This window comes from Tinamus guttatus, unplaced genomic scaffold (assembly GCF_059628265.1).
Source record: "Tinamus guttatus ecotype Peru unplaced genomic scaffold, ASM5962826v1 Tinamus_guttatus_pri_ptg000004l, whole genome shotgun sequence".
In the NCBI taxonomy this organism is placed as follows: domain Eukaryota; kingdom Metazoa; phylum Chordata; class Aves; order Tinamiformes; family Tinamidae; genus Tinamus; species Tinamus guttatus.
In genome coordinates, this window is record NW_028288538.1 from 4312318 (window position 1) to 4384406 (window position 72089).

Sequence of the window (72089 nt, forward strand, 5' to 3'; positions counted from 1 at the left end):
CTCACTGCTGATGAGAACAGCCTGCTGACAGCCTGGAGGCTGATGATCTTCCCTGTCTCTCACAGAGAGAGAAGGGATGGGTATCATGAACTATCTCAAAAACAGGCATGGTCTTTAGGGGAAGGAATATTCTACCCACGGCAATGCAATTCAAGCAATCACAAAGCTTCACCTGCAAAGCGTCGGAGCACTGAAACGTAAAAATATAACCTGAAACGGACTCAGAGGTTGTCTGTACTCCAGACTTGCCTCTGGCAGGATCAAGGATACCCGAACTATCCCTGACAGATGTTTGTCTGACCTCATCTTGAAAACCTCCAGCAAAGACACTCTACACCTCCCTCGGCAGTTGTCTCGGAGTTGAGCTGTGCTTACCAGTGAGAAGGTCCTTATCGTCTCAACGAGGGATTTCTTGCCACAAATTTAGCCTGCATAAGCCCGAGTCTGCCTGTGTGCTAATGGAATCCAGGAAGGAGCGTGTGTTTGGCCCATGGTGTTTTCCAAAGACTTTAAATGTTTACACTAGGCTTTGGGTGATGAGAAGTTTCTAAAAACAATTAAGAAAATACGCTTGTGATTTATAATCTTAAACCAATGTAGAAACATAATTACTTCATTAGTAACCTAGCAAAGAGAACTAAACAGTTTGGATTGTATGGATACACAGAGTTACAAGTGCGATGCTAGCATAAAATCAGAATAAGCATCTGAATTCAAAAGACCTAGTGATTGCTTGGAACAAGATGAGGTTGAATTGTCAAAATCTGAAATAATATGTTTAATGGCTCAAAACAATTCTTGTGCTTTTACATGAGCATACAAAGATCTTTTTTTTTTTTTACAGAGAGATTTCTATAGCACAAAAGGGCCTGATCCCACAGCCTAGCCTCTGTGGGAGGTTTGCTTAACCAAGAAATGCAATGTCAGCCTTTCTCTGGAGATAAAAACAATAGGAGGAATTAGTGTGGATGCTTTATGTAAAGGTAACAGCTTGAATCACTGAAAGCATCTAAATGATTTTTTACTTAAATAGATGTGACATTGCCAAGAAAGAAACTTTATCCTCATGAGAGATCTTTATTAGCCAAGGTACTTAACCCTATAGATGAGGAAAATTTAATAATCACAGGGTTGTTTTCTCCCTCTTTCTTCCATTTGTGCAACCAGCAGCTAGAGGGCACAAAAGAATGCTTTTACCTTATGATCTGTCATATAAAAGAGCTTTATAGACTGAATAAACAAAACAATCAGTCTTAATATCACACTATATTACAGATTTGTTTAGGATCTTCATCCATATTCTGAAGGAGTGGCAATTCAGAGAAACAGCATGACAACACAGGAGACCAGCCAAAGACCTTTATCCCGCTAAGAATATGTATTTAAACCTCAGAACATAGCAGGTATTTCACACTACACACACTCTCTGTGAATATGGTCATCATTACTTGCTTTAACTGTTTTGCAAAGCTCTTTGTTTAAAACTAATATAAACACGTATTTAACCTCCTTCATTCTTACATCTTAAATATTAATGCTGGCTGTGATTCTGCATTAATAACAGCTATTATTTTTGCATTAATAAGGAGCTTACAAGAATAAACATGGAAGTCATAGTGCAGTCTTCCCGTCAATTAAAAAGAGAGTCAGTTGTAGTTGCAGAGTGCTTTATCTTATCATTTCACTCGGGACATTCCCAGGTTCATGGATCTGATCTGAACAGCTCCAGTGATAATAAACATGTAAGCACACAGAAAACCATCATGGCAAGAGAGTCACAAAGGAGGTTATCAGTGAATTGCCAATTTTGGAATCCCTCACTTTGCAAAGAGCATTATCACAATAAATGAGGTCATTTCTGTGGACAATGAGAGCATAGAGCTTGACATTTTTCCACCAGAAATCCTAATAACCTCAGAAGGGGTCACATCTGTTGCTGTACTCTAAAAGGGGGTGGACCTTAATAGCAACGTGTGTATTTGTATGTGTATATATATACATATAGTTAAAAAGCAAAGCAAAACAAAGACCCCTTTCCCTTCACCCCTAATGAACTGCACCAGCCCCTTAGGCAGAAATGACTTGGATCTGGATCGAGTGCCATTTGCCAAATTGTAAATTGCCTACATTTATTTTGGGAGTGCACTAAACAGAGTGCTAATTGCCTTGTTTAGCACTTTCCCTTCTTTCATTTGCACTGGTGTAAAATCTTAGTAAATTAACTCAGGATTTTATTATGTAGGTAGCATTTGAACAACTGAATCAGTGAGAAAGCAGCATCAAAGGACTGATAAAAGAGGAGTTGACTCTACCCAGAATGCCATTTATATGTCCCTTGAATTAAAAAGGATGAAATTAACTTTTAATCCTTTTGCTTTTCATATAGCTGATCTTAACATAACATGCATTACTCAGTCATTTTATTTGCATTTACTTATTTTAAAATGTTAATAACTGTGGTTGCAAGCTTACTGTATGGGAATGTGCAGTAGCTTGTGTTCATATACATGAGTGTGTAGGATTCCTTAGTAATTTTTTTGAACTGCAGCCAAAAACAGACTTGAGGCTTCTGTTTATTGTCAAAGAGAACACCCTGAAGAGCAATTCTCATCTAACTGTTCAGTGGCCTATGTAAAATTAGCTGGTGGTCTCAGACTTGTCCACAGCACCAATGCTATCTTATTTTTACATAGTGCAGAAAGAAAAAGGGAAAAAAAAATCACCATAATCTCACCTCTATGCTAGTCATCTTTCCTGTGTGAAAATGAGAAATACATTGTTTATTATGGAAATGTATTCAACAATTATATACATTACATATCCGTTATGTGTGTATAAACAGAGAGCTTTAGACCGAAATCTTGTACAAAAATATATTTCCTCAAAGTCCACAGCCTGAGGATTTCAACCTAGCAGCACTATTGCTCATGAATACAAGTCTGCTACAAGAAAGCACAGACCAAAGACCACAGGTTGTGCATTAGTAGATCTGGATTTTGCTCTGAACACACCTCCTCCAGTTACTATCTTTGAGGGATGGTTTTCAGCAGTAGACAACTATCTGGGGTCTTCCACTGGCAGAAATTTTCAGAAATTCTGAGAAATTTTTCAGAAAGTTTCAGAAATTCTGAGAAACCAGGACTTCTGGCCTAAAATGCAGCCAAAATTCTCATTAATACAGAAATGGTGGGCACAAAACTGTTTGTCACTGTTAATAAATTATTGTGTTTGCCAAGCTGTGATTTACTCTCCTACTTTCAGTTTACTTTCCTGTCAAATACTGTATTTGCATACATAAGGAGCTAAGAATCATTAAAAAAACCTAAAGTTAAAATGAATTTGAGAAACTATTAATAAGCAATGAGATATGCTGCCTTAGCTTCTGACAGATTTTTTAAAGGCTAATTTGCTGGCATTTTCTACTGAGTACTTCTGATCTCAATGAGAATGGAAAACACAGGACAGCTATCGAAAGTTGATGAGTCTTGAATGATTAGCTTCCTAAGATACTTTTGAGTAAATAATGCATTATATAATCTTTTGCAAGTACCCAAATCTCTACACCTTAAGGTACCATACAAAAAAAAACAGGGAAAAAAAAAAAAACAGGGGAAGAAAAAAAAAAAAAAAAAGGAACACTCTACAAAGCAGGGTTTTTTTTTTATGAGATTATTTAGTTCAGCTTCCAGACCAGCATGGTTTGGGAAGGTTCCAGAGAAGTATCTGAACTTTTGGATGCTTCTCCCAGCTGAACCGCCAAGCCATTTGATGTTCCTCTATTATTATTTAACACCTGGCTGCACTGCTGTTAAGTGCTATGTGAATAAAATAAAATATGATTTAGTGCACACTAGCAATTAAAAAAAAAAGAGAGAGAGAGAAAAAGAAAAAAATCCAAACAATTCTCTGTACATAAATTCATAGTAAAGGCCCAGAACTTACTCTTTATATTACAAAGCTTTGGAAGCCTTACCACTCTTCCACGGCAGCAAGGTCAGACAGAATATTTGGGACCACGTCTTCTCGCTGCAAGAGCTAGTGAGTAGGAATGGAGTAGATTTTAAATTTATTTCTGGCTATCCAAGAATATCACAAATTATTAGGGAATGATACCCCCATTATTACTATTTATTTATATTACAACTACATTTACATTACATGCAAGAAACTGAACTCTATAATGCTCCCTGCTGTGAAGAGATGTTGTGAAAATTGTGACCCCACACCCAGAAGTTTTCAGTACAAACTCAGGCACTGAATTCAGAGCACTGAAGAACACTCAGAAATGGCTAAAGAAGGGAAAGTAGTAGTATCTCAGCTGAAAGAGGAGGTAGGCAGACTTCTTGGAGAATGCAGATCTAGGGTTTGGGGTGAACTACTCCGAAAAATGAGCACTCAGAAGCCTAAGGAAAATACTTTATAAAAATACTACAATTTTTAATTGATCTCCAATATTCTACACTTTTGTCCTTGTAAGGTCAAGAAAATGTTTTTATTGAATTAGTCTAAAATTAAAAAACAAATGGAAGAAAACATTTGATTTCAAATCTTTATAATTTGGTGTTTAATCTCAAAAGAGATGCTCAATATAGCAGAAAAACACAAAAAGTGGAAGTTATTGTCTATGAATATAGTGCAAAGATTTTTAGGTTCTAGTCTCTGATCTCAGGCAAAATCAACACACTGAAGAATCTCCATCTCAAATATTTGTGCAGAGGAACTGCCCTTAGTTAAAGAACCAAATACCGCTTAGTCCCAGTTTGTAATAGAAGGCCATTAATAAAAATATCTATAATTTCATGTAGAAAATACAAAGAATTCAACAAGTCTAACAATACAGTACCTTCTCCACAATGAATTTTACTTTGTGTTATCTAGATTTTTCCCAAAAAAAGTAAACACACCTACTACTGCTATATCAACCTTTTGATTACAAAGTATTGAGGAATGAAGCAGAGAGAAATGACTGTAGAGCAGTTGAAGTCCTAACAAGGATTTGCAGGGACCTGGTTTAATTTTTTTGCCTTGCCATAGCCTGCCATATGCCCTCTGGTACAACTTCACACAGATATTTTCACTTAGCTGAATCAACCTGTTACCTGGGAAAAAAGTAAATTTTAATCAATATTGCCACTTGACGTGCTGAGTCAGCAGAGCTGAGGAATCTGCTCAGATCATTTCTGGAGATGGAATTGCCTCCCTTGGGGCAGAGGGGAGCAGCCAGGAGGAGCTGGGCATGCAGCATCCCTCCCTGCTCCTTACCCACATCTTCCCAAGGTAACCTCACAGACTGTGCATATGTACAGGCTTATACCTAAAAAGCTACAAATAAAACAGATATAATACAGAAATTATAGTCTTTGAGATATCAAGTCCACAGGAAAACAGCTTTCCACAAGAGACCTGACAGAAACCTTGGCTCTACGGGGAGTCTAAAGGCAGTTTGCATATGACTTGAGAGGAGTCTGAATTTTCCTCATTGCTCTCATCAATACAGAATCTTCCACATGGAAAATCGCTATGAGAACAAGCCACTGTTCCTACCAAATGCAGTACATTAATTCAGAGCACTGGTGGGACTGCTTGGTGTTACTGCACAGCTGTGAAGGACAGCAGGTTTTCACCGATTCGCCCTAGCAGAGCCCATCAGTGACAGAGCAAAGAGGGGGATCCAGCACCCACCTCCCGTCTCCCAGCAGCAGCCAGTGGTCCCTCCTGAGCCCCACGGCAGCCAAAAACCCTGGCAGCACCAATGGGAAATGGTTAACGGATGTTGGATATTTCATTTCAGCGGGCAGGAGAATTAAATCCGTAGTTTGTGACTCTTAGGAAATTAAGTCTCCATTAGGAAAGGGTTAAAGACAGATTATGCAAATGGGGATATTGTTATTTGTCCCATATGTAGCACTGTGGAGTGAAGTCTGCTTTCTCTCGCTATTTCTTTTTTTTTTTTTTTTCTAGTTTTTCTTTTCCACAAATTGAGAGATTAACCTGGTCTCAATTGAAATGGCAGCCCATATCATACCTTCCCTTGATCTCACAGCATGGCTAATAACAGCTGGGGCCTACCAAGCAGGCTTCTTTATTTTTCCTTTATTGTTCCAGGCCACACAACCGTGAACCTTCAGCATGTTATGTACTTAAGCATGGTCAGGTTGATGTCATTATTTTCTTATTGTTGTGGAGCTCCCTGGGTGTTTGCCCATATTCATCGAGAGGGGCTTGTGTGCTCTTTGTAGGTTAACCTTTTAAAAAGGAGATGCTCGACCACTTGCAAATTTAGCCCAGGGCTGTGACATTGCGCTAGGCCGATTCGTACGCTTCAAAACACATATAAGCGCCACTTGTGCTATTTCATCTTTCTTTTTAATTTTAGCCCGGTCTTGTTAGATAAATCTTATCTGCACCACAAGTAAATGCTTGATAGAGCGCGTTTTTTAAAGCTGTTGGAAGGAAAGAAAAAAAAAGTGGTTCTTGTCTGGGTCACGGTGTGCTTTGTCCAAGGATAGGCACAGCTATTTGCTGGTTTATCTGTCCGCCTGTCCCTCTATCTGTCTCTCTGACTACCTTGGAGCAAGCAAGCCATGAACATGAGTGCTGAATTGCGAGAGCTACAGGAAAAAGTGCTTCTCTGCATGAACCGTAGCCACATTTAGCTTTTACAATCCCATAAAAATTGGTCTACTTGTTATCAGTTCAGCCTAGGAAGCAAGCAACAGCTCTCCATTGCCTCCAGCTTTGATGTAAGCACCCCACAATATTTCCGTTTAAACTAAAGTGGATAGAAGACACCTATAAAAATATTAATTAGCTCCAGTTGACACCAGATGCAGTTAACATACTGTGTGCCAGCTCTGAAATACTAGAGTTTTTATTAGGTAAGCTAATGTTTATTGCAATCATTAAAGGCTGAGTCATAAAAAGCTGAGCGTAAGAAGGATGTTTCAGGTATTATTCCTTACACATATCAAACTGAAGTTTGTTAAAATCTAGTTTCAAGACTAGCCATTTTGGAAGTCACATTGCAAATACAAGCTTTCAAAGAATTTGGCAAGATCTTTTCATGCCCTCAGCAGTTCAGATGTAAATGTGTAAGAGAGTGAATCTCCATTGGTTTCAATGAGTTTTGGCCTTGTAACTTTTAAATGAAGCAGATAAACAGCAGCACAGATTACAGGCTTAATGCCTGAATTACTTTAGTAGTATCAATAATTGTAATAACAGTTCTGACAGCAATGCATCCTTTGCTACAGTTTCTTTTGTAGATTTGTTGGTCGTTTGCTTTTCTAAACTAAGAGGTCAGGAGGCTGAGCTGTACAGCTGGGCAGCAAGCAGCTTTATGAATCTGGGTCACTGTCAGTGCCCCCAAAGGTGTATTTTAAGTTACTCCTGTAATGGGAAGGGGAAGCTGTGGATTAAGTTCATGGTTGCCACCAGCCTGGATGCGTGACCTGCAAACCTGTGCCACACAGGCAGGAGAGGAAACAACAGGATGTGGAAATTTTTATATGATGAACTAGACTGTCTTTGCATACCTAATAACACCTTTGGAATCTCCTTACCTATTTATCTGGATTCTCCCTTAATATTTATGTTGTTATAGAAAAGAGAACTATTGGATTTAACCCAGTCGTTTGTAACAGCTCTGATTTTACAAGCTACCTCAGTGTGTATGCCTAAGCAGAAGGATAGTTTTCTCTGAAGCATTGCACTTCATGCTGTGGGTTTGGTTTCATGGACTATGCATCACTTTTCAGAGCTGAGTTTGTAGAGCCAAATGGAGCCAACTACTTTTGGCTATTCTGCCTTTAGGAAAAGAGCTTGAATATGAACGGTTCCTATCATGTGTCTGAATTTCCTTGAACAATTTGGCTTACTCTAAGAGCAGAGTTGCAAGGGGACCAAACATAAAAACAGTTTGAATGCTCAGGGATGTTCTTGATGTCAACCTGCAGTTGCAGGCAGTGGGGATTGCAGAGACTGCACTGTGTGCACAGTGGCAGTAAGAACCTTCATCGTGGTGTCCCCCTTTGATCATCGAAAGTCCTCATGTTGGCCTCCAAGATGATAGTCCATAACACATTGAATTAATTTCTCTCTAGCATTTTGCATCTTAGCATTTTCTGCTTTGCAGTACAAATACTGGGAAAATAATTATTTTCTATTGAAACTAGAGATGGACTCTTCCTATAATGAGAAATTTGGAGTAACTGTTCTAATCCCCCAAGTGTGTGTTTGTATGTATGTATACACATGTCCAGCCAAAATGAATTAACCAAAATACAATACTTGTAGCAATACTCAGTCTTTGTTCAATCAAATCTATAATCAGAATCATAGATGAATAAAAATATAATATATATGGGGAAGATCTCTATTTTATGTTTGCAATGTAATGATAGAGATTCGACGTGAAACTTGATTGAAAGTCTGCTTTAAACTGTGAACTCATTGAAGCCTCATCAGTTTAATCCTTGATTATCTTAAGCAAAGTGATATCCCCTGAATTGCTACTAGTTCACTTAAAGTTCCCCAGTTTAGCTCAGTTATTATTATTTTTTTCTTTTTCTCCAACAAAGTCTTTTGTCCTCATAAGTAATCTTACTTACTTAAATTACTAAATTTAGTATTTTTTTGTAGGCCAAGGGAGACTTCCAGTTTTACTGACAAATTTCCAATATCTATTTTGAAACCTTCTGTTTCCTTGAAGACCCAAGAAGGACAACAGCATTACCAGAAGACATTACTTGTTATGAACCATGGGCTCCCATTGTCAAAATAGAACTTGAATAACATGTGATTTGACGATAGCAGTGTACTCGGTTTATGATTCCATAAGATCTTAACATATTTTAAATTATATTCAGAAATATGCTTATGCTTTTTCTTTAAGATCTTATTTTCTTATCTGAACTCCTTTAACAAAGGTATTATGCTAAGTATAAAAGCTCTCCAATTTTTTTCCAACCTTTTGCTTCTCTCTAAACCACAGTCATTTTGTTAGACATTGAAAATGTCTTGATTTAGTTGTCTTGCTATTTTGGGCCTGTCCTGCCCCCTGCAGTGGTAATAAGGATGGGGCTTCCTGCTGGGTGCTGAAGAATACCATTTCACGGCCGCCACATAGCTGGCGGCTTTTATTTATGGAGCCAAGAAAATGAATGGGTATTAGTGTCCAAACATTTCAACATGCTCCTGTGGCCATGCACAAAAGGGACTGATTTGCAGCAAATTTCCACTTATTTTCCAAAAGTATTTACCTTGCAGAAGCTTGGCTGATCGCTATAATGGCATAGCAGAGGGGAAAAATGACCATTTCAGAACCCAATTTTTATATATGTTTCTGAACCTTAAAAGTGCTATACTTCTTCTGAATAAAGATAATACTCCTGGTTGCTAGGCTTTTATGGATATGTGGCTAATGCCAGCCTTTCTTTTTTTATATGTGTGTCTTCACAGCAGATGAAATAGGCAGTGCCTATAAACAGGAAGCTTACCCTGTAGTGGGAACTACATGACCAGAGGTTCTTGTCAAAGAGGTTACCGGTTCCAGTGATGAAGTGGGGGTTCTTTTAAGCATGGGGAACGGTACGTAACAAATACAAGAGATGTCTTCAACACCTGTACTTTTACCTACCTGCTGGGGGCACTACAGGGTGTATTTTACACCTTTCCTATACTATTCTTAAGAAATTGGGGGAAGACTTTGAAACTGCTCCACCACATAACTGCATGTAACCTGCACCACAAAACTTTAGCAACAATACTGGTGAGATCTGCACAAGCCCTTTAAATCACTTAAATATGAAAAGTTCTCAAAATATATTTACTGAAAGGTCTGCCCACACCATGCAACGTTCAGGCATGCAAATTGAAGACTTGTGCCAAAGCATCTTCTTAAAATAGTTCTAGATGAGTTTTGGGGCAGCAAACTTTAACTGCGACCAGCATGTGGGCAGACATAAGGTTTTGTTAGATAAAATGAAAACTATTCTTAATTCTGCGGGTATTTGCAGGTTCCAAATTTCAGGTGCTATTCCATGTGTATACAGACACAGGTGGAGATAGTGTACCTGAAGATCCCTACCATAATATTTATGGGAAAGCCACAACAAAAGTAAAAACTGGATTAGTTGTACTGTAATATAATTTCTTGGGAGTTCCCAGCAGGTGAGATGCAAAGTCTAGATAATAGAATCACACCACTATACTAGCTGCTATACAAGTTTATGCAGGTCACCAGATATTGCAATCTGCAACCTCTGAGTGTAAGTTTCAGAAGAAATAATACAGGAAAGGAAGAGTTGGCAATGCCAATATCCTTGCAATATTTCTTCCATTTTATATTTTTTTATATATACAATATTATTCTAGACACAAGCCATATGACTTTACTACTATTTATGACTATCTCACCTACATTGAAATGCAAAACTATCATAGGTTAGTTTGAAGTTGACTAGTTTCGTGTTGGAAAAGTCATGTTGTTGCCTTTCTTCCTGGAATGTTATCTGGCAATTATAACACCACTCCTAATTTAATTCCTTGTCTTAAAGTATTCCTGTTTTTCCGTAAAATCAGTTAGCATGCATGAGAAAAAGAGGGAAAAACGAGCTGACTCTTCACCACATTGTCTCAGTACTCTAGAGAGCTAATGGATCCAGAAATCCTATATGTGCAGTGGAGCTGCTCCATAGTTCCTGCATTTGAACCTTATTCCTTTGCAAAAACAGGGGAGATGCTCTTTCCTTTTCTTGCTCTTTAGAGTTTTACAACGTTTGCCTTCTCTTCACGTTACCTGGTCAAATCCACCATACACCAAAACAGTGTGCTGTACAAAGGGTGTTGGTTTAAGAATACCTATGAAGCTCCATGAAAGCACATATCCTTTCAGTATGCCTCAATTGATTTTCTGGGGAATGCATTTTAAAAAGGCTTACAAAAGCGCTGTGAGGATCTACTATTAATTTCTTTCTCTTTTTTTTTTCTTTTTTTTTTTTTTTTAAGTTTCCACCCAGCTTCTATCTCCCCCAGTAAGCATGTATGATATTTAATGAAAATCTTAGAACAACTTTAGAAACTACAATCTACATCACAGCTAAATACTTCACATTGTCACTTAAATTTTCAGAAGAATCAAGACCAATCAAAAAATGATATATGATTTTTCTAAACTATAATTTCAATCATTTTAAAAATAACAACTCTAACAATACTGCCATTTCTATCCCTAGCTTATAACAGTGCAGTTAACACTGCAAATTGGTGAGTTACTACATTTTTAACCTGGTTAAGAAAAAACTGCCCTGAAAATTCTCAAAGTAGTAGTATATCCAAACTACTTCTTCCCATTAAGATTTAATTTAATTCTGTTGTAATAAAACAGGCAAATTTTAACAAAAAGTAATACCTCACACTCTCATTTGTTTCATTTTTTAGTATATCTTGGTCTAGCCAATGACTGAGAAACTCTATCAAGCCCTGTTCAAGGCCCCTTTTTCAATCATTAGAAGCGAATCAACTCTAAACCCTCACTATTAAAAAGGTTTAATCTTTCACCGTTAGCCATAAAAAAAAAGAAAAAAGAAAAAAAGAAAATTTGCTTTTTTTTTCCAGGGGTTAAGAATTACTTTTTTTCTGACAATGGCTTTGCATGCTATGGCATTAATTTTGCAATAAATTATAGTGCAGGTAGGTAGAATTACTCGCATTGCTTGACCAAAGTGTCTGACCTAGCCAGACCCCTGATTGATGAATAGTTTTTCATTTTGTTCTGCTAGTCCTATCACACAAAATCGAAAAAAAAAAGGGTGAAAAAAAGATCCCATTTCATGTAATAGCATTTTGTTATATATCATTAGCACTTAATTCTGTCACCAGTGCCACGTCTGTGTTAACTAGGCCTTTCAGCTTAATCCTTTCACACCTCAATGTGACATTCATCTTGGGTAATGGATGCACCAAACTCCTGGTCCCAGGGAGTGCAGTAACTCACAGATGGTTGGTGACCCAGGCCACACCCTCCAAGGGGAGGTCTCTTTCAAAACCGAAAATGGGATTAAAATATGATTACACCTACCTTTGCTCCTAGTACCTTATATATCAACAGCAGTGTAACATTCTCAATATATGCTTAAGGAAAGACTCCAGCGACTCCAGATACAAGCCCTGCGGTGACTCTGGATACACCTAAGTAGTTATTGCATACGGAAGTTCATGTTTGCTTTGACTTCTTCGCTGTTGTTATCCAAAAATACTTGGATTTAATCTAGTTCAGATGCATCTATCTGTTGTGTCACCGTACCTCTTTACGGTGGTAGATGGTGCAGAAGTTTATTTACTCTCTAGGCTTGTTCAGGACTTCTTTTCAGATTGACTGAAAAGGTTTCAGTAAGTTTATGGCTATACACAGATTGTCTCCTCTATCTGGGGCCAGAACCCATGTTCCATATCCCTCATCCAAACTGATTAAGCCAAAATTTAAAATCGGGGTGAGTCAGGAAAAACTCTAGAGTACTAAGAGGAGGTTCAAACCCACGCTTCCTTCAGACACACACTCAAGTGTTATGGCTCCTATGGTGCTGCTCCAACCAATGCTATGGACAAGGCAGTCATAGACATGGCTGTGAGTGGTTGGCTTGAGATTTTTGACATGGTCTGCTTCACAAACTGGGCAATGGAGAACATGAAATTCATTCCAACATACCTTATGTTAAGGACTTACTAGCAACTTAGATGAAACCTTGCCCATTCTGCAGGTATTTTTAACTCAGCTGAATTTCAGTCAACTGAAATGAAAGGCAAAATAGCCAATGAGCTGGTTTTGCTTTGCAGCTGCAGTTTTATTGTTGTCCATCTTAATGTTAGAAGGAGAGAATGAGACAGCAGCTAAGCAACTGCTATGAACACACAATTCTGATATCAGGAATTTCAGTGTGTGTCAAGCTGACCAAAAGATGGAAAACAGCCTTGTGAGAATTTTAAGTGTCATGCTAAAGGGCTCAAAACTTATCAAATTTTCATTTTTGTCAACACTTTCAGGATTTTTTAGTCAGTAAGGTAAATGTAAGAAATATGCTCTGCAGAAAAATATATTTCTTATGTACTGCAACTATATAACACTGTGCAACTATATAACACTGTTAAAAAATTGTATTAGACTGCACTGTGATACTGTTCGTTCAGGCTATCTTTGGTATATCCCCTCAGAGTTAGTTCATCAATTCTTCCCAGAGATCTCTCTGGAGTACCTCATCCCACATGTATCTTCCCTTCAAAAGTCACTTTATAGTTGCTCCCTCAAGAACCAAATTATTAAAAAAGAAAACCAAACTTCTTTCTAAAACCAGTTAGAGTTCTTCAGTTAGAAGAAGAAAAGATCAACTTAAAGGAGCTAACTGCAAGATTGGAGCCCTTATTTTTACATTTCATACTGTAACAGCATTTAACAATGTTGGCATACACTTTTGCTCCTCAACCAAGGACTACTGTTATGTTGTCCCAATCTCTGTCTCCATCCTCACTGTTTTGATGCCAGTACATTGGATCATGTGCTATTTGGATTGCAAGTTACTTGAAGCATGAACCACGTATTCTAACTACTCTATGACATATTTAACAGAAACACAGGAAAAGCAACAAGCAAAACCTGGTATCAGAGGCACATTTTTTTCATCCTTTTTGATGCAGAAGTATCCACAATTAATTTTGAAGATCTTATTCAGACGTCTCTTCATGTATATATATTTACAACCATCATCTTCCTACAATATTTAGCCTGAATTAAACTTACATTGCAAAAGCCTTACCTCAGTCACAGTGAATGTATGGCCAGAGACATTCCATTGGGTCCATTGGCATCAGTCCATACGAGCACAACTGTAAATGACATGAAAAAAATGTGGCCTCTGATATGAAAAAGGCTATTTATGCACTTTCACAAAGGACAAAAGTCTTATAACTTTGGGTCTATACAGAAATGAGACACAAATATGTTAGTGAAAAGCCCCAAGTTTTCTAAATGTAGATGAGCACAGATTAAGAAAGCAGTAATTAATTTCCTTTGACCTCAAGCTGAAATTCCTTTCTAGAGCTGTCATAAAGAGAAAGAGGCCAGAGAGAAGAAGTGAAACTGTGTAACAATGCAATTAAACCCTTGTAATGAGGTCAGCCATTGGACTTGTTGCAACTGATATCATTATAGCAATGAGGAGGCATTATACGATGGCCTGATTTTTTTTTTTTTTTTAATCGGGATTCATTTTTTCTTTAACTCTTTAACAGTCAAATATGTATTCTAATGCATTGCAAAAACAATTGTTGTTAGGCACCAACTGAGTAGGCACAAGCTTTCCTGATGCTCTTTCTTGATGCTATTTCAGGAGTACAGGTAATGAGTGCATGAAAAACTTGCACGCAGTGGAATACAGGACAACTTTGGTATAGATAATCCCTCACTCAGATACTGCCTCATACAGACTATTAGAGCTCCCTCACAGAAAACCACCCCAATCCTCTCTAACCACAAGAGAAGTGACTTTTGGCATTGTGAAAATAACAACTTTGGGTAAAAAAAGAGGGGACACAAGAAATCAAGGGCCTCACTTTCACTGCTGCTTCAAATTGGACTTTGTTTTCCGCCTGTAGGAAGTTCTGGCACTCTGGTGTGCTGGTCCATCTCGTCCTCTGTCTGGAGAGTAGCAAACCCAGGTGTGTTTTGGTAGATGCTGCTCTCTGAAAAAACAATCCACATGGAATTAGTGATAGGTAATAATTGACTCATGTGGGAACTGTGGTGCTCACATAAAACAAGAGCAGACCTGTAGGACTAACCTGAACCAGAAGGAATCCAAAATAGTTTCAGTCTCATTTGAAACTTGTTTACCCATTGAATGTGTTGGGAAAAGAATGTGTTCTACTGGAAGATTATTCATTGGTTTCATGTGGTCTGCAAACATCGTAAGTTTTGATTGTCTGGCTAGACATTAGAAAGAAACAAAAAGTTGGGAAACTCAGATTTGGGCCTAGATTCAAGGAGATTTAGGCAGGGCACGCTACATAAAACTTACAGTGGATAAACAAACAGCTTTTGAAGTGGAAACTTTAGATCGAGACATTTTCCCTTTCTAGAGGGGGTGTCCTAAGTATTGGGCCACCTGGGTGACAGGCACCTCTGTTATTACTTCTTTGACTCACTTAGATCCCCTGCAATTAACCTCACACTTTCGGTTTCCTGAGTGACTATTCAAGGATTGGCAAACGAGAAGAAAGGACTTGGGTATGAATGTTTAAGAGATGGTTTGGGCATATGAATCCAAAGTGGCAGGAGGTATTTCCATCTTCTCAAGACATTTCAATCACATCCATTTTTCTATTTCCATATGTATTAGTTTAGGTGTCTCCTTATCCAGGATGCTGGCTCCTGGCTTGAAATGCCTTGCAATAGGATAGGGAATACACATACTTAACTCGGAGATGTTTTAGGAGACCTAAAACTTCTATCTTGCAGCCACCAAATCCATTTGTATATTTTGGTCTCACTTATTTTAAATCACATACCAAGGAAAGCTTTGAATCAGTCCAAATTCTATCCCAGAGCTCTGCCCATTTCCCATGCAGTTTTACAGGATCAGCAAACTGCACACACTGCTAAAGGAAGCTGCCTGTACAAAAAACAGCCTGTTGTAGATCTGGAGCCTGCTGAGTAAACTGCTTTACATGTGAGAAAGGCTCCTAAAAAATAGCAGAAGATGGCAATCCACTTTAGTTACTGCTCTAGCTGGAAGAATACATTTGCAGGGTAAGGAGAGAAAAAGTTAATGGTGAAAAATGTTAGCTTACTGGGGCCTTAATTAGTCATACCCTATTTACTCCTTTAAAAAAGACTGTGTTAAAAAAAGGAATAAACATGGCATTTACATAATGCCCCTAAAAGCAGATGATTATTTGATGAAGAGTCTCTTCATTGACTTCAATGAGACAACATTTCAGACTTGAGCTGCCATTTTATTGAGGCTTCAGTTCTTCTGGTCCCAGAAAATGTCAATGCATATGTAAATCATAAAAGAGAAATTCACACTGATACCAAGCATTTCTAACTCTTTTCTAAAATCTTTTCATAATTTTCAATTTGGAATCCCCTTGAAGCAAAAATTTCAGGCAGCACTTAATTTTTCTGAAGGAATTCCCCTACTCTTATGTGCATGTTGTATCTTTAGCTAGCTATTAAATGATGGATTACTAGGCAATGTTTTTTTTTGCGAACAGAAGACAGTGATGAGTTAAAATTTCTCCTTATACTGGCACATTGAGTAATATTAGACACTTTACATGCCTCAGTTTCCCCTCAGTAAATATAATACTTACTGACCTCTGCAGAGATGCAAGCTTTCTGTTAACCTCTGTAGTAAGTGCAAAGCCATAGCATTATTAAAGATATTTTTAAAAGAGACAGTTGAGTGATGTCCTATAAGTTGTCATTTCTCCCCAAATGGACCACAATATAATATTTCCTCCAGAAATGCATTTATTATTTAACACTTTTCCATGAAAGGTTTCCTTTACATTGCAAATGCTCAGAGTTCTTTCGTAGGTCTTAGACTATTGACCCTTTACCTTCAAACATGCTATTAATGCTTAACATAGTTATTAGTATTCAGGGAAGTAATGATTGGTACTAAAATGGAAACGTGCACTAAAAACACCTTCTATTTTGTAAAATAATTATGTAGCCTAATAATTATTTCATACGATTCTTTTTGACTGATAGGGAAAGGACACCGAGAAGTTTGGAATCACAATTCCTTAAGGTCTACATTCAAATCACAGCCACCAGCACCAGCGTGTCAGACAGTTACATTTTATAAGAACTGCACCAGAATGATCCCTGATTCTGTTTGGATGAGGGTTACATCAGATAAGGTATTCTTAATTAGCTTTTTTTCTTCTTCTTCTTTTCTTTTTTTGAATGGCAAGGAATTATCATTCTTGAAAGGGCAATACAACGTCCCTGCAATTTCCAAGTGAGTCACTGGAACCCTGAAGGTCAAATATAGTTCAAGTCTGCAGTGAAGTGAGACTTCCTCCTTCCATTCTGCTGTCATCACACCTGACCCCAACCTGGTAAAAGCATCCCTGGTGGTGCCAAAGAGGCCTCTCCATTCTCCGTGCACCGGCTACGCTGGGCTTTCACATTTAAGGCTGCCAGATAAATGTCAAATCACAATGTTCTTATGATGTTTAATGGGAAACAGGCTGGGAGTGCTTGAACTTGTTTCACTTTGGAGAAGTTTTTGTCACTTTGGCTTAGATGGAAAAAAACAAGCCTTAGATCAATAACATACATAAATGAAATAAATTTGCCAAGTTGGACTTTCTTAGCTGATTCACTGCTTCCTGAAAAACTGGAAAGTCTATCTAGACATACTCATCTGTGTTCAGTACAGAAATAGCTCTAAGGTTATTGTCCAATATTTTACAAAGACAGCTCCTTCTATCTCTATTATTTTCTTGGGCGTATAATACTGTAAACTTTTATAGCTGTTTTCACTGCGGATTTCCAGGTTCTGAGACAGCTACAGTTGGGTGTCTGTCTGTATGCATAGCTATTTAAAATTATTCTCGCTGGGGCTGTTTCGTTGCCAATTTTTCCTTCAACTGTTTTATTAAATTTGAAAACAATAAATCTAAGCCAGGTTTAGTACTCATGATACTACAGCAATGGATTCCAAATGAAAGGAAAATTACAGCTGCAAATGAGTAAAGTATGCATACACACAAATTAATTGTTTATAAACATTTTTATATAAATATTAACAAAAAAATTGGAAAAAATAAGGCACTGAGAAGTGTCTCCCATCATAATGCCGATGAAGACCACAGCTGCTGACCTCTCACTTTCTACCTTTACCTCCAGAGATTCCTGAGCAGGAAGAGATTTCACTAAGAAACCTGCTCTGTCAGTCCATTAACCTGGGAGTTGTTCAGATATTAAAGTGGTAACTGCCACAGTAAAACTTCAAGGGCTATTTAAGGGCTGTGGAGGTTAAGACAGGAGACACTCTTGGCAAACCCACCTCGCTCCTCAGCCAGGCACGCTCCACGTGGAGCACAGCTGCTGCTCTCCTGCATCCCCACTTCTGCTCATAAATGACTACCGAAAGACATCGGCAGGGCCAATAAAAGCAGTAAAACACCGGCAGGATCAGCAGTAGGAGCAACAGCTGGCCAGATACAAGAAGGGAAATAAAAGGTACCATCTGAGGGGAATCAAGGGATTAGGTATGACTCATGAGTCACGGCTCCTTCCTGGACAGGCTCCTGCTTTGATCTAACTGCATATGGCTCTTTGCTCTAGTCTTAGGCTAAAAAGAGAAACACAAGAAGCAAGCGTTAAATGCAAGCAATACATGCAAGATATTCTGAGCTACTTACACGTTCACTTGTTTGGGACAATCAGGTGGATCCAGACTTACGTACTTTACTGAAGAATTAAAATTCAGGTAAGTATTTCCTTTTGTAAGCCAGACTGCAAAATTAAATGAAGCAGAATGTCAGTCATTCACCTAAGACATTACCAACGATGCTGGTGGGAAAGAGGTGAGAGAAGGGGAGAAGGGAAGTTTCAAAAGATTTATGAGTATTTTGTCATAATTCTCTTAATGTTGTAGCAAGCTATGGAAAATTGAAAGACTTGTCTTATTGTAAATGTGGATTTATCTGTTTCAGCTTCTGACTACTCGATCTTCCCAACTTGCCCACCATGACTGAGTAAACGCTTAGGTTTCTCTCAGGTAGGCTAAACAGAGCTCTTCAAGCACCAGAGCTGTACATGGTATTCCACTAGCAGTTTCTCAAATGCAATTAAGAAAATAAATGATTTTTTTTGTACTCTTTTACATATTCCCTTTCTTATAAATCCAAAAATTATGTTTACCCCCTTGTATTGAGTCTTGTGTTCAATTTTGACTATCATGATTATTAGTTTTAGCTATTGATTTATTGCTTATTATTTATTGTTATTTTATTTAGAGGTTTACTTGCTTCCTAACTTATATATGTAATTTGCATTCTTGTTCCTAGGTGTATGACCTTACATTAACATTTAACTGTAATACACATTACACCTCAATTGCTCTTTAGACAGTTCACTCCCTAAAACTGTACGACACAGTTCCTTTGTACCATTTCTCATACACAAATTCTATTTGTGATTTTATCTTTTCTCCCATATATCAAGTAACTTCAGGCCAGAAACAGATCTCTGTAGATGATGATCTCTCATTCAAAAACAGATTTTGAGATCAACTAATCAATTTTTAATCTGCTTGATAAGGGCTACCTTGCCTCTGTATTACACTTAGAAAAGCCATGCAACATCAAGAGAGTCACAAAACTGTAATTCTTTCAGCACAATTTCTCTTACCTGTTGGAGTCAATAGCAATTTTAAAGTGTTTAATGTCATTCTGAGTCTGCCCTGGCAGTATTAATGCTTCAGCTTCACAAATACGTAGAAGTCGTCTTCCTTTTTTCTATTTTATTTTTCAGTCCTGTCACACGTATTACAACTTCTCCTACACATTATGCAAGATGCAAATGTGTATTCCAATAATAACAATACAAACATGGTTTTGTATAAGCAGAATATACACGGACACTATAATAGTGAGGGTATATATTTAGCTTCTTGCTTCCATCACCCTGTGAATGTAATGCCAGAGGGAATAATTAAGGGGCAAGACTGGTTGACCTAGACATTGGCTGACCCGACAGGCTTTCAGACTGAATTCTCTGGTTTGCTAAAGAGAGCCTCACAAAGTGTCTTTAAAGCAGCCAGGAAAGACAAGAAGAGGCTTCCCTAGTGACTCTGTGATGATGCAAGTCTGCCGGAGATGGCTCAGCTATTTGCCATCACAAGGCATTTCCTGTTCCCAGGCAGAGGACAGGGAGAAAGTCCTATATGGAAACTGAAAGGGAAGTTATAGGGAACCAACTGTGATCAACTTCACTGTCGTTGGTCCTTCAAGATGAAAGTGAACTTTCCCCCTTGTAACCAGAACCTGAATCTGTAGACTTTTGCTCTGTGACACCTTCTGCCTTGCTTTGTGGCTTTCACATGGCAAGAAAATGTGACCTGGAGGTCTTATTAACCAAACAATAAATCTATCATAAGCAGCAAATTGACAGTCTTCTATTAAATCAATTTAATGTACCACTGACCGGTTGTCAAAATAGTTATTGGTCACAATGAAGTCCAAAAGAGATCATCTCCATCAATTAAAGTTGGTTTGGTCTCTTGAGCCATCTGTTTCTGAGTACCTCTCTTGAATCAGTTTGACCATAAGTCTCTCTGTGGAGACACTATTCATTACATATAGACTTCTGACTTGTTATCACACAGAAAAAGCTTTGGTTTGCTGATTGATACTGTCTGGATGGAACCTACAGAGATGAAAGTCTTTACGTCATTTAATTAGTTACTCCTCTTTATCCTTGAGAAATGTAAAACAATAAGTTAGCTAGAAAGATATTCATTAAAAGACCCTGGCTAGAGACTTTGACTTAAGGGATTAAAAAGTACATAAACTCACTGCTTCTAATTAGGCACAAATGTCTTTGTCTCTTCCTCAACAATCACGTGACTTGCTCTGGATGTGGCTAAAATGACTCATTTTGATAAACTTCTTGACAACCATTTTTGACAAGGTAACAAATCCATCTAATTTATTTCTGTCATGAGTTAACCCCAGTCACCATGTCCCCCTCCTGCTAAAAAAAAATAAAATAAAATCTACAACACCCACAATATTTCTACAACACACACGTTTTCCGTAGCATGCCATACCCCTTTACAATGTTCACTTTTCCTGTGCTCCCTAGTACCTCCAGAGCTTAGGTTACTACCACAATGAATATTGGACATGAAGAGTACTGTAAGTTCTAGAAAGAAAAGTAGAGCCCCCCACAAGCCCATTTACCTTGCAATGAAATTACAGAGTGGGTCCAAGATTTCTACAGCAGACAATCTCCAAGTGACACATAAAGCACTTCTAAATCTCCAGATAAAACTAGTACAAGATCTTCTTTCCCATATTCACCACATTTTCATGACTCCTCTTACTATATCCTAACTGTTTAGGGTTTTTTTTTCCCCCAGTTCAAAGGCATAAGGCTGATTGAAATACAGTCCAGCTTTCTTCGGAGAACTTGTTTTATCTCAAAGGTACAGGTTTTTTTGCAACTACTTAGCAATCTTCCTTAAGGAAACACTGTCTATCAAATTTTGCCCTGAAAAAAAGCTGAATTCCAATGGATATTCATTCAAGATCCCAGCAGAGTCAACAAGACTTTTCCACTGACCATCCAGTTTTCATTCCTTTGCACATTGCAATTATTTTCTTCCAGTAGATTTTTCAAAATCTCTTTTCAAATAAAGAGAGAGTTTCAAAAGAAAACATTAACGTTAGTCTATCTTGAATGTCCGAGACTGACTGGGAAGAAGTAGTGTACAATTTTGTTCCTGTTAATTTTGTTAATAATCTTGTCCTGAGCCTTGCCTGGATGTTTTGTGACTGGTACTGGTCTTTTTTCTCTTTCCTTTCTTTTTTTTTTTTTTCCCACTGACATGCTCTTGCCAAGGATATCATTATGACATTCTGTAGTAACAGGCATTCTTCTGTTCAAATTTATATCAATTAGTTTGGGACAGTAATTCAATCGGACGGCCCACTGGATTTTGAAAGACTTGCAACGATGTCAAAGTGGCGACCTTTTTCCTCCGCTCTCAGCCAAAAGCCATTTTTTAACAAGGAGCTCTTGAAAAGAAATGCCACTTTGATAATTAGTTATTGATCACGGACAATGCGGCGACGAATACCATCGGATTAGCCAGACGCCAGTGGGTCGCGACACGAGGGTTTCCTTATCGCAATAATCTATGAAAAGAAATATAGAATAAAGGTCACTAAGGCGTCTCTTTAGGGAGCAGAACCCAGATAATTTATTTTCCTTATTAAAAATAAAAATACCAAAGCATCCTGAATGCACTTAGTTTTGCAATGAACTTGTCAAAATATCTGCTAACTAAAGAATATTTAGGAAATTATACCCTTAGACAACTATCTTTAGAATGGATAAATCAACCCTACTTTGGCCAGTGGTTTTACTTCCCTGAAGCACTGTAACTTTCCTGCCCTAAAATTTCCATTAGAAACAATTTTGGATCTGAGCATAAAAACACCATAAGAATCACAGACTTAAAACAAAATGAACTTTTTTGTCCGGTTGCACTTCAACACCTGTCTGAAATGGCTTCAGATAAGTTACTCAATGGGAAAAAAATGGCAAAGAACAATTTTGTTGCACTTGAAAGGACAGAAAAGAGGAAGAAATTCATTAGCTTCTTTCTTGAATATTACTTTATTGCACCGTTGTTGGAATTTGCAAGAATATAGAACTACCTGCACAATATTTTTTGGCTGACTTGAGAAACTAGCAGATAAATACTGAAACAATAAAACTATTTTTGAAATGTGAGGGATAATGTAGAAGTCCAATTGCAATTGAACTCTTATAACACCATAGGTAATACCCATACATCACAGGTAATAGCCATACATGACAGGAACTACCTGGAACATTTCCCTGATAAATAGATTAATTATAGATCATTACTTCACATTCGGCACAGGGCCCTAGTACTCTATAGGCTCACCTAGAACAGTTATAATTTCAGCGTCCCCATGGGGGAGAGAAAAAAATATTATGGTGAGAGATCTAAAAGTCCAGAATGATGCATTTACACATCACATAGCTTACCAGGAGTCTGAAAGTCTAAGAATCAAACCCAAATTACCTTTTTTCTCACCAGAGTCTCATCAGAGCCGTTTGCTTATCAACTGTAATTGTTGCTTAAAACACTAAGTAGACTGGTGTTAGTCAACATCCACCAATTTAAATTAGCATTATAGCCATTATTGAATCATTTCTCTTTACTTCAATGCAGAAAATAATGATACAGAAGACAAACAGACATGATAAACCTCCCAAAACCAGAAGTTTTCCACATCGGTTTGGACTGATGTGGAAGTGTGAAGTCTCTATTTCATTAATAATAAACATCTATTCATTCCAGGGAAGAGAATCCTAAATTATTAGACTGATGAAGCTGCCATGAACACAATATTAATTTCTTCTTACATTCAATATTATTTTGTAAAGTTCATTATTAATTCAGCATCATTTTATTGTTATCATTAAATTATTGCATTGCGATTAATCTGTGACAAAACACCTTTTGAAATTTCCAGAGCTGCATTTTTACACTGTAACATGTATGAAAACATTCTAAAAATGTATTTAAGTAACATTTAGAACAGTTACTCATTAGCTTCATAAAGATAATCTATTCTAACTTCCGTGATCTCAAGGTTACTTCATTTTATTGCTATGACTGCATGAAGTACAGTCTTCAGGGAAAAAACTAACGTTTCATTAAAGTTGAGGGAACTTTGTGGCACAATGAAGGTCTCAAGACATGAAGGTTTTGCAGTGGGTGAATGAAGATTATTTTGCAAAGTGGATGTTTCTTAACCCTTTCCAGGCATTATTTTGTCAGGTCTACTATGACATAATTTTTAAGTGTTTTGTTTTTTCTACCTGTCCTGGGAACAATTATTTCATGGTTTTGATTAAAGCAGTAAAAGAATAGTTGTAGCCCTGTTTTGGGCTGCTAAGAGAGAAATCTGAAGCATTCCAGTGGATGGCATGCAGATGGCTTCTCAACTTCCCAGTTTTCTTTGGTAAGTAGGAATGACCTCCTATCACCTCCTTAGCTGGCTAGTAGCACCCTTTTTCTGGCTATATAGATGAACACCTTGGTACCTCCTATTTAACAACAACAATTTCTGCGTGGATGCTTACACTTTATACTATACAAAGGCCACAGAGTACAGATTCAGAGGTAGAATCCCTTCTTGGTGGCACAGGATGATAAGATAAACCATTACAGCACAGCATAGCCTACCTATAGCAGAACATAATTAAATTTATCTGACCTTCTCTGCTTTTCAATAGCTGGATTCAGGATATTTCAGAAAATCTCTACCTTTCCTGCCATACATACATGCTCTGTAGGGACATCCTTTGGAGAAGGATCACAAATGCTGTGGAATTTCAAAGTTTCCCGACTGCTGGCCACAATCTCTGAAAATCTTCTGAACAGGGTATTAGTATTAATATAGATACTAAAATAAAGTATGAGATACATCTATTTAATTGAGTTTATGCCATGTAATCTTGCCTCAGTACATCACGAAGCAATGGCAGGAGTACTGTCCTTTAGACCAGTTGCTTGTGTAGATACCATGGTGATGGGTGTGTGATAAGATATGACTTATTTTTTACAACGGGGCAATAATTCTTACTTACTTATTTCCCTCAGGGTGTTCTGAGGACTAACAGTTAGTGTTTGCTCAACTTTGTAAAAGGCCATATAAGTGCTAAGTATTATTATTATTACCCTATTATGATATTGACTTTACCACACCGAGCTGTCGTACTTTTCTCTACTAAGGTGTAATGTCACCATGAAGTGTTTATATTCCCGTAATGTAAATGTTTCCTTTTGAAGGTGAATTGAATAGCGTATTGTTACATGTGACCCATGGTATAATTTATTTCACAATATAATTTATTTTTATGGGCCAGGAGACTCAAAAATAGATTCTAGGGACCTTTCCGGTTAAGACTTACTCAAGCTTTATATTCTGTGTTTGTGTTCAGCAGCGCTTGTTGACGTGCGTTTCCGAAATCCTGTTTGTCCCCATCCGTGCGGCCCCCGAGGGGCTCGTTGGGCTGGTAGAGGTGCTGTCATTACGCTGGCGCTGAAGTAGAGCTGACTGGAAAGGCCGGGCTGCTAGTTTGTACTGAATTCACCCGATTCCAAAGGGTCTCGCCTTGGCCAGAGAGCAAAGAATTAACAACTGCACAGAGGCAACCCTCCAGTCCTTTGCGCTGATTATCACTTACAACAAGTGCCAACCCACGCCCTCAACAAAAAATAAATAAAATAAAACCCACAAAGCCACCTGATCTGTCAAGTTTGTTCTTGGTATCCCCATTCCAAGCTGACAGATATTTACTGTCCTCCCCGCCAGCCCTCACATCTGGATGGATGGGGACAGGCTTCCCACCCCTCGGAAGATTCCCGTACGTTCGGTGGCGAGGTGGAAGCAGGGAATGAACAATAGACGGCTGTCAGCCTCGACAGCAGGGCATGGATGTATGAGCGCAGAGCTGACAGCGAGGGCCTCAGAGGGTAAACTGCTTTGCTGGAACTAATTAAACAGATGAAATTATTACATGAATATGCAGATGTTGTTTACATTTTACCATATGGTATTATTTCAGGTAATAACTCGCAGGAGGATCCCTTCCTCTCATCAAGAGGAAATGAGTTGAAAAGGAGGCTCCACGTGTCACCTTTCAGTTGCCAGGCAGACATTGATATGGCAGCTCCTCGCCGCGGCACGGGAAGCTCTTCTCCTCGGAGCCGGGCTGCACCGCCGAGGATTTGCATCCTTCCCACTGCGAAGGATGCCATTATTTTTTATTAAGATTAAATGTTAAGGTTGCTTTTTTTTCCTCTCTCTCTATTAGACACTGAAGGCGTACACTTTTCCGAGTGCTGATTTCCAATGTGTGCCTTTTAACAGCAATGCTGCCAATCCATGGTCCACAGGTAAGAATTGACAGGTTCTGTTCAAATACACAGAGCCTGGGGAGCCTGGCATTGCTGGGAAGTCTGACGTGCAGCTGTGTTGGTTAGCATTTACTGCTTTGCCAGCCTGAAATGTTGATAACAAAGGCATTCCCTCTCAATAAGCTTCCATTCATCATACTCAAAATGTTGCTCACCAGAATAATAGGAGCACAGGATTACCATATCCAACAGTGTAAAAAATTATTGATAATACACATTTAGGGAAGGTAGTCAGCTAGAATCTGACACTGCAAAATTACTGTACAACCCAGGCAAAGACACATACTGAGACCAAACCACACTGCAAACATATTTAAAAAGTGTTATCTATAAAAGTGCATTAGGGACGGATCACAGCCAATACAATGCTGGTACAACCTGTTATGGCAGCTACTTATTACCAGGGAAATCCAATAAGGATAAAAGCAGAAGGAGCCACACTTACATTGTATGTATCCTGTCTCTGATGAAGAACTGCCACAAATCTTGAATTAATAAATACAGGTGCAATTGCCAAACAAGATCAAAATCCCTACTGATGTACGGGTAATATTGCAACAATGTCTACCTCTTAAAAATGAACATGCAACTGTTTCATCATTTTGCTGTTACTCAAAAATCCCATCTAAAACAATGTAATACTAATGCAACTGATACGTCTTACAGGCTAATTTGGCATATAATTTCTATGATAACCCTTTTCATATTCTCCCAGGAGTCAATTCCATCACCTTTTTGATTAAATGCACAAAATATATTTTTATTACTTTATTTCTTCTTCTAAATGTTCCTGGTTGATATGTGGACTGACCACATTGATCTTTCCCCTAAAGACTCAAGTACCAGATACGTTTCTATACACTCACTCATGCAAAGTTACCTCACTACTGCACTGACAGATTGGTTGCACATTGCCACTGATATGTTCAGTTTCCAAATATCTTTCTTAGGTACATCATTTTAATAGATCATTGAGGTCATCGGTGACCTGTATTATTTAAGATGCAAAGACATGATGTCAGTGGTGCAAAATGTGGTCTTGATTTAAGCCATCATATTGTATTTTTGCAATAAGACTAATGTTTTCTCTTTACCACTATTTCCCCTGTAAAAGTCCACCAGAAGAGCCAGTGTAACTGCCTCCAGCCATTCTGAGTATATCAACAAGAAAAAATAACTGGATCTCCTTGACTTAGAGACAAATAGTTTTATATGGAGTCAGTGCTCTAAGTTCAGAAAGGATTTCTTTGACTTTACCTTCTGACATAAACATTTAACAGTATAACATATATATCAAAACAAACCAGAACAGTTCACTTTATACACATTCCCTTTGGAGAGAAGGTGAGAAAACAAACATAGAACAGATGTTAGCCATGCTTAATGTACTACTGGAGGGTACACAGATACGGAGGTGATGAATATGGTAAAAGCAATGAAGAGTACTGTCTTCTGCAACTGCTGTTCTTAACTGACACAAAAAGCAATGAGAAGTGCATCGTTCCTCTGCTCATCAGCGCACCATCTAACAACCAAACACTGAAGATAAACACTTTGGATTTTCCTTGGGAAACCAGCACACAGAAATGTTACTGCTAATTACTGACTTATTTCCACCTTTCCCTCCTTGCATTGCTGAAAGGCAGCTTTGATTGCCCAAAGAACACATTCCTTTATGATAAATTAAATTACTGCTGCTCTTGGAGTTTCTACAAATTCCTACAGATTAGCTTGTCAAAGACCTTGCTTTGCCAGTTTTATTCATAACATCATGTTTTATATTATGTAAAGAAATCTTGTTTTTGAAAACTATTAATTTTGCACTAGAAAATACTCATCCAAATTGCACAGAAAGACACAGGTTTTATTGGACACACACCAAGTCCATTTATCTCTTCCCTCCTTGAAACCTGTCATTGCTCGTATAACCCCAGCTACCTCCTCCTTGCTAACGATCACACCAGGTTGTGGAGCTGCTCTGATCTCTGCTTATGAAGATTGTTGTCTGCCCTCAGTGTATGTTGTGTTTCCTGGTCCCAGTAGAAAGATCCTGGGGGAAAGAAGGCAAAAACACTGAAATAAATTCTTGAACTAGAAATAAAATTGGAACTAGCATCAGGATCAGAGAAGAACTTGCTGTGAGTGATCAGAGGATTGGTAGAGAGAACAAATGAATCAAGAAGTACTACACCAGGAGCTGAGGATGTTGTATTGCTGGCACGATTGCAGGTAGAGAGCATCTGCACACAGATCACTGAGCAGGCACTGCCTAAGGCTGTTACTGCTGAGCAGAAATCGTGATACAGCTGTTATTAATAAGAGTATAATGGTGCACAGAGATGTCTCAATGGTGTTAGAAGCAGCAAATGAGACTCTAAATGAGTCCTGGAGAATAAGGTCCTGCCTTATGCCTTACCATCATTTCCATTTACTTCCTTCAGACGGGCTTTCTATTACTTCATGGCCCTATATAAGTAATGTATTAATACATACATATACATATTCACCTACATAATAGCCTTAAAATTCACCTTTTCCATTTTTCTGTTTACTACAATAGTGAGCCATGACCAGTCATTCACTAGGGCTTTTTTCCCCAACTCAGTGATGTGTCTAAAATTCCCAAGTCTTCTGCCTGTCATGCAATTCCTGTAGTATTACACATACACATTGTACTGCATTCCACAATTCACTGAGTATTGTGAATGCCTGTCGACAGGACTATGCCCTTTTACATTTGGAAAATCACCATCACGTCACAGTGTTAATGAAAAAAATACAGACAAGGTAAACTTTCTTTTAATCTGTTCTTATTTTCATCTGTTGTTTATCATGAAATAAACTCTGGCAAGCACTAATTGTGCAATGTAACTTACTAACACTGCAAGGCATACAATTAAGGGTAGCCTGTTAATTAAGCGTATATATGAACTTTCATGCAGTGTTGAGCTGAACTGTGACTTGTTACCTTTACTAGAAAGTCCCAGTGAGCAAAGCGCAGCAGAATGTCCATTAATTTTCTTCAGAATGGGATTCTGTTTCAGGGTTTAATACTTCAGCATTTTGTCACCTGAGATTTAAACTTTTCCCAGTGCATGGGAAATGATGTAAATCAACTTACGGCAAAGATAGATTTGGCCTTATGTTTCTTGGATGACCGCCCAATCTAAGAGGAGAAAACATTTAGAAAACTTTACATTCAAAATAAAGAGATATAAAGGACCTGATACGCATTCCTGACAGGGAAAAACTAAGACTCTGTAATGTTTCACGTATTCAAATTTCATGATGATCTGAGCTAAAGAAGAGAAACAAATGCCAGACCTGGAGTAATGCCACATGAATTTCCAGTGCCCTATTTCACTTTAGTGTTTTGGTTTAGAGAGACATTTGGAGACCAGTATCCGGTATAAACCCATTAAGACCTTAGCATTTCAGCTAATAAACATTACCAAGAAGGCAATCTATATACCATCATCTATGTCTGAATTACTGCTGCACCCGCTTGATGTGTTTGCTAAGACTTAGTCTTTTTCCAAACCAAGGAGGAGGAAAGAGGGAAATCCAGTGCAGCAATTGTAATCCTGTGATATGATCCAGGGAGAGCAACCCAGGACATGGCTACTAAAAGACTCCCAGTCTCATCCCAAATATAACTGTATCTGGCATTAAAAGATTCTTCATCTTAGATTCAGTTGTCTAGAAAAAATCATGTGCGTACAAATATACAATCTATTATTTTCTATGCACTGCTCCTTTTTCCAAGATCCTCCTCACATCAGTAGTCTAAATGAGTCTCAACTTTCCAGACCTGTGAACTATAAAACTCAGGATTTAATTTTCCATTCAAGTTACCACAGGTGTGTAGCCTCTTTCAATATAACCGTTCAACTGGTGTTAGTTTTTGCACTTGTGCATTTTCTATTTTTCCACTATGCAGCCATATAAACAAAAGCTCAACATGACCTATGGGCTTTTGAACAGTGTAGCATACAAAAATGGTGCCATATTCTTTAACACTGAATGATAAACTCTCAAAGTCTTCAACAACATGTGCATTACCTGAAGAACCCAGAAATCTCACTGACCTACTCTGTACTCAGCCCAACGGAGTTGGCTTGGATAGCTGTTTCTCTGACCTCTTTGGGTGGACAACTAAACCTTAGTTTCTTTGGGCTCAAAACCATGATACACACAGGCCTTTGGGGATCCTGTAAAATTACTTCTATGTCTAAACCACAAAGAAAAATCTTTGTGCTACTACAACATAGAAATTTAGAGAAAGATTTTTCTGTATAAGGAACTTGAAGTATAAAATTCTTCAGGCTTAAACTTCAATACATAAGCAATCATATTTCACTGAATATAAGCACTGTTTTTCATATGAATTTCTAAAAGAAAAAATATTTTTAAATGGGATGAAAGAAGCAGTGGAGAGATCGTTATCACTGTTAAATTTCTATTAGAGGATAGTCACAAATACCAACACAGTATTGCTGGAAGCATTTTACATGGTGGTTAATGCAAAGTATTTCAATTGCATCAGCATTCATCCAATTCTAGATTATATTTTGGCATTTCAGACAAAAGACAACCTGGCAAAAATTAAACTAAGGAACAAGTAATACAATTATGACAATTTATATTTGTAACAGTTGTGAATGGTAGCATCAGTGCTTGCTAATCCTTTGATAAATTCTTATTACCTTTCTTTTCCCAAATGTATATATACAAGTATAAAGTATATTGGAGGCAGATGCTGCAGCAGATGAATGTGCTTGCCAAGTGGTGTTTTATTTTGTAGAGTTTTTTAATCTAAGCGCTCTTAATCTCTACTGTTACACACAGCAAACAGCTCTTACTTCTGGGATACTTCATGCCCCTCGAAGACACTGATAAATGCACCTTCCTCCTCTTCGCCTTCATTTCTTCTCTATATTTCATTTTTTCTCTCTTCACGTTAGGCCTCATCTCACAGCCTTTATTTACTCAAATAAGTAATCTCATTTACTCCTGCAGCACTATTTACATTGAGTAAACAAAATAGCACCAAACCTAAATGAACTGCAGAGTAATACTATATTTGAGTCCACTAAAACTTTGTTTTTTCCTATTTTATTCTTTAAGCATCATAATGAAAAATAATAAAACAGATGAAAAATTATTTCAGGACAATAAAATTTAGAATTGAGTTTCTTTACCAATAACTAGCATTAATGGAAATGCGGCATCTACACTGTTCTTTACAATGCATGTAAACAAGAGTTTAAAAAAAAAAAAAAAAAAAAAAAAAAACCAACTTTACTTTGACTTGTTACCAGAACATGGAGAAAAGTTAAAATATCAGTAATGTTCCACCTTTCTATATATTTTACACAGGTTCCTATCATTTCAAAATCAGAATATTTTTACCTTAAATCACTAAGAGGTTTCTCTGAGGCTTTTGCTTGGCTCTCGTGTTTACCTCTCTTGCTCCTTAAATGCCTGTGGGCTGGAGTCAGTAGTTTAAGTGCTATAATTCATTTTATTGTTATTGTCTTTTGAAATTAAAGAGGAGTCAGCTGGCTGCATAGCAGATGCAGACAGGAGAGAGCATCAACCTCGTGAGCTGTGTTGTAGACCACTCTTTATTTGTGAAGGCTATGAGTGCACTTATGCATGCATGCACATATAGTATCTTTAAAAGAGAATGCATGTATGCAAACAATATTGTCATATAAAAAGCCCGGGAAGGTTTGGGAGCTCACAAGCAATATCTTTCTCCTCTAAACTGCTTTATTATGGGCATTCCCTCCCTCTTGGGCATGCGTTCAGCTGAGACTAGGCCAAATTGGCAGTCATTTTCAAAGTGCTTGGCAGGCCCATGATCCCTGGGAGTTTTCAGCTGACATCTTTCTCTCAACCAGTCTATGCAAGGGTCAGTGGGAGACCTGACTCCCAGGCCCTGGCTTGCTCTGGCTGTGTCATGAGTCAGGACCAATATAAATTAAAACCTTAAAGCTGTACTGTGAAGGCATTCTTTACCCCCTGAGGTATTTTTTTTCCCTGTGACAGATTGCCTTTCTACTAGCTTCCTCTTTTTTTTTTTTTTTTTCCTCTCCCTCCTTTTCATGGATAATACAGTAGCATTCTTCTGAGGTAAGGAAGTGGGAACATCTGGCTAAGAAAGAGTTAAACTCCCACCAATTTTTTTAATACTTTTGGTAGATTTGTTGATGCTCAACAAGCAGGAGTGAAATAATAATAATACTAGGGGCTGCTTATCACTTACAAACAATAGTCCAATGACAATGTTCACACTGACGGAAAAAATGGGAGTAGAAATTAATAGTGACAGTCCTGCAGGAAACAAGGGAGAAATTGGATACCAAGTTATAAAATACAGACTAACCCAATAGGCACATGCTGCTGTTATTATATTAATATTGTTAAAAATATCAAAGCACTTTAAAAATGGAATTGTACTGTAGGTAGATGGACAGTATTATATCCACATTCTTTTAAATAGAAATTTTCACTGCTTGTTTGGCTTGGAGGCACGGATGTAATTTGTTGTTCAAAATCCAGTAGCTGAACGCTGTGAAAAATAAGACCTAGGATTAAAGTCTCCCATCTGAAGGACAGAATAGGGCTATACTGAGAGCTTTCTCTCTCTATTATTAAACAAGCTCTGTGAGTCACTGAAGGTATGGATTTTGATGTTCAAAAGTGTGGTGGTCCATGTTTGTTCAGTTGTTCAGAGAAAAGGAAGACTTTTGTTGTTTCTTTTTTTCTAGGAAGAATAATACAGGAAGAGAACCTAACCAAATTCATGTAAATAAAGTAGTAAATATGAATCACCCAACTCTTACTTGCTGATGAACCTAATCCTGTGCCTGTACTTACACTGGTGTGCTTCCTTCTGAAAAAAATCATTGGATTACTCTCTACAAATAAGCTGTAAAATATAAGCCCTAAATCATGAAGACAAAGGCCACAGGGTTGGTACACTTCAAAACATTGTTGTATCAGCTCTCTTTTTTCCATATGCTTTGTACAGCACCCAGCACCATAGAGGCTGAACCCCAATACAGGCATCAGAGCCTGGAGAGTTGCCATGGTCCACAGCCATATAATTGCAGTTGAAATCTGAATATTTGGGAATCCGCCAGATAACACCTTGTGAGGGAAGGGGGTGTCTTGAGGGTGCAGGGGAGGAAGAGGTCCATACCAGCAGCCCTTCTTCCACGCGGTTCCCAGGCAGGGACCATGCACTGCCATCATCACCTCTGCTCTCCTGCTGCTGACACTGCTGCCTACCACCACACACTCACACCTGCAAAAGGGACAGTGAAGAGCAGGGTCAGCACCAAGGCCAGACTGCAGAGACAGCAAACAACATCCAAGCCATCAGGCCTACTCAACTGCACAATTGTGCTCTGCCACCTCAATTCTCAATCTGGGTTGAAAGACCTGAGCAAAACCTATGGAGTTCTTTGCTGGTTAACTGTGTACAAAAACATCTGTTTTCTCACAGGGGCATCAAGCAAAATCAACTCCCTGCTCCTTTCAAGTAGGTTTTGAAATGCTAGCAATTCCAATCTCTGTAGTAGCCACATTTCCTTCCCATTCATTTTCCCTTTAACTCTCCCTGAGACAGACCTTCATCTCCTACAAGACATTGAGACCTGACTTAATAAGCAATGGGGGTAAAATACCCCTCTCTCTACATGTAGGGTGTCCTGAGGTATGTACAAGCATCGCTCTAAGATGTGATAAAGTAATCTAAAGCCAGGCCCAGCCTGCCAGTTCAGGCCTAAAGGGATTTGATTCAGTGTCAAAACCTTTGGCTCGCAGGGTCATTCTCTCTTCTTGCTTTTACTCATAACAAAGGCAGAGGGTTGAGGGGGAAGGGTTTCCTCTTTTTTTTTTTTTTTCCTTTCCCTTTCCCCCCTTTTTTTTTTTTTGTCCTGTGAATTCATCAACTGCTGTTTGTCGAGCAGCGGGCCTTTATTCAGCCTACTGAAACATTTTCATTAGATGGAGGCCTCTGAAGTCTGCTAGCGGCTGGGACCATGTGAGTAAAAAAATCTTAGGCCTCTCCAGAAGCCGGCTGATTGAAATCAGCACTGTGTCAGGGGCTGTCATATCTCAGAAAAGACATAAAACACACGGAAACATCAATAAGCAACAAGCCTCTGACAGCTCTGAGACATTCCAGCTGACAAGAAGAGAAAAGGGGTAAGGTTAGGGCTCATGGGGGATATTTAAAATGCCTAACAGCCAGTCGAAGTGTTGGCAGGCTTCAGGGAGGCCTAGAAAAGACAAGATAAAGTCTATCGGGTTATCACCTGGTTCGAGACAGATCCCTCACAGCAAGGCCACAGGGATGAGACAATGACACAACCGTGCTTTTTATTATTATTATTATTTCATTATTTATTTTAAAATGCATCAGAGAAACAGACTGCATTTACACTGAGGTTACCCAGACGACGTTTGTGCTGGAGAAGATTAAAAAAAAAAAAAAAAAAAAAAAGAAGAAGAAATGTAAAAGAGAGAAGAAAAAAAGAGAATTCTGAGTTAAAGAATTCTGCTTCCAGCTACCATGTACAGAAATCAAAAAGGATTAACAAGTTTTTTTTTTTTCATTTAATTTCCTGTACACCAGACACTTTTGTTAAGAGATCAGAGATATTGCTATTTATTGAATTTTTAATATGATCATTATTAAAAGGCAGCACACATGTTTAGTTTTCCTTTTTTTAAAAAAAAAAAAAACATGCATAGGTATAAAAATCAAAGCACAGGAATGAACCACAGTTGTTTGATTTTACTCTCTTTGTATTATGTTATGGTGATTCAGATACTTATTTCAATTTTAAAATAATAAAGACCCAGCCCACATATAAATGGCCTCTCATATTCCTTTTAACTCTATTCTATTCTGCTAAGTAAGCAATGGGTGCAGAAAAGCACTTTGACCCCCTTCCAGAAAAGAGTGGCCAATCGGATAATGAGTTTTGTCTTGAAATGGGGCATAAGACCGAGAAATGAAGAATGTAATCAAGTAGAAAGGGTAGTGTGTAATTATTTTACCTTTTCAGATTACCAAAAGCTATAGTTTTAAGGTTCAGAATTTTACCATGAAAGTGCAGGTCTTAAATCACCATTGTACATTATAGCTTGTTACACACAATACACACAAGGTTAGTCTTCAGCATGGATTGGATCCCTAATAAAAGGGGTAAAAAAAATAATCTGTATGACATACCTTGGTTCTGGCTGCCAAGAAACGGGACAATTATTCCTGGATGGACTTAGAAAGGTGTCACAAAACTTGTTTTGACCATTCATTTACAAAATTGTCTTCTCCGGTAACAGCCAGATGTAAAGGCAATTCCAGTCTTCTCTTCTTTAAAGGTTTGGAATGACAAAAGTATCTGATGTAAATTGAGCTGGTAGACCTCAAGAGTTAGGTTAGCCATGAGCTCTTGTACAGGCTTTAATTTCTTTTTTTCTGGCAAGATTTTCCCTTTCTAGCAAGTCAGGTGGATTTCACAGCACCTGCAATTCCGTACATCTTTGGGGTAGACAGTGTTGAGGCACTTCTTAGAAGCAGCCTTGCTGCATTTGTTGACTGTATCATCGTAGTTGTGCAGGCAGACCTGAGGGAGAACACAGGAGCAGGCATAAAGAGATAGAAACTGTCCTACAGTCGTCTGTGAGGGAACTCAAAAAATAGCAGATAGACAGACCGCAAACTTGTTTTCTTTTCGTCTCTAAGTTGTTCCAGCATAGCAGTGCAAATACAGTTTTAGGGCTTCACTTTCCAAAATGTGAACTGGGAGTAACAGCTTCTTTCCTAGGGCACTTGCTTACAGCAAGGATAAATGAATTGTCAAGTTTGAAATCTCTGGATAGAGTGACAGAGTGGGTCATTCACATCAGATGGATTTAATATCTAGGGTCTTTTGTTGTGCATACAACAAGAAAGCAAGAGCTTACCGTTGCCTTAAAGATCTTCTACTAAAGTATATGCAAGAGGCATTTTCAGTATTACACGTAATGAAAGGAAAATGGGCACAGAGTACAGTAAAATATTTGTATATAAAACATTTCTACATAACCATCAAGTTTATGAAAAAAATCAACAAGATGTCAACAATTCCTATCCACAAAGACAAGGACATGATTTTTCCTCATTAGTTAGAAGGGTATTTCTTGCTGACTAGCAAGTTAGGAACACTAGAGCATGTACATCACTCACTTTCCATCATTTTGCTCTTTTAGAGCAAAAACACAAATACCAAAGATGTCCTAAGCCTGAAGGTGAGGATAGGTGAAGTCTCTTGACTGTATGTGTCAACTTGGACACCCTTTGACCCAACAGGCTGTTTCTACTTCTGGCAGTAAGAATGCCAGAGATGATCTATGTCTTTTTAATAAAAAACTGGAGCTGTATCTAACATCATAAGTAATTACTCATTGTATCAATAATTGTGAGGAGTGGTATGCACATCACAGATGGCCTGTAGGAAACAACAAGTCTAGACAGAATGGGCTAGGTGCTATTTGATTTTGGTAGAAGTTAGAGCCATCTTATGGCTTGGCACAGGAGACTCTGCCAAGATTACAAGAGTGTCAAAATAAACTTTTCTCCTGTAAATGACACCTGTACTTTCTTTAAAACAAACAAACAAAAAAACTGTATCTCAGAATCTAGCCAAAAATCTGAAGTGATATAAACTGTTTCTTTTCTTCTTCCTGCATACTTTTCTGACAAGTTCTTTCCTAAAGCTAAATGGATTTAACAACTGCCCAGTAGTAACTCTGTTTTTTTTTTTTTTTAAAAAAAAAAAAAAAAAAAAAAAAGTAGCCCTTTTTCAGTGTTCTAAGAATGAACTTTGTTTCGGGCACAGTACTCAAAACAGGTTTCACTTTTTTCACCAAAGAATGCCTTTCTTTTCTCTTTTGTCCTTCTCTATTCTTCCTCTGAACACGTTTTTTAAGGAAAAAAAGAGATCAAATATAAGTCTTTTTCTCCCTGGGGATAAAAAATGGCACAAGGACTCCTTACTTCTTGAAAGTCCACTATATGAACTTAAACACATGCAGCTTTTGTTCGTCTGTGTAAAGATTCAGTTTGTGGCAGTTACATTGAAAATCTGCTAAGAACTTTATAAGACTGAAAAATCAGGTTCACTGACCACTTCCTTTTCAGAATATCTTGCCATCGGTCCTATTTTTATGACTCAAGAGACAGCAAACTGATTTCTTCTTAGTCTATAGTTATGAGGCTAGGCATTTAAAATTCCCTCCCTATGAGATGGTCTGTGTTATGAGATACAGAGTTGCTTCTGACTGCATTAACGAGGATCACTTTTGAGCCACTGGATTCTGAGAACCTCATGTAGCTCAACTTGAGACTGCAGAATCCATGAACTTCAACTTATATCAATAAGGCAATTTTACATGAAATTTTATGAAATGGAAATCTAGGGATCTATGCCTAAATGGAAAAACAACAGGATTTCTAATCAACCATCTCAAGGCACCAAAGCATCCAGAGCAGAAAAAAAAAATCCCCAAACTGAGCTGAGGATAAGGAATGATAGGTAGTTTGTATTTTGAGTAACTTCTAGGTAAGAGTTCTAAAAATTTGTGTGGTCATCTGGTCTTTATCCTCTACTGAACAGTCATAGCGGAATTGGTCTAGGCCTCATGGCTCCTCTTGCAAACTGCTTGGTTGAGGCCTTTGCAGATCATTGGAACATTCTCTTGGCTTTGACTAATTCAGTAGTTCTTGGAGCGCCAACACTAGAGTGAGGTAAACAGGATTTACTACGCCTGAAAGTAATTACATGCAGCTTCAGCTTCAATGAGTTTGGTGGCAATGGAAGTCCAAGAAAGTAACATATTTACAGGGAGGTGTGTTTAGGTAGTGCAACACTGCAGTCAGAACTGTGAAAATACATTTTCTAATGTGTGCTGGGAATTAATTTCCATGAAAGCAGAGTGTAGTCCCCCTGAATCTCCCCACACAATCTGAGAATATGCCATCAACTATCACTGCTTGAAGAAACCTGTCAGATGACTTAGTGCCAAAAAAAAAAAAAAAAAGAAAAAAAAACACACACACCACACACACCGCCAGTCATTGAAGAGTAGTGTGACTGTCACACTGTCCTTCAGACTTTAAGAGCTTTATGAAACTATGTAATTTTGGTGTAGTCTTTTTATTCCTATGGTAATTTATTTCTGTGGGTAAGCATTTCATTTTATCAGAGCCATGGTGCCAGAGTTATTTTCTGAAACTCTTGAGTTTCCCTTTGATGCCATGGAAATTAAAACCAGAGCTGCAGATAGTACCCATGCTGCTTGTCACAGAGTCAGAGGTTAGAATGCATTTGCGACTATTTATTGTGGCACATCCATTGCACTAGTTACTGTTGCTCTTCTCATCAGAGACAAAAATATTAATAATGGACAACTCAGAAGTGCTATATAACTGACTTTGTCAGTGACAGCAGCATTATAAAAAAACACATTACAAAACTATCAACAAACCGGTACCTAATACAGTTATTTGCCTTGGAAAAATTTTAATTAAAAAAAATAATTTAAACCTTAAATATTTTGTTAGGCAAATTATTTGCATCTTTGGTAACTAAAGAAAAGACTAAAAGGTGTCTCTGCTCTTGCTGTAAGTAGTGTAAAATGTACACTTTCCTGGATCAAGTGCATAATATTTTTCCAAAGCCATAATTCTATCTATGCATTAACATATATTCAAAGCAAGATATCTTGCTTACACTGAATGAAAATTTTAAAACTATACTCAACTATAACTTTTCTCCCATTAAAGGCAAAAACTTATCCAAAAATAATATATAAAAAACAAAGGAATTGATTAAAAAGAAAATGCTTTTTAAGGATACGACACAATAAAAATGCAAGAGGTTTTGTCCCCCGTGGTCTCTTTGGAATTCTAAGTGGTCTGACACATTTTCTAAGTACAGAAGTATGGTTATTTCAACCATATTTCAAATTATTCAGTATTTTGCACTAGTGAGTAAATGCAAAGCTATCATATTTTGAGGTATCCCCCTCTGTTTTTGATGATGGATCATCTATGAGTCTGCATTTAAAGTTGACACAGAAGAATACATGTCCACTTGGCACATGCTTAGCCCAATCTAGCTCTAAAATGGAGATGATGGAATGACAGCATTTTCCTCAATTTCACCAGGAAAACATGATCCGTTCGTACATAGCAGAAAAAGTCACATGAAGACAAATTGCACAGATATTCAATTACAACAAAACCCCCTCAATAAATGCTCCCAGCTAATGCTGACTCTCAGGCAAGATTCAATATGTACATTTATGTCTGTAGACACCTGTTTTCCATTTCCATTGGATAATTCCCATGGCATAACATTTCTTGGAGAATTTGGCAAAAGAAAGACCTGCCATATTCTACAAGATGTCTTTGGAACTCTGGGTCCTCCTTCCAAGAGCTCTCACTTGGTGTGATCATGTTATGTCTGGGGACTGGTATAATTTCTGCACCAGCTGCATACCATGGTCCTACAGACCACAAAGGATCCACAGACCACGTCTGGGAAAATCTCTAATGGGACATAGCTATAAATGATTGTCAAAACAGGAAATAAAATATGAAGATGGAGATAAAACAGAATTTAGGGAAGAAGAGAGCTGTATTTATAATTTTTATCTCAGATGCCTGCAGCATCCAGCCCCACTCTCCTACCTCCCAAAGCTCAGTCACAGCAGACAGTTTAGGTAATAAATTGCAAAGAGAAAAAAATAAAGCATGCACATCAGAAAATTAATTTGAAAATTAAGAGCAAATGTACACTTTAAAATAATATATAATTAGCCCTTTTTAATTACCACTGCACTACCATTTAGGAAAAGGTGATGGAAGTTCAATAAAATGCGATGCTTTTATTCAACACTAGCCAAATTAATTTACATACTCAGATTCTCTCTTTAATGATTCCATGAGACCGTAGTGGGGTTTTTTTATTCCAAATTTCAGAACATATCCAAGATTGTAATAGTTATCGCAGACTGCAAGTACTGTTGCAAATTTCTTATGTATGCTGGGATAGAATATCATTAGAGGAAGAAAAGTGATTTGATTACTTGCCATGAGTCCGATTATGCATCCTACAATGCATTTAGGAGATAGAAGTGCTCTTTCCTTTCAAGAAAGAAAAGAGAAAAAGGAAGGGCCATCAGACCACTAAACTAGAAATCCCATTTCTTTAGCAAGAATGTGCTATCTGCAGCAAATCTGCTTCCAGCATAGCCTTTTGTTGCTCTTAATTATCTGAAACATCCAAGCCAAAAGCTTCTTCCTTCTTTCCATCATTGCAGAAGCATGAATATTTTCAATATCTCATATACTTTAACTCCACTAATACGCAATATCAGACCTGTCTGTTCCATTTGAGAATACTCTATCACGTCCTTTGATGGTGAGGACCACAGACGCTATTTGCCTGTTCTGTGCTCTGTTGTCTTTACACCTAATCCGGACTGAGGTTTCAATAGCAGGATCTTGTAATCAATCTCCCTTGCTGAAGGAAAAAAGCTGCACCTACAAGCATTCAAGTGAATGACTCTTGATACCAGTCATGAACTTAGACGTGTAGCACAGCAAAATAAAGAGCTGCTTCCAAGCCTAGCAATTTACCTGTGATCAGTATCAACAAAAAATTCACTTCAGCTCAGTTACATCAATGTAGGAATATATATTTACCACACAGCAATCTATGCATGATAATTCAATATGAAGGCATACAGCCTAGCTGATGAACAAATGTTACATCTAAAAATTCAAACAATATATTTTCTTATGTGTTTTCTAGGGTGCTGAATGTTCAGTGCTTCTAAGTAAAGATTCTGGGGAAATAAAAAGTCAAAGCTCTGCACTGCTATCTTTCAATTTGTCATTAGGCCTGGCTGCTACATTGACACTAGGAACAGATGTTAGACTAACCTGATTGCAACAAAAAACATATTTTTTTTTCCTACAAACTCCTAAATTTCACAAATTTAGGATGTATGTTAATAACTCCTATTTTGGCGATGACTCCTGCATAACTATGATTCAAAAACAGCTAAAATGGAAAGTAGCTTTAAAAGCTTTGTTTTTTAAAAAATTTGCATGTAGTATCTGAACTGTTTGACCTATGATATTTTTATAGAATGAGATTGATACGCGTAACAATCTGCACATTCCTAAGGATAGAGCCTGATGAATTTCTTCACTTGGAAGAAATCCAATAAGGTTTATTTTGCCTATATTCTTTCCAACAGCACATGCCCAACCTAACAATACCGTATCATTATAGTAACATAGTTTCATTGTAAGCAAAATTTCCCACAAACACTAATATTTAACTTTTCCCAGGTTTTTATAAGGACTTAATTTAATATGGCCACATGCACAACATGTATGGCTACCACCTGATAACAAAACTGGTAGCATTCATTACAGATTGCTATAAATCTCTCCACTGAAATAGCAATAATATTGCCTTCCAGCAACCACAATAAATGTAACGCTTAATCTCTCTGTGATATTGTATAGCTCTAGCCTGCAGATAAACTTCCACTGTAGGTGGTACTATAGAGGATAGGTCTGCAGTGATCATATATGTGTTCCTATTTTCCAGTACATGGAAGTTAGTGAGTTTGAAAGTCTAATTTTTTATTTCTTTCCAGAGAGAAGCCAGGATTTAAAGGGGTTAAGGAAGGAAGGAGGACGAGAATGTTTCAAGTGGTACAATAGTGCTTTTAGCAGGAACCCTTTGCATTTTTTTAGATTTTTTTTTTCTCTAAGGTACATATTTGATCTATGTCCCTTGAAACTTCACCTTATCCTGATCTTTGTGGTTCTTTATAGCTCACTCTTTGCTTTACCCTTCTCTGACACAGCGAATGAGACAGGTACCTCAATGGGTTTGGGGGGGGGAATCCACTTTCTATTTTTTAAGCATGTCTCTGCAGTTGCTGTCTTTGTCCAAGGAAATGACAAAGACACAATAATCTTTTTTTCATTTTGCCTCTCCCACACTTCCCCCCACCTCTCATTTTCAAAGTGTCCAAAGCCAGCTTTCAGATCACAGACTTCTGGGCAGCTTCAGAAAAATATTCAATACTTTTGGAAACACAACCACAGAAGATTTCTCTGTTCTTTTTTAAACATTCGCCTGTTAACGCTGAGGTTCTTGTTTCCTGGTATTAGACACCTAAGTAAAACCTGCTCCACACAGAGAAAATCAGCCAGACCCAATCCGGTACCAAGGGTGCCACGTGCGGGCACCCACGTGGACCTGCTCTGGGGGTCGATATCTAACCCATGCCTCCAAATTCATACCCAGCTCTGCCAAACGCTCCATGCCAGGCTGTAATCCTGCCCTGCTGCTGCCTGCAAAGCTTCCTACCTCCTGCTTTGCTATTGCCATAGGTATGTAGCACAGGGCTGGATATGACCTAAATTTGATTTATTCATTTTTCCAATGCTTTACAGGGTACTTAAGCCCTAGGTCAGCAAAGCACTTAATCACATGCTTAACCTTAAGCACATGCTTAAGTGCTTAATCAGGGCCTCGTTGCTATATAAAGCACAAAGCTACGACTCTATTTGATGCAACGAAGTTGAAAAATTGAGACCCTCATTCTTATTTGCTTACCTTGATATACATACAGAAGCCAAATTATTCAAATTATGTGTTTAAATGCATCCTGAATTGAGGCCAAATATAGGAGTTTACAATCCAATCCGGAGAAATCTGAATATTGGGGTCCCTGTAGGATTAGTAGCTATTAAGAGAATTACACCTCAGGATGCAGAAATTGATCTTATTTGCCAATGTAACTGTTGCCTCATATTAATATTTCCTTAGTTATGGATCTCATAAGAAAAAAGTATTCTCTTTAAAAGTAAACTCCAAATGAACCATTCACGTGTAATACAAAAACATGACTTAGCTAGATGCACCCACATGCACTCTGCAAGTACATAAGCAGTTTCAAGATAACTATTTTAAAATATGTACTGCATCCTTATCTAACTTGTTCAGAAGTTGCAATTATTTGTGGAATTTGTCCTACAGTTCTGCAGGAAATTTTCCTTTTGCTGGAATGGTTCAGATTTGCCTTTTCTGTGATTTCCTTCTGACTAAACATTCTCAGAATCTTTTTTTGATGCTTCGTAGAATTACTAGTACCTTGATTGCAATACCATGAAAGCTGCTCGCTTAGGTAACTATCTAACATAAAGCAGTTGATTTGGGGGGTGAGGGGAGAACTTTAAACTAATCACAATTTTTTGTGAGCTGGGAATGCATATCGTCACATTACATTCTTCACTTACAGTATTTCGCAGGAATATTATACCTCCCATACATTATGTATTAGTATTATCTAGGAATGGTTGTGTTCCAAAAGTTTTGGTTAGGACTGGTAAGCAAGTCTCATCTATGTAATAGCTATAAATGTGTCTAGCAAAAGCTTTAGCCACAATAACACAGTTAGTAATGTAATTAAGTCTCAGCTTCTGACAAAATCATCAGTTCAGCAGGAATATGATGAATCAGTTATATTTCCCTCTGCTCTGTTGCTAAAGAAGTGTATTCTCAGCCTTTTCGACAAAACTTGCAATATCATTTCTCTATGGCATAACTATAGAGCTCTGCTTCCCTTCAGTGTGAGGAAATAAGACAGCACTGGCCTAAATACAGACATTCACACTAGAAACGTGGTCCTCTCCTGACCTTCTCCCACCAGTTTTATTGGTTGTTCCAGGCCAAAGTAGCCTCTTGTAATTTTTGGTGAAATTAATTCCATTGCAATAGCATCATAATGACTTTGTCTTCCTAATTGCACTTCAGGGAACTAAATGAGAAATGAGCATGTGAAAGACTATGTTCTACCCACTATAGACGGGTAGAACTGCATAGTTAGTACATAGTCCAGCACCGTCCTTCCTCTCCTGGACTTGTTGCTATAGCAGCTGAGGGGGGCTTCTCGTGAAGGATCCAAAACTTTACCAGTTCTTGAATCATTTACTCTTAGCAGCTTTCAGCTTCCTAAGACAAACTGGACATGGAAAAAAGCCATATTCAAATGGAGCAGAAACATCAAGAACAACCTGGGAGCACTATCTTCTGAGACATATAGCTGCAAGGATGCACCAAGGGAAGAGGGCACTGCCAGGAGATGGCCACGAGGCCCCTCTTTGAAGGCTTTTAGCTCAAGTCAGGCCCTCTGGCTTCTGCTAAGGGATGAAGCTGGAGGGTTCTTATTGTCCATCCTGACATTTTTTGATACACATTCATTATTTTTATTTGGAAAACAACCTTGGAGCTAATTCCAGTCAAACTCATTTTAGTTTGTTCCTTTTGCTGCTGCACCCACTGCCATCGAGTTACTTTTATTTTCTAATAACATAAATAAAATCATACTCTACACGGGCTCCTACAAAATCCATGTTTTCTCTTGCAGATTGGTGCACGGCTTATTTCCATCCATTACATTCCTGCACAGCAAGAGCAGGCTCTCAGTTAGGAGATGAACCCCAACCACTTATTAGTCCATGGCTGGAAACCATCAGCTCCACATTATACAAAACCTCTGATTCATCATTGCCTCACTCCCTCCTTACACCTTTCAACTTAGGCATCTAAAGTAAATACAAAGTAAAGCAGTGGGAAATCAGAACCAAAGTTTCCACAGTGAGTTTTACTGCGCTTTACTGCCTTCTTTTCTCTCTCTCAAATCCTAAAAAAGACCTATTTTCTTGTGTTTTTTTTTTCCTTCAAAGATAATAGTACTGACTTCAACAATGTCTCTGCCAAAAAGGAAAACTCCTTGAACCTTGACTTTCTGTCCTACTATACATAATGAGACAACTACTTAAACTGCATTTAAAAAGTGCTGAGTAGATGAACTCAGTGCCTAATGATGTTACTCAGATTGTCGGCAGCTGATTGACACTAAAAGTAATAAATTAGAACAGAAAATGATTTTACAAGATCCCCAGGATGACAGACAGGCTAAGTGTAATATCCTCCATTACAGTTGTCACTAGATTTTATACAGTTCAGATCTGAACAGCCTCGGCAGGAAAGTGGAACAATTTCATGAGATAGATCTTCAGATGATGCAGAGTAGCATAAATCCTCTGAAGTTAAAGAAGCTATCCTGATTTATGCAGACAGGAATCTGGCTGTATATTTTTATACATACTTTGACTCAAGTATTGAGGAATTATATCTTTTTTTTTTCACCTCATGCAAATTTGGGCAGAGGGAAACAGACACCCTAAAAGTGAGAAATGCTGAAGGACTAATGTCTTGGCTCTGTTTGTTTCCGCCTTCCCTCCTCTCTTTCTAAAGGACAGAAAACAGTATTTAGAGCATGACATCACTAATTTCCTTGGCTGCCTTCATTTCCGGGAATCCCACTGTAAATCCGCAGCTCTGTGGAAGCACCTTTCGAATCATTAGCATTCACTCTTAGATTCCTTTGTAACATGTAAGGATGTGTAAAAGCAAGACAAAAGGGAAGCAGTGGAGACTCCAAGCCCTTATTCCATTGCTGCTTGGGGTTCATGAAGAGAAAGGATAAAAATGTATATTTAAACCTTGTCTATCTGCAAAGGGTTTTTGGCTATTGTTTTTGTAAACGTCCATTCATAAAACTTTTCTTTAGAAGAATACGCACATGCCAGGGTATACACTCACTCCGTGTACAGTTTATTCTGAGCTCAAGGATTGCTAGGGATGATTTTAACTCAGATTCATTCAATGAGCTCTTCTAATGCAATGATTTTCTCCATGGAGGACTTTAACCACAGTGGCCATTTGCAGCTGATTTTTTTTTTCTTTTGGTATAAATAATTTATAAAGCCACTGCAGACTTGTACACTTACACTGAGAGAAAGGAACAGGGGTGTGTGTGTGGGCTTGCGCGCACAGAATTGCATCTTAAACTCTATTTACAAATTTACCTTGGCAGGCCCTCTTGCTGCCAGTAGGAAGCCATGTTGCATATTTAATTTGCTCTTTTGTTACGATGGGGCTTAGGTTAGTTAATTTCAATTTTCGATTTCAAAAGCTATCAAATATGGCTCAGATGAGAAATCAATTTTTCTCAGCTGCCTCTGTTTTTGTGATGGGGAGGTCCCCCATTGGCAGCCCGACCGCCACGTGACGCGCTGAGAGATTAGTTCACTAGACCCCGTGTTTCAGCCACCTCAATTACTGGCTGCCTCTTGTAATTTAGCCTTATAACACCTAATTTCAAGATAGAACTCATATTTAATTCATGAAAGCTTCCACAAGAGTAATTGTGAAATAAATTGCCATAGAAAATATCCATTTGTGACTCGTTTTAATTTTGTATGCTACTAGCATGCTATTTGTTCTACTTGTTTAACACTTTAGCACAAACATATTTTATATTGAACTTTATAGACTGCTAATAGGTTATTATTTTACTCTGTTTCCCCTCCAGAGATGCACTACCGCGTGCCCCTCTCCTCCTTGCGACTCTGGATCTAGTAACAGTGAAATAGGTTAGGTAAAATCCAAACTTATAATCTCCTAATTATTGGCAGGATCATGATGCTCTGTTCCTAACTTTAAAAGTAGCAGATAAAATCACAAGTGATAGCTTGTAAATGGTAGTTAGATGACAAGGATCATTTAAAGGGCCAAGGAATAAATACAGTTTAATTTCGGGAATGTTTTAAACAAACCCATTCATTACACATATTGATGTTTCCTGATAACAGTGGTATATGTATTTTTAATTCTTTAACCAAAATAAATGTTTCCACTGTATACACACCATTTTGTCCTTTTCCTCCCTGTTGCTATGACAACAAGGTGGGTGAGGCCTCCTCAACTGCCAAACTCAGCTGTCATCCCTTCACCCTAAAAGCCTTATAATTGCTTTTATTTGCATACGACAATTAGGCAGGATGGCTCACAGCAAGAAAACCAACCTTTCTCTCCCCCAGTGCACACAACGCCAGCCTGTAATTTATAAAAGATACACGCCATGTGGTGGAGCACTAAAATAGAGTGATGAGTCCTTTCATCTGATTGTAAGCTATTAACAAAAGAAAACATCCCCTTTCAGGCTGTAAAAAATGCCTATCTGGTGTGAACCTGAAAAAAAAAATAGGGGAAGGGAAAAAAAAAGTTTTGCCTCCTCCATGCAAACCCTTCACATTCATTATTGCACTCAGCTCAGCAAAAGAGTTGGGAAGAAAGAGTTGCATTTTGGTGCTTTATGGATGATGGAGCACCAGGAAAATTGACGACAGGCTAAAACAGGAGCTAGATTTTAGTTCTCACATTAGGTCATGCGCAGAGATGCCAAGATGAGATGATGGTTTCTAGGCAGCTTGTTGAAATTGCTGCACAGAAAACACGAGATAGGTCAGTGTGCCAGACCAGCACTGTTGCACGAGAGCTCAGTATTTTAAAAATGAAAAAGAAAAGTTTTTTTAGCAAAATATTCCTGTCCAGCAAACAGTTCATGCTTAAAGCTAAGGACACCTGCTTATGTATTGAGATGGTGTGGGGCCTAAACACCTGCGCAGATTGTTAGTGATATGTGAGTCCAGATAAATGTTTGTGATCTGCACAATGCTATTTTTAACTTCGCAATTATAAAAGTATCTCTCATCTACAGAGACTGGCTAAGCAACGCCCCTATAACCACCTCTCCTTCCTTCTGCTCTCTTTTGGAAGCTCTTTGCGTAATATTTGTAATACCTGAGCTAATTAAGTATCTTCAACCATGAAAAATCCTACAGAAGAACCCAATTTCTTTTGGCAGAATTTACATCCACAGCCAGGTACAATCTGATTAGTAAAAACAGAGCATGTTAAGAATTAGGAAAACAAATCGGATTTGGGAGAAAATATAGAATTTGACACTAGGAAAACAAGAAAACAGTGACTATACAAAAAAGGAGAACTTTAGCTTTCTACTATAGAGCCAGCTTGATCTAAAATTAAATCAGCTAATACTGTATTACATGTTTTTAAGCCTCTTGGACTTGTCTTCCTCAGAAGGGCATCCCTGTTGAAACTGGGAAGACTAAACCACAGAATAAAGCAGGCAGAACAGATCTAGTCTAGCTTGAACACTGGGACTTGGTGAAGGGAAACTTGGCATTGGAAAGACCAACCCTTCACCCTTAACTCTGTCCATCTTGCTCCAAACTCCACCCTAGCAGAGGAGATTTTCCCAAATTCGCAAAATTTCCAGCAGCAGTTCCTAGCCTATATAGGTACAAGGAACAAGAAAAATAGTCAATTGGCAACAAATTTCTCAGAACGATGCTTGCACAGACCAGTTTTGGTAGCATTCTGGGAGCTTTCTGACTGCAAAGTGAAGACTGAACTCTTTCCTCTGCCCTCTAAAGTCCATAGAGCCTAAAACCACTAAGATTTCTTTAAAGGTGCAACTAGGACAAGAGACAAATGAGGCTTTGGCTTTTCAGCTCTAGTGTGTTCACTGTCCCTTTTGAAATGCATGCATTTCTTGGGAGAAAAGCAAACCATGAACAATTAGGAAAAGTTTACAACATGAAGCTTCCTGAGGGTGGTCCTAACATGCACTCTGACCATCTACATGGATTTTATGTCACTATTGGCTGCAGTACTCAATAGAAACACTTACAGTACAACCACAGTAAAGCAGTACTGTTCATCACATTCACATAAGAATTAAAGCTTAATACACACCTCTCCCAGAGCTGAAATCCCCTTTCTACCTACAGCATAAGGCCTGTAGCTTTGCTAAAGTTACTGCAGTTTCCCATCAGTTTGAATTAGAGTAGAACTTCTTCCAAAGTGCACGCAATACATAAAATATGATTTATAGGCATATCTGTTCAAAAAGTGACAAGAGTTGTCCAAGTTTATCTAGGTTACGGGAATATGCTAGAGTTGCACAAACCTGCACCTTTTCCCTTCTACAAATTTCCATATATAGGACAGCAAAAAAATTTCAAAGTCAGGAAGAGAGTTGTGCTACGGAAGAGTATCCTCCTTTTGTGATATTTAATTGCTAACAGGGTCACACAATAAAGCGTAGGAATAAAGAAGAAGGATAAATATACCAGGCCGATCTATATTTTCAGGCTTAATTTTTTTTAATGTTCACCCTAAAAGTAAACTTAGCTTTGTTTCCCTGGCCCTTTGAGATGACAAATAAAGACAAATAAAAGCAAAGTGAACTGTCTGGATTTTATACTCACAATAAGAAAAACATTAATACGTACATTTATTCATGCACAACAAATTGCAATGAGAAAAGACAAGTAATTGATAAAAACTGTGAATGCCAGTACATGATAGCTAGAAAAACTTTTAGAAAAAAATGTTAACATTACTGCACATACCCAAATCAAGCTTTTGTAACTGGACATGAGTCCGAAATGAGTACGAGTTTTACTTCTACCACAGGAACAGTCTGAGAGGCATCTCGAGTTCTGCTTGCTTCTGTGATGAGGAAAGGTTTAGAAGGCTTCAGGACTTTTCACACTGAGATACGCAATAAAATAGTTGCTCATTTGAGATATTGTCAAGTATATGCAAAATTGCATTTTGAACTTTTGAGTTAAACTATAATCTGAGAACAATTTAGGCATTTTAACATCCTCATTTATTCTGTGGGACAAAAGATCCAGTTCAATACATAAAAAGAAATTTGCTCCTATTCCCAAAAACTGTAGTGGAAGTAAGGTTGGGCTCCAGCTGATGTTTTAATTTGTGGAGATAGAATTTAGCAAGAGAAAAATGCTGCTAAGCAATCTTTTCTGCAATTATTATACAGTAGTTCACTATATTTTAATGCATGCCCTCCTGCTTTTTTCTTTATTTCTAATAAAGGGAGCAGGGTACACCCAGCATGAACTCTAAGATTTAAATGAAGCTTCTTAACGTGCTAATATTAGAGAGGCATTAATAATAAATTCAGAAGCAGGCAAGTCTAAGATGATTTCTGACTTGCTTTTGTACCTCAGACACTAGAACTTGAACTGCAGAGTTTGACACTGACACTTTTTAGGGAACAAAGTCTCTCTCTCACTACCTCCTCCACCCCCCAATTCAAATCTCATCTGAGAAGTGCTGAAATGAAGCTGTCACTCAGGCCTGCTCAGGGACCTGTCAGCAAAACATTGAGCCTTTTCATTTTGATGGGTCAGCCTGCAATCCCCTTGAAAGAGAAGTCCGTGCCACTGTGGTTTTTCTTTCTGCAGGAATTCTGAATTCTAATGAAACTCCAAATCGCTCAATAAGGCAGGGGCATGGGGAAGTAATCCAACCCAGATCGGAGTGAAATTTGTATTTTATCTTTTTTTCCCCTCAAAAAACCATTATTCTAATAGCATCCACAAAGCATCGTGGTTTTTTTTTCCTTTCTCCCTCAACCCCTCTTTTTTTTTGAACAGGGCAGGCGCAAACAGAATGAGGTGTCTCCTTTGTCTTGATGCTACACTGAGATTAGCTAGCGGCTCTCTGAAAATGAAAGGGCATGGCTCAAATTTTCTTGGGTAAATACCCATCCACCTATTGCAGTCTGCATCTCCACTGCTACGAATATCTCTAATGTATGGCTGTGCTGACAGAAAGAGAAAATTTCACATTAGCATTTCTTCCCCAGAAGAAACAATCTTTTATTAATACTGTACAAAGCTTTTTAATACCAAAAAGGAAAATATTACCTTCTCTTCCTCTCTGCTCTCCTCAACTTTCCCTCCCATATTACTTACTGCCTCTAAGTGATACTAAGTTGGAAGGGATAGAATACAGAGAGGGAGAAAATACTAATTTATACAATAGAAGCTATTTTCTTTAAAGCTGTTACTAACGCACATTTTATGTTTCTAAAATGTATGAATTCAGTAGCTCTCTTATTCTTGATTCCATTGACGACTGTTTATGTCATTGAGCAGATAACCATATTTTGCTAGCTGCTTAAAATTTAGAATCATTAATGAAGATAAAGGCAGCCTGAACAGACACAGAATTTATAACATGGTCAGTGCTATAGCCTAGCACTTTATTTATATTATTTGACTTAGAGTCATTCTAATCATTTTATTTATATAGATTTCTCATATGATGCTGAATAAATTAAATGTAGCTAAACACAACCAGATTCAAAAGCCAAATAATTTGGCAATAAAAAAAATTGCACAGCCACTTCCTGCTGAACAACATACAGGAAAGCATTATGTGAAAACAGAAAATGTGGTCTGTTTGAGCACTATTTTATGAACTGGAAAATAAAAAATGCGGATACAAAACTAGCTAGAAACTTTTAAAATGAAACACGGTCTAATACAATGAGGTAAAGGCATCAATTAGATGGTGTAACACTGCTAATGGCACAGTGGTTAAATGTTGCCTAACTCTCTTCATTGTCTGGTTAACCTGCAGGTACAGCGAGCAGGAGCATTTCAGCAGTGCTACAACAGCCCTCCCACCCCATAATTACGTTTGGGTTATTCAATCTCACAGAATCACCATCTTCAGGCTCGCGCCCCTTCTCTGCAAGACATGACCCAAGTATCTCATCTTCCCTTGCTCTGTCTGTCCGAAGAGAATCCATTATAACCCCAGGTGTTGAAAAACCCAGATATTATTGTGTAGCCCATGACAAACCAATGTGTATGTGTTTGTGCACAGTATATACACCTTCCTCCTATTTTTCTTGAGCATTGTGATAAAACTTGGATACCAGAAAAACTATAATCTATAATTTTCCTCAGTGATGACCTTCAGATGTTTTCTTCTCCCCTTGACTGGCACATGTCTCCATGGGAAATCATTATAATAGACCCCTAGTTCTCTAACAGCACTGTCAGGAGCTGCTAAAACTATACTTCATTTGCCTTGCTATACCTCACTATTGCACCATAGGTAGCATGTATGATCACACTGTGTTCTGACACTGTTATATCTGGACACCTAGAAAGGAGTTAAAACAGGCATAGGCAGAGCTTCCTTCCTTTTGCCAGGGCATTAACAGCACTTTCTCTCTTCTGCATTAAATCCACACCATTCTCTTTCACTCCCCTGCAAAGTCAGTGACTTTGAGGAAGCAAAGGTGCTTATGTCTTGGTTGCGACAGATGCATTTTAATTTGAATGTATATGTCTAATGATGGGTGCAGTAAGCATTCTCATGTGAAGTTTAAGGTTGACATTCCTGTGCATTTATATAAACCTGCCAGCCCCACTGTCCATGTGTGTATGTATATTTGTAAAGGCCAAATACATAATGCACTTTTAGAAGTCATTAAACACCTGCAAATCTCCAAGTGGTGCTGTGCTTCTTAAAATGCATGTGCCACAAAGATAGCCTTTGGGTTTATCATGGCTATTTTGTCATATATTCTAAACATGAGATCCATGCACTTCATAATGGGAAAGGTGACAATCATTTTACCTTTTTAGCATGTTCAAAGTCTCACAAAGCAAATGTTGGTTCTCATTCATTGTCAGGCACCTGATGATTGCTGATTGCCAAAACTTTATAATGGAAATTTTCCTTTCAATGCATCACAAACTTTGTAGTTGCATAACAAATAATTTAAGATTCTATCTTGAGAACTTAACATTGTCTAAAACAAACGTTTAGAGGAGAATGGAGAACTGCTTTGGCATTATTTGTTTGCTAGTGCTCAACCTTCAGCCCTCTAAGAACAGAAGGAAAATGCATGTCTATCATTTGAGGGCTTGATCCAATACCAAAATAAGCTGAACACATTGCACCTCTCTAAAGATAAGCAAATATTCTGGATGAGGTTGAGCTGAAATCAAGAGTTACTTTACTCACAAAATCAATTATTAACCTTATTTTACTATTTTAAGTCCAGTTTATATCTTAGGTAGCTTCATCAAAACCAACAGATTTCCCCTGCTCAGAGATTAAGGCATGGGGAAATCACTGAGACACAACTGCCTTGTGGTAAGTGTGACACCTATCCCGTCTCAACAGCAATCCCCAGAATCACTGCTCTGGAGAGAAGCACCTGCCAATACACTTCCTATAGAGCTATGGGTCTCATCTCACCATATTTCTTCTCTTCCCCCTAGACAGCTGTCACAGTCCAGCTTTTAATTAAAACTGGTGAGCAGTGAGGTTGTTTCATAGGCAGCAATTCTGCCTTACTAAAACAAACTAAACTCTGTTATTAGCAATCACAGAGATATGTGAAGCATTTTACCCCGACTCAGAGGAAGCTGGAAACATTTGCCATCAGAATGTCAGAGTCTGACTCTTTCTGCTGACACCTGAAGGGGACATAGAGAGGATGCTGATACAGACTAATGGAAGACACCAGACAATTTAGAAGTATTACATACTTATGTACTGAAAACCCACTTAGCAGATTTAGCACCTTTACCTTCCTCTTTCTCACTCTCTCATGTAAATGACAAGATAAGCAACTTGATTTCATGAAGTAGTCAATCAAGGATCTGGTCAAAGACACCCAGACAAAGCACTGGCTACAGTGGTAAAATGCATCCAGCTGCTACCCAACATGACTACTTCTGTAACCTGCACCTGATGAACACCACCTACTCAAACAAAGCTCCATGCAAGAGGAAATTTCCACATGAAACTCAAAGGCTCAGATCCCAAGGAATAAGACACATACTGAAACAGGCTAAGTCCATCTTCAAGTTGATTAACAGCATACTAGCTTTATTCTGGCAATATTTCATTCTAGTTCATCCTAGTAAGAGTATATTTCCCATAAGAACTTTAATATTTTGGGTTATTTTTACTATAAAATTTCAGCCTCCCAGTGGCCTTATATTAATTACTTTGGTAGTGTTAGAGTCTTCATTTACACCAGCAGCTACTTTTTGTGGGGATAAACACACTGGAACATTTTGATAAAATTAAAACTGTGATTGTCTTGTGAATTGCTAAAATTTGGCAATTATGAACAATATTGACAGATAGAATTAAAGTTTTTTTTTTAATTACATTCAAAGAAGTGGTTGATATCTTTACAGGTTTTTAGTGTTTGTTCTGACTTGCATACTTCTGTTTTATTCTTACTTTGAAACAAAAACAAAACCCGCAGCTCCTATACATTAAAAACTACAAAGATAAACCCAGGAAGCACTCCAGATACATCTACAGTAACACGAGACCTGTTCCTCCCGCCCCAATCCCCTTATAATTGGTTATAATGTTCAATATAAGGGATAAATGAGTGCCCCTCTCCTGCTTGCTCACAGTATGCCACAAAACCCTGAAAGGGTTAATTGGCATTTTAAGAAAAGGTAATTGTAAAGCCTATCTGCCAGGGTTATCCCCAGAATTGGGGGGGTGGTGCATAGGTCTCCCACCCACTGGAGCATCTCACATCTTGAAGAGCATGCTGAAGACAAAAGCACTACCACTGCTGTTTCTTGATTTTCACTTGCAGCTCTAACTGCTAACCCCCAACGTGCTCTTTTGAGTTTACTATACCAAGCTAGTACTTACAGCAGAGTATATGTACTGTGTCCTGACTGTAAAATTATACTGACATTTGTAAGCATAAATATAAATCTGTGTGTAAATCATGCATAATTTACTGCTGGATTTATTGGTTGCAGAAGAGGAACATACTGACTGGAATGTGTTTTTTAAAAAAAAAGTAAAATGGAGAGGTAGGCTACACATTTATATTTTTTAAACAAAGCAAACACTTCACTGAGTAAAATATATAGCCTGGCATATAAAAAGCAATGTTGTTTCAACTAAGTGAAAAATCAAGCTGAAGCCAAGCAAGGTCATAAGTGGCCATTTTTAACTATATCAAACCCTCTGCTGCTTGTTTATAGATACTCATAATATTTTTATCTGCTAAAAATATGTATTTCATGTTCACTTTCTCCAATTACAACTTTTTCCATGATACTCATCTAACATATTCCACTAAGTGAATATAATGTAAAAAAGCGACCTATACTGGAACAGACAAACAAAGAAAAAACACTTTTCTTCTAGTTTTAAGCTAACAAATATTCAAGAGTCAATTCGGGGGTTTTATTTAAGCACCATTTTACTAGGCACATGAGTTGATTCCCATATTGCTCCTCTGTGGAGCTTTGCTTTAGGCATTCAGCTTGCAAGGCACAGAGCTCCCGCACGCGTTTTTCTATAACATCATTCATCACGCTATACAAAAAAGGGGTGGTTTCACCCCTTTAGCACTGGATACATCGACCCTTACAAGTCACGATCCCTCCCTTCATGCCTATTGCCACCAAGATTATGCCCACCGCCCGCAAACTATAGAAATGCTTTCGGCGAACAGGATAGTAGCAGGTCATTCCATATATTCTCCACTCACATTTAGGACTGAATTCATCACCTTGAATAAAACCACCTCTTTTGATGAAATCAGTGGGACAATTTTTGTAAGTGTACAATTTTCATGAGAATGACCCCTATTCCACCCTTCTGCTCTGCCCTCTCCCTGCCATACCTTTCTCTGCCCATTCCCTGTAACTCGCCTTCCCCTTGCAATTACTCTTTTCTAATTTGAGGGAAATATCACAGCAGGTTTTGAGTAGGATATTTCTTTAAAAATTCAGCTCTGTTCTGCCTTACAGTGTGTCATCTCCTGGAACACCTTCACAAGCAGACAACTCATTTCTCCTGCGGATAATTTTAGCTATAAATTTAATGCAGTTCTACTTCACTAAAGCAACTCGGCTAACAAAGTTGGTCCTGATCATTCCATGGTATCATATGAACATAAAGGAAGAAGCATGGACATCCACCAACCTCTGCATTATATAGTAAGAACTGGAGGAGTAACTTGCTCAGGCTCCTGGAGGGCAGCAGATGTTGACTATATGCAACTGAGACAAGAAGCCGCTGCAACTGAGACAAGAAGCCGCATCTCCACTTCTCAAACTTGCTGCCTGTTGAAGTTCTAAAACCAGTATATGTTGGGAGCCAAACTTGCCTCCCCAGTGAGAAACCCTAGAAAACGCCAAGTCCAATGACTTGCAAACAGCACTATCATTTATTTTGGCCCACATTAAAGGCTAGTCATGGTAATCTAGTCTACAATTAAGTCTTTGGTGCTCTATTTTTTTTAAAATGAAAAATTATACTACTGTGTAGTAGAAGCTTCTTTTAAAATTTATCTCTAAGGGAGATCACTGGAGTGAGCCCTGGTGAAAATCTTGTCATTGCTCAGTACCTCTCCTAGACTATTCCCTCTACTTTCTGCATTTTCACCTCTTTGTAAAGATGCCTAATGTAGTATAATTGAAACAATTTTATTGTCTCCAGCCATTCCTTCCACTGTTTCAATGCCAGAAAAATTGCTGGTCAATTTGACAAGTTAATATGACTTTAGTGGTCATTTGAACTCTTTTTAAACCACTAGTTGCTAAAATTACTTGTCATCTTCCTATCTTCCTTCACCTGCAAACTGAATATAACTGGTCTATGAGAAAAGGAGGAAAAAAATTATTTTCCACTGAAAACATTTACCAAAAGACAGAATTGCAAATTCTACTAATTGATAGGGCATCGGCTCTTCCTACAGCAGTATTTGAGAGCAGTATTTGGTACTTTCACCTGCAGCTTCACTAAGGTCTTCAAACTTTAGCATTTCCTTTCCTCCAGCATTAAATAGAGAATAGGTTACACAGTCACTGCAACTTTTCCTTCTTTTCATTTTTTTTATTATTTACTAAAAAAAAACACAATCCAAGTTTACACTTGAGCTTAATGCCTTATCTGTATAACTCTAAGTGAAGATATGTACAGTTAATGTTGGAATGAAGTTTAGAAGATTTTTTGAACTTTTTCTCCTTAAGTATGCCAAATTTGTGGTACTCAGCATGAGTATAATCAAGCTAAGAACTCAATCATTTTTCTAACAAGATTTGGATGTTTCTGTATATATCAATGTCATGCCAAAAACAGGTTAAAATTTTGCAAAGTCTCTCAAGCTTCCTTCTCAAACAGTCACATAAACAAAATGTTCATTTAAGTAGTGCATGAAGAATTTGATCCTAATGCCCCTTGAAATCAATGGCATTCCAAGTAGATCAGACCCTGGCATATTTTACTTTAGATCTAGTTGCTTAGATTATATGTGTCCCTATATAGATTATACCATACACTGTTGTAACATCAATAATGGTTCCCATTGACTTACAGCCACAACTAGCAGAGAGGTATTGCAGTCAGTCCCTGCCAAGAGGTCACTTTGGAAAGTTCCTGATAAATCAGTGAGAGCTTTATAGGCTAATTTTATTCTCCCTTCCAGGAATAAATGCAGTGTTACTATTTAGGCACTTGTCTTCTGCACAAACCCAAGCAGAAGCTCCAAGACTAATTCATCAAGGTGCTGAGAAATGCCCTCCTGGTCTGTCCTGCTGCACTTTTTCCTTATTATACCTTGCACTTCAGTTCCTATTCTTCAAAATCAATTCAACAGAAGAACGCAGGTAAAGTCAAACTAACACTAAAGTTATTTGCATCACTCGCACTATACGCTAGGCTCTGTTTTCAAAAATCACATCAATTCTCTCCAGTTTTAGTAGGCGCCACATAATAAAACTCTGCACAACACTGGAAACTTAATAGCTTTGTGATTTTAGTTATAAACTTTTAATGCACATTCAGTAACATCATAATCTTGTTATAGGGATAATAATCCTTATTTTTAATTATGATTAGCACACTGTTAATAACTGCATCATTTTTTTCCTTATAAAACCAGCGCAATTGCTGCTCAAAAGAAAAAAGCTGGATGTTAGAAAATATAAGGTAGCTATTCTTCGTCAAAAAAAACGCATCTAAATTATTCTGCGAGCCTGATTTCCTACAGATTTCTGTCCTTTAGCCCTTGCTCCTCATCTCTCCCCAGCAGACGCTCTATTCAGGCCAAGGAAGACGCTGTAGCCAGCCAGCTGTTTCCAAGGCGAGCGCGCAAGGGTTGCCTTCCTCCTGCCTCTCCCTCCGTGGGGGCACTAATTTGGGTTTCTCTCCTCCACGGAGTCACACAAAACTTACAAGAACTTAATTATCGCTGACATTTCTGGCCTTCTGTCAAACTGGGTTGAGAAAAGCAACAATACGAGGAGCGGACTGACAGGTAGAGCAAGCGGTCACGTAAGGCTCGCGTCCGCAGGTAGGCAGCCGAAAGGATGCGACCGACTGCTGCAGCTGCCAATGGCACGATGGCAGCACATGCTTCATTCTTATATGGGTAGGTATTTAAAGATAACTAATATTAACTGTGACTCGAGGCTGCTATCGACACCGTTTCCCTTTGTAGCACCTCCGGGTTTGTAAAGGCGGATAGTTTTGAGCTCCATTTTGTGTTTTTAATTATCAGCAGACCCAGATCCTTTGGTGTTTAACTGTCTACCCATGACTCAGGGCAGACACATTCATGGCACTAATTGTGCCTACGATCTCCAGGTGTTAAAAAAAAAAATCAAGAGAGGTCTTAAAAAATTTGACCTCCAAGTGGATCTTGCGTAGAAATACTAGGGATTCATGGCTTTGGGCTTATTTTTTAAAGCTTTGGTCAAAGAGATTTCCATTAGTTGAAATAACGTAGTGTATGGAATGTATGTAATATTAATAGGAACTCACGCTGTAATGAATAATTATTGTATAGCATTGAGGAGCAAAGAGAGATACACTGCGATGTTTAAAAAAAAAAAAAGGATTATTTCGAGGTAGGCATGCCAAAAGCAGTTCTCTGGAACAGAAGGTGGCCTAATTATTAAAAGAAATGGCTTCCATCTCTGTGATGGTCTGACTGTTTGTGGATAAAATCCTACAACTGTGAAGGGCCTCATGCACTGCAAAAAAAAAAAAAAAAAAAAGAAAGAAAGAAAAAAAAAAAGAAAAAAGAGAGAGAGCACGCGCATGAAAAAAATCAAAGTGTTCAGCAGCCATACATCAGAGAGACTATACAAGAAGGGTATCGTATTTTTAGAGACCCCAGAATTCCTGAGCAAAGTAGTAGTTAGTACCAGGTCTACATCAAAAGAAAACAACATTCTGTGTCATCGCTGGCCTCCTCTGTGATGTTTTGCCCTCAGCTTCATAATACTCAAAAAGTCATGGTTAAAAAAGACAGACTGTCCCTTTAAAATTAGATCATCCCTTTTATTAATATGCAGAATGAGTTGTCAATTGACCAAGCAACAAATGTACATCCTCATATCCTCATTTTCACTTCTATCTATGAATATTTTAAAACCCTAATGTGTGCTTGGCCATTTGGGTTTTAAGCAAAGACTTATCACAGTGTAAAACCCCTCATTTTTATCCCTTCACTGAGGGCTGCTTTTTTCTCTCCCCCCCTCTCTTTTTTTCCAGGGTGTCATTAAAAATCTGATGCCAAGAGCTGGGACTTGGCAGGGTTTGCGATATAATTTGCAATCTGCAGTGTTTGCTGGCTAGCCCCCACCTGCCCCCCTCTATCTTTTTTTTTTTTTTTTTTTTTTTAACCAGCCTGCCTGCTAGAGTCAATAGGGGGCATCCCTCATCTGTCTAAAAGAAAAATAGCAGCATACTAATTAGAATTCTATTTGCCAGAAGCCTCCGAGTTGCTGTGCTTATAGATTTCAAGCTTCTTTTGTTTGAATTAAATTGCCAACTTTCCCCCCTCCCTCTTCCTCCTCCTTTGCACCAGGCAGGAGGGAGCGGGTGCCGTATTAGATTGAAAGAGGGGGGTAGGGGACGAGGAGGAGGAGGAGGGGAAAGCCTTCGCGATGGAAACGCGGAGGAAATGTCAGGGTTGTGTTTAAAAATGCCTGGTATGCTTTTCAGGGCCGGCCTCCCGCCCGGGCGGCAAGGCCGCCGAGGGGGCCCGGCAATCGGCACGGGCGCACGCAGCCCCCGCCGCCCCGATCCGGGGGTTTCGCCCGCGGCCTCGCGCCCAGCCCCGAGCCAGATGGTTGGAGCCTGGATAAAACCTTGGGATGAGAGCACAAAGCTCAGCCCTCACCCCCCGCACACACATACACACAGCATCGCTCTTTTCCCCACTGTTAAAACCCCCTTTTGTGCCTGGGAGGGGCCGGGGAAGCATCATAAATCCACAGGAAAATGTCATATTTAACATTAATTTGTTTTCATAATGCTGGAAAAGAATTCAAGCTTTTCCCATTAAAACATCATAATTAACTGTCCAGAAGTTTTACAACAAATGATTTTTTTTTAAGGCCGTGAATAACCAAAACATGCTTCAGAAAAGAGAAGCTTCCCCCCCGCCCCGCCACCGCCCTTCAGCATTTCCCCTGTGTTTCTTTTTAGCACATATTGACAGGGGTTCAGGAAGCTTCATGCGTGTTTATGCCTCGTCCTAAGTTCATACTAGATCATACGAAGCCTGAGCTCACTTTCCATCGCCCCAAATTGGGCCGCACGACAGAGCCGCAGACTCGGTCCTGTCACTGCCCAGCCCTGCACGTGGGCCGAGGTCAGCAACCACTTGGGCCACACAACAGAGCTGTGAGCTCCATCTTCCTCCTCACAGTGCAGCGTTGCGAGGGATCGCAGCGCTTTCCGAGTGCATTAATCAGGCAAATTTACTTGACATGTTCCAGGGATACCCTTCTACTCCCAAATCCTGCACAGAGCTTCACCTCGGTGCGACTGGCACTCACCAGTGACACCGTTTCTAACCACATAGGCCCGTGCTCCTGCTTCAGCTTCTGCCATAGTCTGGCCATACCACATAGTTAACATTTTTGCATGCGTCAACTTAAAGCTGGGTTTACATCCGAGCCGCTCATGCGATTTGATTTCACAAATGTTTACAAAAGGGCAACATATTTTGGACATAAATACAAACATGAGGAAAGGAAACCAAGTCTAACTACATTTACTGTATTTGCTTAAAAGTAATGTGTGAATTATTACTCTTGAGAAATCAGATTTGGTGTAAAGCGATACCAAAATGTGCCATACTGTTTGACATAAGTACTGTTTGAAAGATTTTGATTGTGAAACCTTGGAATTCCTGTGAACCATGGAATTCAGACTCATTCCTATAGTATTAGTCATTTCCTTTAAAAATTACATATATGTTATCACAATATAGTGGATTTTGACTCACTAGTTGCTGTGATTAATTTTGCACTACCCTTCAAAACACATTCCTGAAAAAGCATTGTGCTCAAGTCCCAGCTAACCACTGCATTTTTATGTAGTCATTAAAGATAAGATCTTAAAGGAAAGAAGAAAAATATGGACATTAGTAACTCATATATACTCCTTGGTGCTATAATATTTTAATTAGCACAGTTTGCAGGCTGTAACCTTTCCTGGGTCTATATGATGCATGAATATTTTATTTGCATTACTATAAAGTAAAAATAATTTGATTATCATTCATACTATTTATGATTACATGTTTCTAGACACGCGCCTCATCTCTATTTATAGCCGACTTTAACGTTCTTAAATAGCATAGAGCGCCGACAAGCAAAGTATTGATGTTTACAGTATCATGCAAAGCCTGAAGCCAACCATGTTCACATCTCTTTGAATTACTTTCCCCATCCTAAGCCTCTAAGAAGCCAGCCCTCCTTTATCTGCTCTTGTTATAAAAAGTGGCAGGAGGCAGAGTGGCAGGATGACCCACAAGATGGCACCTGTCACCAGTGGGATTTCTGCAGCCTTCTGCAGGCCAAATTTTGTTTGAACTCACTATGGCCTCTGTCATATCCTCATTTTCCCTTCCACTCTTGGCTCTCTTCCTTAATCCCTTTCGTGCAGGCTCACGCTCTGTTTATCCAGCTTCCGAAACCTTTTTGCCACAGGGAGCCAAAGTAGAAACTTTACTGAAAGAGGGACTCAGAATTAAGTAGCAAACCCCATACGGGATGGAGATAGCCACAGTACCTGCCTGCTTTGACCAGCTTCACTTAAAGTCAGTTTTCTATACTCTTACCAGGCTCGTTCTTATAGATGTGCATCTGAAATACATGATTACTTTAGGTCTCAGAGGTGAGGGAGTTGATTAGCTCTCTAATGAAGCCTTTTGTTATTACTTGCAGACAAATACATCACCCAGATGGAAAATATAGTAAGCAAGCTTTCCTATGCTGGGCCAGATATATTTTAACTCCAGCCTGGTAAGATCATTTAGAACATTTAGTGAGGTAAAATGGTTTCTATAAATATAGAATTATTGAAATTGAAGGGGAGAAGAGGGGGAGAAGAAAAGGAAAAAATAAACAGAGTAATGATGAGCAACAACAAACAAGCTCCATAAAACCACTATGGCCTAATGCCCCAAAGCTGAAATGGGTAATTCATCCGCTACACAAGTCACTTTGCATTTTGTCAAAAATGATAAAGGGGATCGTTCCATAGTTACCTACTATGCAGTTAGGAATAAGCCTGTAAAGAACATACTGATGAGTACCCCTCTGTTATCTTTGAATATATGAAGGGCCAAATGCAGAGGCTCTTAGAGATATACAGCATCCACAGTAAACCCTACAAGCTGCAGGTCACTATCGTTTGATTCCATCAGCTACAAAGGACAATACTTCCTCCACCCAGAAGGATACACCAGAGCCCTGGCAGCTACGTAGAACCTGGTGAATCAAGCACCTCTCCCTCCTCTGGTGTCATGTCTAGCCCATGTTTTCACTCTTCCACCTCTGGCTGCAAGGCCTTGCAGGCTGGCTGATTTGCCTGGACCTGGCTGCACTTGCTCACGCAGCATCCAGCTGCTGGTTCCTTCCATTCATCACTTTGCAGCTTGAAAAAGGAAAATCTCACACTGCATGCCTAGATGTCATCATTCGCCATTCTATCAACTTCAAAAACATGTCTAATTACCCCAAAGCATAGATGGAGTGTTTTTTAGTGAGGGGCAGAAAACTACATCTAGGAAATTATCCTTTTTCTGAATGAAAGACGACACAAGCTTCAAGTCTTACTTAGAAAAACTTCGTTAAGTCATTAAAAATCTCAGTTTGGCCAAACTACTTAGGAAAACTCTGCTTATATATTTCACATCTAGACCAAAATTATTGTAAATTACACAATTATGTTTAGACAGAAGTTATTCATTGTGTTAAACATACCTCTTGCTATTGTAAAATCTTTAAAATACTAGTATTATCATGATAATCATTAAGGATATCCTTTTAATAACTCTTTACAATAAACAAAGAGCAGAAAGCATTTCTGTATCCTATATATTTTGCTTTTATGCTCCTAAAATACACAAGTAATCTACACCTCTAATGCCAAACATTCAGATCATAAATATACATTTTGCTGAAATCAATCAAATCCTGAATATCAGTAAAGATCCCAAGCATCCAGCTTTATTTTGGTGGTCTCTTCAGATATAACTGAGGAATAATCTAGGAGTCTTTGTAAGAAAAAAAATTATCATTAGACCCAGCTGGAATTAGAAAATGTGGATTCATAAGCTAAAATGAGATTGTGAATTTATGAATTACATCATACATCAAAGTTTTGTTTTTTATTTTGGTGATGGTGGGGGAGGATTTGTTTTGACCTTTGTTTTTTCAATTTGAAATGATTCCTACTTAAATTTTTCCTGGTAGATTATGAAGTCAAGTACGTCCAAACCAAAATGAACCATTTTGATGAATCTGAAAAGCAGTTTTTTTGAGAATTTTCCTCTGCCAAGAATTTGAAAATGTCACATTTCATTCCAGTATGAACAGAAGCCAGATTCTGAACTCTCCAAATACTTTGTGAAATAAAATTTCTCTTTCACAACTCCAAAATTAATTTTTCTCAAAGGCTGTTGGGTGGCTTAAGATAGTGGTCAACAATTACAGATAATACGTGGGTGGATTTTACAATAGCATTAGCATGGTAGGGGCAATGCCAGGATCTTGGAGAGCCAAAGCATCTTGAGAAGTTACCAGCAAAAGGCACCAGCTCTCCCAGCTCCTGGTTCTCCCTGAATCCCAAGCTCAGGGCAAACTGGGCTCCAGTGCTTTGCTTTGGAGCAAGATGGAGATGCTAAAGTGAATGCCACCATCTCCCAGCTCCCACTGGGTTTCTATCAATATTCTTACACTTTCCTGCAAAAATCTTTTCTCCCAACATTCCTATAAAGGACAATTTCATAGAGATTGTAATTTTGCCACAGAACTACTCAGAAAAACTCTTAAATTATGAGGTCTACTTGTGCTAAATCACAACCAAGTGGCATCAAGGGAACATTTTTCCCCATGCCAGCGCATAGGAATGTGTCTCCTCTCCCCAGGACTTGTCTGGGATAATTCTGGTATAGGTACGAGCACTATGTGGTTGGAAAAAACTTTGTAAGGGTCATATAAGTGCCAAATGTGGCATGTAAAAATCAATGCGTCCCTTCGTTACTGGATGTATTCCACAGCCCTCCAGGTGCACCCCAATGTGGACACGCTCCTGAATAATCCAAGGCCACCTGATCTCCCAGGGCATGATCACCAGCAGGCTGCAAGCAGGAGCATTTTCCTTCCCTCTGCACCGCAAGCAGCGGATCCGGGAGAGCTATCAATACTGCATATTTGTCAGTTGCCAGTGCTTTTCAGAATTACTCCAGAAATGGTTTCCATTTTGAAGCATTGTAATTAAACCGATCTACAGCTGGTGCAATAAAACGAGTAACAGAAATTCTTTGCATGTCAAGGACAGCTATCATTTGTGCTTTTTTATCACTGCTGTTTCACAGCATTTCCTGTGTGAGCTCCATTACTTCTGCTTCTTTTAACTACCATCCTGCTCACTTGGGAGTCATATTTAAGGTCAGCCAGTACACATTAATCCTGCCTGGAGTAAAAATTTACTCCTTACACTGGAAATGACAGGCCTGCACAACAGCACACGAAGAAAAAACCATTCATTATTTATAAAAAAGCAAAAGTAAAGGTCTGTCTTTTCTTACCTTACACAACTCTGCTACAAAAACTCTAAACTGTAGGTTATTATAAAACCTCTGTTCCCAGTAATATCTCTTTGTTTTTGTAATTATTTTAGGCTTTCCACTCAGGAGCAATAAAAAGAGCTTATATATTTTCCCAGCACTCAGATGGAATAACTTTGAAATTATGCTTCATAGTTTGCTTTATGCTTTTTAGTTCTCTGTAGTATAATTAATCTCAATACATCACTGCCCCCACCCTGTATGATAGTCTCATTGGAGTGGCCTGTGTGAGGAGGACAAGAAGGATATTTTGTGTTTAATTCCAGTTAACCACTCCTTTCCCAAAAACAAGACCATAAAATCAAACAAAACAGCAAGAGATAATCCTCCACCAATAAATTTATCAAGAGAGAATTTTATGCAGGCTTGCTAAACTGTCATAGAGGGGAGGAGGTAAAGATCAAATATACTGTCGAGTAAGGAAACAGAGAGCACAAACTTTGTCCTCGGCTTGGGGACAATGATGCTCAAAGATTAACCCACCCTCTCAATTAACACCTCACATGAAAATCCCAGCAAGGTCATGGGATCTGTGCTGCAACGCGGTCAATCAGCATTGCCTGCCTCCATACAAACCAAGATCGAATGCAGAATTAACACTGGTCCCCCAAGCCCTCGCTCACAGACTCACGTCAGATTAAGCCCTTGCATGGAGGAGATATGAAAAGCATTTCTAATTAGGGTCTGAGGTTACTGGTTAAAATGCAGTCGAGCAGTCTACCAACCATTCTTCTCCCCTCTCTTTTTTTTATAATTTTAATTAAACTCAGATACTATTTAATTCCTACCTGCATATATTTAGTACTACTTGAATGCAAACCTGATAAAGAATACTCCTGATCCCCACTTAGCTGCCACAAGCACTTATTAAAAGGAGGGTGACTGTCTTCAAGATCTTCCATGGGTCCCTTTGCAATAATTACTTTCTCTATCAAATGAAAAGCATAATATTTTTCTGTAAATAGATTCTTTTTTCCTTGGGAAACCTTGACTTCTCTACTCTTGTGACAAAATTATAATTATAACTTCAGTGTAGTGGTTAGCTACTAGCTACTATCATTCTAGTCCATGAAGAGGCTTTTCCCCACATACAGTCTGCTTCTCTTTTCCCATTGCTTATAGGATTCTTGAGACATACACTTGACAACATTTTGCACCCCTTTATTCTCACAGCAGCATTGCTGAACATCCTGTGTTTTGGGGAAGGAGAGAGAGGACTTAGCATTAGCTGGATGCTGTTAAATTATTTGTAATTCCAGGGCACTACACAACATCTCTGCCATTGTGTGATTAGCAGTCTAGATCCCTCCATAACAATTTTTAATATCTATCATGACCCTGGAAGCCTTAATACTACTTCTACAGCATACTAAAACCCTGCGACTCCAAATTACAGCTCTGAATAATTCAGGAATTGTAACGGTAGCTCAGTACTTATTAAAGCATTGGGAAAACTTTGGATTCTCATATCTACAGGCACTCTATTATTATTCTGATTATAAAGATGTTTTAATATACGCTGTTGGTATTTTTACATATTACCACAATACCATTTGTGAGGAGTCAATAAATGATCCAAATAAACTCCTGTATTAAGGCTGTACCTCAGAGTATCAAAAGGCTTTTATGCAGTACATTGAAGCTTCCTTTTCTTTCCTCCAGGGAAGATATAATAATCTTTACAGTTAATTTTATAGTTACAAATTAAATTTTAGACACTACTAAAAATATATGGAACCAAGCCAATTTTTAAGAAAAAAATCATCTACATATAGAATCGTCTGAGTTTTTTCCCCTCATACATTCTAACAAGAATTCCAGCAAAATTAATCTAAGTGTAACTAGTTTAATAACCTGCTCTGTGCTAATCCCAAGTAAGTGGCTATAATAAGCCTTACTGACAAGGAGGATCTAATGAAGACAGTTGAATTTTTCATAGAGGTTTTATTAGGTTCATCATCCTCCTCAGAAGTCCAGGCTTTCAGTCACACCAGTTCTAAAATCTGGAAAAGATTATGTTTAACTTACTCAGAAAAAGAAACTCATTTCTACAAGGGAAATTCCATTTGATGACAAACACCTTGTTCATGTCAAACTTTGAAAACCCTTCCATTGGATGTCATACTCTAGTAGCTTCAGATAAACATAGAAGTCATAAAAGCCTCAGTAACAACACTGAAAATATTCACAAATCATTTTCACCTGAGAGTTCTATGGCATAGAAACAACATCCAAAGGAGCGTTTTGGCAGTGTTCATTAATGAAGTGCTTTTCCCAGGGTGTTGAAAGAATTGCATTACTTTCTGGCCAGTCAAGCACTCGCACTTATATTGACTGTCCTCACTATCTTACATTGACGATCTTTAGTTAATGGTTTACAGGAGCACATGTATCTCACTAGTTAAAAGGCATACTCTAAACTTCTTCAATAGGATGCTTTGGATTCTGTCTCCTAAACCTTGTAAAATATCAAGGGTGTGTGGGAGAAGGAGCCTGGGCTATCTCACTAAATAAAGCCAGAAAAGGGTGTTAAACCAAAAAAGAAATCCTAGTGCGACCACTGCTTATGCTATCTCTTTTAAAGCAGGTGATAAGGTTTTATTTACAGCCACACTCATAATATCTTGTGTGAAGCAGATGATAAGGTTTTATTATTGCTGCCTACTTCCAAAAACAAATTACTTTCCAGGTGGCAAAGCCTCTGCAAAGATGCACCTTAGACAAGACCAGACTTGAGAAGGAGATCTGTATCCAGGAGAAGGAGGAATATGAGTTCCACCACAGTGACCTCTATGAAGGAGCAACAGGCACTCAGGGACAGCTGGCTGTTGAAATGACCAAATGTCCAAAGAGAACACTTGGACTTCAGTGCTTTGCAGCACCATTAAAATGAAACCGCATTCTCCCAATTTGTGCTCAGTCACCAGATACTTGGAGTTTATCCTGGAATTGATGTTACAAGAGTAGGAGCAGTGTTATATACACACACACAGACACACTCAAAGGCAAAGGAAGAATCTTTGTTTTTCCTTTAATTCTAATTTAGGAAGCAAGAAAATTGAAATACCTGTTTTTACAGCCAGCAGCTGTTGCTATGCACATGATACCTTCACACCTTTCACACAGTGTTGGTGGAACAAGTTTCTAAACAGTAGTAGGAACTGTAGAGAATTCTTTGTTCAAGCATTTTTTTTTTTGACATCCAACCCAGTTTTACATTCAGAAGAATATCTGCCCCCTTCTTTACCAGAAATAATTTGAGTTACTCTTCCATGAGGCTTATCCCCATGAGGGATAAGTGTACACAAAAGGCCCTTCAGAAAATACTGAAAAAAGGAGTGGGGGATTGTTTTAAAACTATTGCTTGCAATTTTGGAAGCTACTATAAATAGCATTTTAAGGCAAGAGTAAAAAGAATACTGAAAAAGTTTACAAAGATATTTTATAAATATGAAAATGTGTTTTAGTTTTTTCTCATAGTGGAAAAGAAGGCAATGAAGATTGCCGCTCCAGAGATTTTCCATTCCTGAAAGTTATCAAGAAATCCACTGAAGGCTGATAAGTCAATGGGAATAGAAAGCATAGTATCCATACTGGAATCTCTCCTTTCCTTCTAAAACTTTTACCTTTCAGGTGGCTTTCGGTGTAAGTATCTGTTTATCTGAGACAATCTGAAATATTAGTTTACTAAAGAAAAATATATATATATCTCAAATAATGTTAACAAATTTAACCCTGCAAAACTCCATTGCTGGCAAGTAAGGCCTAAACAGAGAATTAACAACCCAATTTACTTTAAAATATCTCCCATTTCAGTTAATGGAAAATTCCTACATCCAGAGGGGGGAAAAAAAAAAAAAAAAAAAAAGAGAAGAAAAACCCCACACCTTTGCCACACATTGTTGTTTCTAGTGTTTGTCTCTCCTATCCAGCTAACTAGTGCTCTTTTCATCTAATCTGCTCAGGTAAAAATAACCATTAAATATCAACTAAGTATCACTTAAATTCTATTTTGGGGATTTATGACTAGGATTAGCTTCGTGTCAGCTTTGCATCACCTCTTAGTACAGGATTGAATGACAGAAATTCATTTAACCAGCCTTTGAATCTCCTTTCTGCACCATTTTTGGATTCATATACATTTTTCTTTCTAGCATATATTGATCCCAGAAACCTAGAGTCAATCTTTAACACTTTATTAAGTACAATATATACAAGGTAACATATTGAAAGTGTAATAATGAGAACAATCCTAATATAATAATGATAGTTGAAGCTCTATCAAATATGTAATTAATATTTTAATTATATATCTCTGATATATCTGCATCCCACTGTGAAAAATAACTGGGTCTAGTAATTTTCATGGAAGATGACAAGATTACTATTACTAATGGTCTGAGGTACAAGTGTTTATTTTTAACATTATTAACAGTACTAATTATGATGAATATGATTATTTAGAGCCATTATGTGGTAGAAGAGTTTGATGATCCACTCAGGTGCCTCGAATTTAACAGTCTCCATCTACCATCTATGGAAATTAATGACATAGCTTAACTCTATTGTTATCATACCCACTGCCATGAAAATTGCTTTTCTGAAAGAAAAAAGAAAAGCAGAGGGATCATCCAAGTGTGCTGCCCATTTCTTTATTATCCTAAAGAATGCTTGCATTTGCCAGTCAGTAAGAAAACAAAAAAATATGTACTTGCTGCAAAACTGGGGCAGTGCCGTATACAGCAGGAGGGAGCATTTCTCCTTGCTATAGTGTTTGGAATCAAAACCCTTGGGGCCAGAACTAGGCATATTCAGATGCCTGAAAGAGCTTACAGAGACACAACAGACAATGAAACGTTTGGTAATGCACATTTTTAAAATGAGAAGCTTATACCATGAAAGACTAAATGGCCTAAAACCATAGAAATTAAACTTCTTTGACAGAGCATCTTCTGGCATAACCATGAGCAGAGCAAAGTTCACCTCCCTTTATGGTGGGTCCACCTAGGCATCTTTACAGGTAATTTCCATGGGCTAACACGGCTGCTGTTTGGGCAGACAAGGTCCTGCCTAAGCTCCAAGGCATTTTCCACCCGTCCTTGCAGACTCACAGGCAGAGAAATCACAGGTGAGGCTTGCAGGCAACCCTGGCCTTCATAGTACCAGCGTGCTGACAAGCACAAAGCCTGTGGTGCTTAGGAACACAGCACACATCTCCTAAAACCTGAGTCACAAATTCAGTGCGAGGCCATCATTACACGCGCTTTCACTAGGATCAATATGCTAGCCACATATCCTCAGCACAGCTTTGCAGGTCTCAACCAAATATCATTTCAAGGAGGAAAATGTATATATAATTTTCCCAGCCACACTCATTTTGAAACAAGTTGGTGTTTAACTCTTTGCAGGATTCTCAGAACCTTGCAAGATGCGTTCTACAAGATGCTATGGATTGTTTTGCTTACTCACTCTCAAGAGTTGTCACCTCTGTGGTTAGATTCCTGATGACACACAGGAGAGAGAGGGCTGAATTGTGATTAACTAGTTAAATCTGATAAATACAGGTTCTCAGAAAAGAAAGGAAGAAAATGGACTACTCTCACTTCGCAATGCATTTCCATCCGTGACTGGCACACTATTAGGATCAGAATCAAAGTGGGTGGGAAGCTGATGTGTTTGGATTTGGGCCTTTCACATCATCTGATTGACAGAACTGAAAGGCTTCTGCTTGTAAAGCAGTCACCCCACACAGCTGTGTCTTCCTCCTGTCCTCCTCTCCATTGCAGTATATGCACTTCTGATTTCATTTATCAATGCCTTTGAGTAGCAACACTCTTACAGGGGAAGTAAACCCTTGCATTAAAGCAAAAGCTCAGCAATTTGCATGCATGCAATGTACTGCCGAGCTCCACGCAGCGTTACTTGCCAAAGGACATGCAGCAATGTGTATCTCATATCTCCCCCACTTTTCTGGTTTCTTAAATTATCAGTGTTTTGCTCCCCTTTCATGTTCAAAGCATAGCAAATTTATTTGATATATTCTGAATGCTGAAGCATGCCAATGACATCAATCAAACCAGAGAACACTGGGAAAGCTGCAATAGAGTAATCAGAATTGGCCATAAGCTATAAATATCTACTGTCTCATGATTCTTTTGGCTGCTACGCAAACTTTGATCATTAGCACTGATCAAAGATCATGAGGGATAAAATGGTATTATGATATAATGGCATGTATGCTACAGCTGATACTAAGGGCTATATATGACCTATGCTTGACTATCTCATCTTTCTCTCTCACTGGGAGCATTCATTAAAATGGCAGATTTATTTTTCTGTACCTTAGAGGATATACAACAGAAAACTGTAGCAGAAGCAGAATTGGCATAACTATTCATGACTAGCCTGAGTGTATTGTATTATTTGCAACATAACTCCTTATAACACTGCACAGGTGACTGTCTCATACAATATGTCCATTTATGCCTTAGAGGCCATAAAGCTCTACTAATGACTTTTCCCTTCTTGCTTTCTTTTAGAAGAATTGGAAATTCCCTCTTCAATAGCAATATATGCAAAGCACTTCACAGGTAGATCCTGCATGGTGGAGTTAGGCAAGTTAGAATTCACATTTTAATCTAATCATTACTAGTATGAGGATAGCATCAATGAATTTATCTTTTATTCATTTGCAAGACTCCCCTTCCCTCCCCTCCATGCCCAATACATTTCTGCTGAGCTATAACAGCAACAACATGGAATATGGGTGTGCTTCTCTGCCTGCCAGTACAGCTCCCTGTCACTAAAAAATAGGTATCTAAACACCTTACCAGAACTACAAAATTTATAAATAAACCAAAGAAATATCTAACCTAACAGCTGAAAGGGCATACAGCTATCTGTATCAGAGAAATTAAATACATGCAGCCTTAGCCAGTAACTCTACCTCATTTTCTTGGATAAGGAACATTGCCCAGACAGATTTTTTTTTTTTAAACTCTTCCTAGGAAAATTAGAACATCCATACCCTAAATTTAAGTTACTTTATCCAGTCATGGAAAAGCTTTATGACTTGTACGGCCACATACATTTTAAAGGTGCTGATCAGTGAAGTCTATACAATCAATCTGTACTGCTAAAATGAAAAATGTGCTTCATATGTGACTGACAAAAATAAATCTAAAAAAATCAAGTCAAAGTACATCTTTTAAACAGGACAAAAAAAAGCTATAGATTTCTCAAATGTGTTATTCAGTAGGCTGTTTTCATTTTGCTTTGTTAATACTTCCTAAGCCTTATCTCCAATAA